The sequence below is a fragment of the Podarcis pityusensis genome (genome assembly GCF_964106645.2).
Source record: "Podarcis pityusensis genome assembly, chromosome: Z".
Lineage (NCBI taxonomy): Eukaryota > Metazoa > Chordata > Lepidosauria > Squamata > Lacertidae > Podarcis > Podarcis pityusensis.
Genome location: NC_138044.1, coordinates 5,127,010 through 5,199,098, shown reverse-complemented (window position 1 = coordinate 5,199,098; position 72,089 = coordinate 5,127,010). Strand labels below are relative to the sequence as shown.

Here is a 72,089-nt window from a genome sequence, read left to right as displayed (position 1 = left end):
GCTTCCAATATGAGGCTAGCTAGAATTGGCTGAGGGAGCTGAGCATGTTTAGTCTTGAGAAGAAGAGAATGAGAGGTGGCACGGTAGTCATCTTTAAACATCTGAAGGGATCTGACATGGAAGAGAGAGCAAGCTTGTCTTTTGCTACTTTTGCTGCTATGACCTGAACTAATGGATTCAAATGACAAGAAAGGAGATTCCAACTAAACATTGGGAAGAAATTTCTGATGGATTCCAACAGCGTCTGGAGGGTCACAGGATCCCCATCTCTCTTTTAAACATTATAGGCTTCCTTTAAAAGAAAAGATTCCATTTTCATCTCCTATAACATTTAGATCAATTAATTCATTCACACATCACTTTAAAACAGCCTGGTGCAACAAGAAATCATCTCTCAAGAATTTGCCAGACATCAATGCTTTTATTTTACTGGTAGTTTGGCTGACATTTTATTATGTCAGTTCGTTCTTTCCTCTTTTGTTTGCATTGCTATTAGCCAATTCCTTGTCTATTCATTTAGTTTATATTGCTATTAGCACCATTACATTGACACCAGTGAAATACAGACTTGGATAAATTTTAAAGAGAAATACACAATAAAACCCAGGTGATTTTACTATAACTCCATATTTATCTAACCATCATTGGTAGGAAATGATTTCAGCTATGGGCTGGATCACATTCTTGACAACCAGTGATTCTGCACATGTGAGGGCCCAACCTGCATCCCACAATTGAGATTTGCTGCTTTCAAATTTTGACAAAGCTCTGAGTTGCAAGAGGTTTTTTTCCTCCCGATTGCTAATGATATCAAAAGTGCCGCATCATTAAAATGGTGGAGAATATGGCATCAGGTGGTCCTTAACATTTTTTCCTGTGTTCTGGTTCCCAGGCTCAATTCCAGGCTTCTGGTTCATGACTGACTGCTGTCTAATACCACAGCCTCAGCAAGTTATCAGTGATATAGTATACCTGTGTCTGGAATATATTGCTTTAGATAATAGGTGGGAGCTTGTATACCCCCCCCCCCCAATTCCTTCATACTCCAACATAGAAAACTAGATGTCAGTAAGGATTCTAACCTAGCATTCACCCAGATATACTAGGATTTTGAGAAAGTGAGGTGGGCGCCAATCACAAAACATCTGCCATGGGGCTCTGTCATAACATAAAATAGCTGTCACATCCAAGACATCAGAAGAAGAGACAGAACCACAAAATGGCAGGAGCAACAAATTATCCCTCCAGACCCAGGTTTAGCATTGCTATCACTCTTTCCAGAAATCCTGCAAAATGTGTTGTTGTTGTTGTTTAGTCATTTAGTCGTGTCCGACTCTTCATGACCCCATGGACCAGAGCACGCCAGGCACTCCTGTCTTCCACTGCCTCCCACAGCTTGGTCAAACTCATGCTGGTAGCTTCGAGGACACTGTCCAACCATCTCGTCCTCTGTCATTATATAGAGACTTAATTACCCACCTAGTAACAGCAGCTTAGTTGGAATACACCCAGCATTAGACATACTATTCCCACTGCACCTTAAAAGGCTGGTGAAAAAGGGTATGGCAGTTAGAAGTTGTAGGAAAAGTTACAGAGTGTAACAGACAGCTAGGGATTAAATCTAAAACATCATTCTCAGTTACTTGGTCTCTGTTGCTGAATTTGTTTTGTGACAAAAGGGAGTACTCCTCCCTCAGAGGTTCATCACCCATTATGGACAGGTATTATACCTAAACAGCTTTGGTCCTTAGCTTAAATTCTATATATTATCTTTGTTGGCTTTCTGTATTGCTGTCTGTATATTTCTTAATTATTGTATAGGTTTCCCCCCCCCCCCCCCCGTGCATTTAAAGGAGGACTGGAACTCAATTCTTAGTTGTACTTATGAGTCTTGTTTATTGATATGTAATTTTAAAAAACTCTAAGTTAAAAAAGAAAATAAGAAAATAAGGGAGGAGACACCAGCATCAGGCACCACCATGCTTGTTCCCTGAGAAGCTCTTTGCACCTCTCCTCTTTCCAGAACAGAAGTGGGCAAGCATCTGTTCCTAGCATCCAATTAAATGTGAGCATCTTTTAGGGGGCATGTTAATTGTAGAAGCTGAGCCAGTGCAAAACAGGTGACTGAGCAGGAAGAAAGAGTCTCTCGTGAACTGTGGATATTTGAGAGGATATTTACTGAAACCTTTCCTGGCTTCCATAGGAGAAGCTTATAGGTACTCTGACTCCTGTGGGTGCCACACACACAATCTCTGTGCCAGTGTCTAGTTTCTAGGCATGATCCGTCACATGAATCTCATGTGAATCTGTCATGGTATATCCCTCACAAAAGTCTACTGCCACAGTTATGTAGAATCAAAGGCCTATAGCAAAATGCTGAATACTTCCTCCATGTCAATCCCCTGTCAGTTATCCTTTTTCATACTGTAATTTAGGCCCTTTCTGGCAGCTTTGCATCCATCCCCATCAATATAAATTATACTGCTAGGCTGTCTCCTGAGAGATGTAGTATCAAAATATTTTATTAAAGTCAAGATTAATTACATGGCTTGGCCCATTATTCTTTTTGTTTCCTCCTGTCAAAATACATCACATCATGCTGATGTGGTCAGAATCACAGAAGCACCATCCGAAGCTGAACACTGGGAGATTTGGGACAGATGAAAGGAAAGATTTCATCACACCACATATAGCTAAACTATGGCATTCGCTCCCTTGAGAAGTAGTTATGGCCACCAACTTGGATGGCTTTAAGAGAGGATTTTAAAAATCATGGAGGATCAGGGTATCAGTGACTACTAGTCACCACAGCAATGTTCTCCTTACACTGTTGGGGGCAGCGTTGCTGAGAATCAGAAATGGAAACACTGTCGTTATGCTCATGCCCTGTTTGTGGGCTTCCCAAAGGCATCTGGCTGGCTATCATGGGACCAGAATGCTGGACTAGTTCGTTCATTGGCCTGATCCAGATAAGATTTCTTTTAAGAATATGAAAATGTAAAAGGAGCGTAAGGACCTTATCAAGTCAACATTGCCATGCCTTTCTAACTGGGTGTTTTCTGAAAATAAACAGTGGTGTTTCTATTACTGATAAATGGCCTTGATCAGTATAGTCTAAAAATATTTACAACCCACCATTATGAGTCAAACTCCCTCAAAGTGGCTTGCACAAGCATAAATTTTATATATTTCTCAACAATAATAAAATAGAATACAAAAACCAATAAACCAAGAATATTAATAAAACTAGCAATAATCAATACACATTCAGTGTACTAATAAAAATTACCGTATGAGTTTGTCAACCCCTTTGCCTTGACATTGGAATTCAGATATGAGGCATATGGCAGGGGTTAGGGGGTCGCCTTATTAATTGCAAGGCTTTGCAACAAGCAATGAGTGCTTTCAAGTAACACTAAGTGCATGCAGCCTTGCTGAAGAGGACTATAGGGAATAAATCCCATCGCCTTCTTATTGTGCCAGACTACCCTGGTTCCTTGTACTGGAGCCATTAAGTCATCAATTCGCCTTGAGCCAGCCACCAATAGGTTAGGAAACTATCTCTTTGCCAAGCAGGTGCCTCAGGGTTCTCACCAGGTTCTTCTGAATTCCTCGTCCCTGCTCACACTTCCTGCCAATGGCACAAGCCTGTCAATCAGTGAAATCATATTGCCCACAGGCCCTCTTGTTTCAACAGTTTGTGTGTGTGTGTTTTCTAATAAACCCCCAATAATAGCCAAATTATAACAATAACAATTAATTCCCAAATTATACAATTATCAAAATGCCAATTAACTTCCAATTAATACATTTTAGTTAAAGTGGCTCCCCGTATGGTGGACTGGATGCATTTCCGATCTTATATCACTGCATTCCATAATCTTAATTAATGTCAGCTACATTTCAGTTATAATAATAATCCCTTAGTCAACAGCTACATAATTAATGATTTCCCTTTGTGATGTTACAATATATAAATTTATAAAGCTTCAAGTGAGGAACTATTATCTTTATTCTGCCCTGCAGCTGAAAACTGTTATGTCCATGGAGATTCCTTCTGTCCATATATGGTGTTGTCTCTTTTGCTTCCTAGCTGTTGTTTTCTCCCATTGTGGCTTGGGGCAGAACTGAATCTCAAAGTTTCTCAAAGTCTTATCTCTCTGTCCCTTGCTTCAATGTCTTGGAACAGGCTAGAAAACATTCTGTCTCACTAGTAAAACATGTTGCAGGTTTTCTCCATTTTCCCCTCAGCCTAGGAAAAGGTGGGTAGTTTTCAAACACTCAGAAGATTTAATACTCCTTTACAACTCCCATAATCCTTGCAGTGTTCTTATCACAGCCCCAAATTCTTTTCCTTCCAGTGAGAGATTTATGGCCCAATTAAACTTTATCTTAAATTACATTCTGTCAGTAGCACACACAAATCTCAATCTCTTTTTCCTTGTCTGTTATCTTTAAACAGAGGTGAGGGGAATTACTCTGTCTTTCCAACACAGTCATACTAGAGCTTCCCCTCTCCCACCTTTCTTAATTTCAGATCACACAGAGTTTTCATTTTTGCTTGTTAATATCAATATTGCTCCAACGTCCCTTCCTCACTTGCAAAAATCTTTTTATTATATTCTGGAGAGAGTTGCCGAATCATAAATATATGAAAGCTTAGAATAAACAAACCATGAGCTTCTGTCTCCCCAACTGACTCTCACGCTGAAAAAAAACTTATCTCAATTCTAACCTTTGATCCATGTAGCTGGTATATTCAGTAGTATGTTGTTGCAGCCCTTTTCCATCATGCACCAGTACTTTAAAGCCAATTAAAGATCCAATTAAACAGAGAACCTGTGCTTCTTAATGGCAGCGTAGGAGGTTCCAGGTGAAGTGCTTTGGCACTCAGTGCCTCCCTGCCTCCCACATTCCATGCCAGAGTGAGAGCCAGGTACCGACACAAACTGCAAATGAAGCCCATTCCCCTCTGTCATCCTTGTTTTTCATTTGTCGGTGATCCCCCGCTTTTGTGGGGGCTGCCTCCATTAAGGTAGGTAGGACCGGAAGCCTCTTGATTCAACAGTTTTAAGCAAGCAGAAAAGAAAACAGCCACCAAGCCATAGCTGTCAATCTTCCCTTTTTTTGTGGGAAATTCCCTTATTCCAGCGCCGTTTCCCGCTGCTTCTGCTGCTATCCCGGATTGTTAGATATTCCGTAGACTGTCCCCGGGACAGGTGAGGCTGCTGATCCCTTATTTTCAAATCTGAAAGTTGACAGCTATGCACCAAGCCAATCATGCTTTCAACAACAAACAAACAAAAATCCTTCTTCTCCCCAATTAAGTGACCAACTAATCTAACATAGGTTGGAATGAGAACAAATAATTATCCAAAACAAAAAAATAAGGTTAAAGATAAAGCTGGTGCTTTAAATTGGGTTTCAAAATGCACTAACAACCACTGCAGCTGCTACAATAATTGTGTCAGTTCCCCATCAGAACTTGGGTGGCCATATTTTGAACCAGCCATATTTTTAAAATTTGAAGGCAGCCCCACATAGATTGCATTACAGCAGTCATGCAAAATTTCAAGGTGGATGTGAAGGCTCCTGTTGAACTGAAATGCTTCAGGAATACAGAAAGAAAGGAAAGATTTTCAATGAAACCAGCAAAATCACTTGGGGCAGCAAATATGCACATCTTAAAGTTGGCAGTGATTTAAGACAAACGTGTAGCTGGATTTGGAGGTTCTTGCTGGACCAAAATATCCCAGGGCTTCCAATGAGGATACTTCTGAAATTGTCCCTTAATACTGGAGATCCAAATTTCCTGGGTCTGTTTTAAAAAGCAGACCAGTGTGCAGTGGCGGAGGAAGAGGGGTGTGAGGGAAGTGCACTGCCCCCAGCAGCACGATCTCAGTGGGGTGCCATCGTGGCTGGCCTGCGCTGGGTGCCACGCCCCCAGGACATGCATCACGCCCTTGCGGGCAGTGTGCCATGCCCCCAGGATGTGTGCCATACCCCAAGGACGCATGCCACGCCCCTGCGGGCAGTGCGCCATGTCCCTGGGATGCGTGGCAGCCCCGCCCCTGTCTGCTCTCCCCCCCCCCCCATGCCGGAGCATGAAGCTCCACCACTGCCAGTGTGCTAGGAATCCTTTAGACAGGTTTTTTCATCCCTAGCAGAGCTGATCTGCAATACAGTAAAAAAATATAGGTTTCATCATGTACACTAGATTTCCATGGGGAAACCTTCTCTGTCTCTAATCAGTTATTTGGAAATGTTCATGTAATGCAGGAGTTCCCTTCAGATGTTTCTGGATTCCAACACTCATCATCTCTGACTATTGGCTACACTGACTGGGGCTGATGGGAACTGGAGTCCAACAACATTTGGAGTTTCCAGGTTTTCTATCCTTGCTGTCAGTACCTTTTTCTGGGGAGACACAGGGGTACGCGTACCCCTAAACATTTGGAGCAGCAGCAGCAGCGGGGTTTTGGATAGTTTAGGTGCCCTGCAGAAAGAGCGCGAAGTATTCTCTTTGTGGGTGGGTTCCTTCCCCCCCCCCCACCCCAGCACACTGTATTTAGTTGAGGATTCTAGCTGGGCTTTGGGAGAGGGGCGCAGGGGCGCACTTGAACCGAGAGGAACAGGCGCACCGTCCCCACCTCCCTCTCCTCAGTAGCTCCGAGTGGAGTGACTGATGGGACACTGCCAGCGGCGTCCTCTCCACACCCCACACCCCCACCGCTTTTCCCTAGCTGGGAGCGTGCCTAAGGCTGAATGGAAGCAACCTGGAGGCTTGGCGGCCTCTCAGGAGATGTTGAGCAGAGGTTCTGAGAGGGCGCGAGGGATGCGTGGCGGTGCCTGTGCGCGCTTGACTTAAGAGGGCGACGTGCTGTCTCTCCTCTCTCTCTCCCCGCCCCCATGGACACAAAGTCCCCCCCCCCCCCCCGCACAGCTTGGCACTAATACAGCTACAGCTGCTGCTGTTTGGATGAAGGTAGCTTCTTCTTAACACTGAGCCACTGAGGGACCACAGTCTCCCACCCTCTTTTTTGGGGGGGGGGTGATGCTGAGCTAAAGGCAGTGCTTTTTCCCATTTACTGTATTTATTTTCCCCGATTTGAACTATAAAATGGTGATTTTCTTGAGTAAAAATGAGAGTACCCCTAAATTGCTTGCCATAATGCAATTAGTATTTATGATGTTGAATTCAAACTCATTGTTTGTGTATCAGTTTTTATGGCAGCAGACAGGCACAGCTAAGCAAGAGATTACAGTTAGGGAAACATGATTTGATATGGCAAATATAGAACAAGGAACTGTTATTGGTGCAGATCAGCTCTGCTGTCAGACCCTGGGCAGGATGTGAAGCAAAGGGAAAAGGGCCTGTTTTGTTAACAGGCACGCCTGTTTCAAACATTCTTTAGATCAGGACAAAGAGGCTGCAAAGGTGTTCATTTTGTCATCCCTAGTTGACTAGGTGATTCTTTTTGTAAAAGAAGCTCTGCCTTTATTCTGAAAGGGCTTCTTTAACCCTTAATGACATCAAGAAATAGCCAAATCTCATTGGACACATACTGCGATGCAGCTCATCATGCTATTTTATAGTATCAGGGATCATCACATCACACCTCACAGGTGGGCATCTTCATTGTACAGCTTTCGTAGTTCATGGAATATACACTTCTTTATCCTGACCTTTGACTCCCTGACACACATTTTTTTCTAATGTAAGTTGTCTTTACTGATTGGGATATTTTTATACTGTGATGTAAATTGCTTTGCTTGATTGTAATATTGCATTATTCTCTGTTGTAACCTGCCCTGGATGTTAGGGTGCAGGATGGTAAGAAATCCTATGAAACAGACATAGACAAAACACACTACACAATCCCTAGCTGGCTGGGAAATGAACAAAAGGGGGTTAAAATATCTGCTCGAGCATCAGCAGCACATTGGGGAGGCGTGGAGAGAAGTACTGCTTATGATTGCCAGCCATGAAAAGTGAGATAAACGAGTTTTAAGGAATTGTTTCTAGGGGATATCCTCCACTACTACTCCCAGCACAGCAGGGAACATTTGGTACAGCTATACAGCAATATGGAAATGAACACGAAGTATTTCCACAAAGAATCGAAGACCTGGCACGTTCCAGCTATGAAATCTTAAGGATCCAAAGGATATCCCTGTTAACATTAAAACAACACAAGACAATTAAAACTTGCATCGGGTTTATGAATTCACACCATTTAAGAAGTGGGGGGAGAATATGCTAATGGACTGAAAGGACTGTGAGCTATATGAAATTCTGTACAACCTTTAGAAATATAAAAAGAGAGGATTCCACTTCACAAAGAAGTCCAAGGGATATAGGCAACAAACATCATAGACTTGGAAGGGACCTGGGAGTTCTCTCTAATCCATTCTTCCCCAAGCTGTACTCCAACTCTCACCAACTCCAGTCAGCACAACCAATGGTCAGGGTGATGGGCTTGGAATCCAAAAACATAAGGTGGATGAAAGGCTCCAATTTGGGGAAGGATGCTTTAATCCAGGTGTGGGGACCCTATGGGCTTCTAGATGTTGCTGAAGTACAACTCCCATCAGTCCTCATCAAGCATGTTCAATCGCCAGGGAAGATGTGAGTAGTAGTTTAGCAGCATCTGAATACAAAGCTTTCCCACAACTGCTCTAATTTAAACCCCATGCTCCATACAGGACTCAGGATGCAACTACAGCATCTCCAACAAATGGCTTCCCAGCCTCTCTTTAAGTAGCTCCAGCATAAGAAAGTCCACCACCTCCCATTACAGTCTAGCAGTCATTGTGGTCAAGCAGCTAATACCATTGGGACATTTCTCCTGAAGTTTAACTGAAATCTACTTCCTGGCCATTCCCATTGATTGGTTCTAGTCCTGTCTAGGGAGAAACAGAGAACAATACCTCTCTATCTCAAATGAGCTCTTCATATATTTGAAGACCACAATAATTTATTCCCTTAGTCTCCTCTTTTCCAGGCTAAACATATCCAGATCCTTCCCCTGTTCCTAAGAGAACCTTGTTTCCATAATTCACTCTATCTAGGGAGATAGACAGATGAGAAAACTTTTAAAAGCATCAACAGCCTTTGTTAGGGAAAAGTTTTTGTTAGCTTTTGTTAAATTAAACCACATAATTAGACCACATGGGTCTTCAATTGTTCATCTCCATGGTTCAATCACAAGTACAGTAGAACCTCGGGTTAAGTACTTAATTCGTTCCGGAGGTCCGTTCTTAACCTGAAACTGTTCTTAACCTGAAGCACCACTTTAGATAATGGGGCCTGCTGCTGCTGCCGCGCCGCCAAAGCACGATTTCTGTTCTCATCCTGAAGCAAAGTTCTTAACCCGAGGTACTATTTCTGGGTTAGTGGAGTCTGTAACCTGAAGCATATGTAACCTGAGGTACCACACTGTACAGTGGATGCTCAGGTTGCAAACATGATCCATGCGGGATGCAACCCTCAGTGTTCGCAACCTGCGTCTGCGGGTTGCGATTCAGCGCTTCTGTGCATGCACGACCGCTGAAACCTGGAAGTAACCCATTCCGGTACTTCCGGGTTTCGGTGGTCCGGAACCTGAAAAAATGCAACTTGAAGCGGCTGTAACCCGAGATATGACTGTAACTTCAAAACCTTCCATGGCAAATATGACTTTCAGACTCCAGTGTGTAACCTGAGGTGGAAGGCAGAGCTGAAAACAGTAAATGTAGTAGCAAGAAGATTGCCTTTAACATTAGTAGCCATGTCATCTGAGTTAGTAGTGGTCAGGAAATAAATGTGGTCCACTAGAGGACCACATTAGCCAATTTCTAATGGATCATCTAACCCAAGCTTCCTCAACCTCGGCCCTCCAGATGTTTTGAGACTACAATTCCCATCATCCCTGACCACTGGTCCTGCTAGCTAGAGATCATGGGAGTTGTAGGCCAAAAATATCTGGGGGGCTGAGGTTGAGGAAGCCTGATCTAACCCATATTTGGGCATTCAAAGAATATGTGGCAGAGATAAAGCATATAGGGCAGGATTTACCTGGGCCCTTGCAATATTTTACTCAAGTTGGCACTACTGCCTCCAATATTCTGCTGTTGAAAATCGTGATGCACATCTTTTGGTGCTGCGCTCTCATAGAAGCCAGCTGACTTGTGCAAGCGTGCAGCACCACTGCAAGTGCTGGATCATGCTCCTCTGCAAACTCGATGGTGGCGGCGCTGGATGGGGAAAATGGGACATTCTGGAATAAAATCAGAAGCTGGGGTGGCTTCTGTAATTCCAGGATATCCCAGGAAAATCAAGACACTTGAAGGATATCGGTTTCTGGAAGTTGTAGTCCAATAACATTTGGAGGGTACCAGGTTGAGAAAGAAATCTACTCATATATATGTTGTTAACATACCTTCAGACTCGACTACAGCAATGTCAAGCTAGGACAGATTTGTCCATTAATTTGCTGTGATGAGTGCTTCATCAGTGTTTTTTACAGCCCCAGAAGGGATGGCAGATGAAGGAACAGAAGCAACTCCTTGCTGACTAGTTTCTAAAAGCAGTCATTTGAGCCAGGGAAAAGAATGATCAATTAAACATGTAACAAGGGGGAAGAGATAACAGCAGACCCATGAAGCAGGAGCTCTTAAGTAACTTGGCATGTTTCACAGAGACTGAAACCCAAAGCTGAAAAAAGGAGAGCAATTAGAAGCTCCATTGATGCTCATGCATTTGTCATCTTCCTGTTCTCAACGGGATCCTCCTCATTCGTTAGGGAGTAACGGCATGTAGTTTCAAAGCACACTGAGAAGAATGCATTTATGCTCTCAGTGGCACCACTGGAGGATTAGCCAAGTAGTTCGTTGCCACTTCCTCGGTTGCTCAGCTGGAGAAGTCTACCAAGTTCTGACAAGATGTCTGGACGTTTATGTTCCCCATGAAAGAAAGTCATTGCCCAGGACTGGCTCTGGAATTATGTGAGCTTCCAGGCACCACAGTATCACTGAGATCTGATCCAATCATGCTACCTTCTTCTCTCCCACTCACTGTGGGCCCAGAGAGGAGGGGGCTCTGGTGGTTGGAGGAAGGCTCTGGCAGCTGTTGCCACCATTACTAAGAAGGTTCTGAGAGATGAAGGATAGGTGGGGAAAGTGAGTTTGCATTGTGCTGTTTGGCATTCTTGTCAAAGCACAATGGAAAATGGACTGGTAGCATCTGACTTGCCCACCACCTCAGTTCAGCTACACAAGAGGTGATGAAACCCAGAACCCAGGGCAGTCCACAACACTGCCAGACCTCTTAGTTTAGTGCAAGGGTAGGGAACCTGTGATCCTTCAGATGTTGTTGCACTGCAACTCCCATCGTCAAGCGCACCAACTCAAGGAGATCAAGTCATCAGCCTGGCCCCCTCAATGTCAAGCGGCCCCAACACACTTGGTGCGTTTGCAATATCATGTGTCACTGCTTCAGTGCCTAGCTTTGCCAGAGTGCTTGTCCTCCTCCAGAGGATGCAGCATCACATGAGGTTGTACCAGTTTGTGCAGCATTGGCGGAAGAACTGGGCGATACTTGGTTTTCAACATCGTGATATATCAACAGCTAAATACCTCAATTTGCCCAGCCCTACTGAGCAAGCACCATACAGCTCCAGTTTGCATGAGCTGAAGAGGCATCGGGGCTTTGTTGAACTTCTCAGGGGGGGGAGGGTGAGTGAGCCCCTATACCACTCAGACTCATGCAAGCCAGAGGGGCACTGGGGCTTTCTTAAATTGCTCAGCCCCACCCCCATACCCCTCTGGCTCGCATGAGCCAGAAAGGCAGGGGGCTTTCTCAAAGGTGCAGGCAGGCAGGTAGACAGAGCCTTTGCTGTCTGCGGGCAATTTCAGCTGGTATGACATTGCCAGCTCAAATTGCATACCCTCCAACCTTTCTCCAATGATACCCCGCTCATCCGACTGGGTTGCTCCAGCCACTCTGGGCAGCTTCCAACATATATAAAAACAATAATAACACATAGGGCTGCCTTCAGATGTCTTCTAAAGATTGTATAGTCACTTATCTCCTTGGTTTGGGGATCAGATAATAAATAAATACAATATGAAGGTCCAAGCAGTATGGTGATTAAAGGAAAGAAGCAAACTTTTAGTGGTAAATTGGGGTGCCAAGTGCTTCAGCCATTCCCACCACACTCGCCCCCCCCCCAGCACTTTATTTGCTAGGCTTTTCAGTCTGCTAAGATTTCAAGATGTATAAATCAGGACACAGACACCCCACAAGGGGGGGGGAGCTTTCCCTGACCTTACATGAGAGCTGTGTATTTTAACTTACATTCTAAAGTTGTGTTTAGAGGTACCCAAGGTGATTTGGTTAATCTCCACACTAGCTATCCAAATGCCCATTGGCCTTAGACGAATAACTTTTAATTAGGACTGAGAGAGCTTGGGGGATCCTTTTTGCTAGCAAGCTCTCTCTTTCTTTCCTTAGATCTTTCTAATATTGTAAAATAGAGTCAGCTTAATTGCAATCAATGGATAATGCACTAAGGTGGGGTGGGGATCCTGACACTGAGGCATGCAGCGTAAATGGGAGACCCTAAAGGGGGAAAGTGGGGAAGGAGAGACAAAGAGAGAGGCCCACAAAGGAAGGTGCCAGCAGAGATCCCCCCCACTCAGGAAGTCTTTCCCCCTGCTCATGGGCAGCTGACTGGGCACCAGCATGGCCAAGAGCTAATAATAGTAATAATAATAATAATAATAATAATAATAATAATAATAATTTATTATTTATACCCTGCCCATCTGGCTAGGTTTCCCCAGCCACTCTGGGCAGCTTCCAACAAAATATTAAAATACAGTGGTCTGTTGAACATTAAAAACTTCCCTAAAGAGGGCTGCCTTCAGATGTCTTCTAAAAGTCTGGTAGTTGTTCTTCTCTATGACATCTGGTGGGAGGGCATTCCACAGGGCGGGTGCCACCACCGAGAAGGCCCTCTGCCTGGTTCTCTGTAGCTTTGCTTCTCGCAGTGAGGGAACCGCCAGAAGGCCCTCGGGGCTGGACCTCAGCGTCCAGGCAGAACGATAGGGGTGGAGACGTTCCTTCAGGTATACTGGACCGAGGCCGTTTAGGGCTTTAAAGGTCAGCACCAACACTTTGAATTGTGCTCGGAAACGTACTGGGAGCCAATGTAGATCTTTCAAGACCGGTGTTATGTGGATAAGCTTGGATAAGTCTAGGTAGCAGGCTTGGATTGGCTGCTTGATCATGAGCCCAGTCCCAACACCCAACATGCAGGCACACCATAGATATAGGAAAAGTAAAGTATGATACTCACACACACACTTCCTTGCTCTGTTTGCAAAAAAAAAGTTTGTGCCGATAGCTGCCGCAGTCAGCTCAGGAAGGGAAAGTGAGACATTCACGGCTCCAACCAGAAACCGGGATGGGCTTCTGAAATGCGTGATGTCCCGCTAAAATAGAGGCACTTGAAGAGTTTGAAATTGTCTGAAACCAGTATCGTGATCTGAATGCCATACCGGTTTCTGACAATTTATCAATTTACCGCACAGCTCTAGTTGGGAGACAGTGCTAGGACCAGCATGGCCTATCGGAAAGCTGCCCTAGTCTGTGCAGTGTGGGGAGATGCACGTGTGACGCCATGCGACATGTGTGTGTTGTCACACAAGCGTGCCACACGCTGGGCCCCCTCAATCATGGGGGCAACCTGGTGCCTCTGCCCATTATCCCTGCCCACTGGCCAGGCTTGCTGGGTGGCTGGCGAGAGTTGGAGTCCCCAGCACCATGCAGCTAAAGGATATAAAATGCTTACAGCCCGTCTGACTTCACTCCTCAGAGCTCTATTTCCAGATGGTCTCTCTTTTTCAGCCTGAAGGCTGCATCAAAATGGTGGGTGGGCTCAGAGGCAAAAGTGGGCAGAGCAACAAATGTAAGTTTCCCTTTTGCACATTAGGTGTGTTTTTACACACAAGCAAGAGGTCTTAAGCTTGGGATGCAGGTGGCGCTGTGGGTTAAACCACAGAGCCTAGGACTTGCCGATCAGAAGGTTGGCGGTTTGAATCCGCATAACGGGGTCAGCTCCCGTTGCTCGGTCCCTGCTCCTGCCAACCTAGCAGTTCAAAAGCATGTCAAAGTGCAATGTGGATAAATAGGTCCCGCTCCTGCAGGAAGGTAAACAGCATTTCCATGTGCTGCTCTGGTTTGCCAGAAGCGGCTTAGTCATGCTGGCCACATGACCCGGAAGCTGTACACCAGCTCCCTCAGCCAACAAAACAAGATGAGCGTCGCAACCCCAGAGTTGGCTAGGACTGGACCTAATGGTCAGGGGTCCCTTTACCTTTACCTTAAGAGGTCTTAAAAGAGTTCATGGACACATTGCAACCAGGCAAAAATGCTGAATGAAGGTACAAAGCAGGGCTGACTAGTGGTGCTTCCTGGGGAGAGGGAAGGTGGCCAGGGATGGTGTGTGGCCTGTGGAGAACCCAGATAGTCAGACAGAGAAGACTGGAGGGCCACATTTGGTTCCCCAGGGCCTGAGGTTCCCCACCTCATCTACACTCATCTCTTTTCCTGTATTTGCTCCCTCTCTATCTCCCTTCACAGCTCCTGACACCCCACCACTTCCTCCATTGTATGTGTTGATGCAATGAGGATAAAAATGGCATTGTTAAATGATACTGAGGCTTCTTTTAAAGCCATATGCTAAGTGACATGGATGCATTCATGATCTGAAAGCCCCTTTCAACCAGCATTTGCTGGTAGTGGGGCTTGCAGTGGTGATGGTGGAAATATAAAGCATTACAACTACAAGCTGTTCCAGCTAAGCTTCCCTAAACAGATAATTGGATCTGCATAATTGGCCGCTGCTGGGACTTAAATAATTCAGCGACATAGCAGCCCATTTGTAAGAGGCAGAGTGAGCCATTTACTGTGTCAACACATTGCTTGCTGTACCACTGCTATGGCCACAGACCCCAGAAACCTGCTCTGCCCCATCCCACCAGAGGAGGGCTCCAACAATTTGGAGGGCTACGCAGAGACTATACTCCTGAACCGCTGAAATTTGCTAGAGAAGGAATTATCTTCTTATTCATCTGACATAAACAGCTCAGGACTGCATACTTCAAGGACTGCCTGTCCCCATATGAACTGACCCAGACCCTGCGACCATCATCTTTGTGTGCCCCCCTCTGAAGGCAACAGGAGAACAGGCCTTTTCTGCAGTGGCTTCCTACTTGTGGGGTGTTGTATCCAGGAAGGCTGGCACCATCATTATATACCTTTGGGTGCCAGGCAAAAACATTCTTCTTAACCCATGCCTTTGACTGATTAAACAATCCTTTTCAATGTGTTTGTGAGAGCGGGATTATTGAAGGTTTTCGTTTGCTTGTTTTGTTATTGTGTTGTGTATTTTGTGTTTTCATTTTGTATTGTTATATTTAAACCATCCTGTGATCTTTGGATGAAGGGTGATATATAAATTTAATTAATTAATTAATAATAATAACGACAACAATTGTATACAACACTTTACAGATAAGGCCCTAGGGTCTCATAAATCTATAAAAATATAAAATCAACACATTCAAATAAAGGTCAAACATAATAACAAACATTTTCATCACAATAGGAAAGGCAGCATTTAATTATTTGTCATTTCTGTATAAATGCAACAACAACCACAACATCAATATAACACCTCAAACCTTGCTTGAAACAACAATATAGTCTTCTCAGTAGCAGCAGCTCCCATACTTTGGAACTCCTTTCCCAGAGAAGCTGGACTGGCTTCCCCCTTGTCCTTCCTCTGACAGGCCTTTGGAAACTCTTTTTTTAAGGAAAACTTTATTATATGTATTTTGATAGATTTGTTTTTAATTCTATTACATGTTCATTACTCTCTAATGATTTTTTTTTTTTTTAATGTTTTGAGCTTGTTGCATTTTATCCAAGTTGTCTTAATTTGTGTTAGCTGCCTTGCTTTCTGGTCAGGGGAAAAGGCAGGATATAAATAAATATAATAATAACTGCTGTGTGCAAAGGATTATGACTCAAGGCTGATGCTAATTTAGATTTATTACCTGCCTTCACCAAAAGGTCTCAGGGCAGGTAAAAGCCATGTAGTAGAAACACAATATTAGCATCAGTTAAAATATTTTACAAGCAAAATAATTGGGTGGGTTCTAAAATATATTATGTCTCAATGGTCAAAGGGAAGGATAAAGAGGTGGGTCTTTAGGATATGATGGAATCTATACAATGAAGGTTCCAGGCACACCTTTGTGGAAAGGGAATTCCACAACTTGGGGGCTGCCACTGCGAAGGCCCTTCCTAGGCCACCACCCTCTGAACGTCCAGAGGTGGCACAGGCCCCTTTACTGATCTCAACACTCAAGAGGGTTTAAAGGGAAGAAGGTGGTTGACAATACTGAGCTAGATAAACCAGTTGCAAGCAAACTGTGTGCTCTTCTGCCGAGCTATGGTCTTTCTGCTCTATTTTAGAAATAGTAAGCCAGTTGCATTGCATAGCTTGTGGCTGTCACTCAAACATTCCCTGTGAGTACGGTCTTTGGAGCCAGACACACATTGACCTGGGATTTGGTTTCTCAACATCCTGCGCTACCAGCCAGAAATCTTGTCAACTGGTGTTGACACACATACACATACACACAGTTTCATCTGTTTGACTTTTTATCTCTGTGAAATCTCAGCTCCTTTGCTCATAGCCTAAGGCTGTTCACTGGGTAAAAGAAAACATACTTTCCGTCTTAAAAAAACACACACAAAATACAGTAAGATTATAAGAACAGAGAAAGGAGGAAATCAAAAGGCAAAGAGGATGGCTGTAGAGAGATCTTTTTGATCCCTAAGGTGCTTCTACAGGCCCATCATTAAGGGCTGAATCACACAACCTTGTACAGCATTTGATTTCTCTCAGCATTCAACATCTTGCAGCTGAATGTGTGACTTAAAGATTCACTTATGACCTGCACCCCAGAATTCTAGATTACCTGATCAAGTTTCTGTCCAGGTTATTGGAAAATATTGGGAATACTCCACCGGGTTGTATCCAGCTAAATTCTATTCAGAGTAGGACCCACTGAAATTAATAGATTTAAGTTAGTCACGCTCATTCTACTTTAGTAGAATGCAGGTCTACTTTAATAAGCATTGGAAACAGCCCATTTTGTTCCTTATTTCCAGATCTTAGGTTGTATCTAATGCTAGCCTTCCTCAGAACAGACTCATTGAAAATAATGGATATGACTAGCTTAGATCCATTCTTGCCTTTGTGGGCACATACTATGCAAGCGCAGTGCTCCCAGGGGTCACAGAAGAATCCATCTTGAAGAAATTTATACATGGAATTTGACAGCACCAACCTGGTCATGCATGCATCAGACAACCTTTTACAGCTAGTGCTGACTGATACACTCATATATTACTAGGTCTTATAATAAAAAGCTCAACTAATTTCATGCATAAAGGTACATATATTATAGGGATGCGGGTGGCGCTATGGTCTAAACCACAGAGCCAAGGGCTTGCCGATCAGAAGGTCGGCGGTTCGAATCCCCGCGATGGGGTAAGCTCCCGTTGTTCGGTCCCTGCTCCTGCCAACCTAGCAGTTTGAAAGCACATCAAAGTGCAAGTAGATAAATAGGTACCGCTCTGGCAGGAAGGTAAATGGCATTTCCGTGTGCTGCTCTGGTTCGCAGGAAGTGGCTTAGTCATGCTGGCCACATGACCCGGAAGCTGTACGCCGGCTCCCTTGCCCAATAAAGCGAGATAAGTGCCGCAACCCCAGAGTCGGTCACGACTGGACCTAACGTTCAAGGGTCCCTTTACCTATACATATATTATACATATAATGTGTATAATAAATACTATATTTCTGAAGAATAATTTTATACATATTAACACTTAAGTATTTTATACCATTATATGCATTGTTGTATTATGTTTAAGTGCTGATTACTTTAGGAAATCTGAAGTATACATGCACATATTCTGTGTTTAATCTTTAATCTGTGTTTTTCATAGTTTTAGCAGAACAAGTAAAAAACAACAACAAACCACTCACTTCTTGACTTGACCAGATCAAGGAGCAAGACTGGAATTAGAAAAAGATAATATGTAATATGACTGGATAAGGACGAGAAAGTGTGGCATTTAATTTTTTGAGAAAAAATATTTTATTCATTTTTATTTCACACATTCATATGTCACTCAATAATCAGAATCAGCTATAAGTTCCTTAATATATTTCTTTCCCTCATACACACAAGAACCGCTGACATATTGCAGGGTCTCAAATTTCAGTGGCACCCTGTGCAGTGCCAAAATTTGGTACCCCAACACCCACTTCTCACTCTCCATTCTAAATCATAGTTGTGGCGTCCCCCATGGCACCCCAAGGCTCGGTACCCAGTGCGACTGAACCAGTCACACTCCCCTAAATCTACATCTGCAAGCACTGTGTTGAAATGAAATGAATTTCAATAGGAACAAATGTAAGGTTCTACACATAGGCAGGAATAACCAGATAGAATTGTAGAATTAAGAGTGACACTGAAAGGCATCTAGTCCAGCAGTTTCCCATTCAATTTGAAACCATATTGGACCCTGCTTAGCTTTGCAAATGTGCTGTTGTTGTTGTTTAGTCATTTAGTCATGTCCGACTCTTCGTGACTCCATGGACCAGAGCACACCAGGCACTCCTGTCTTCCACTGTCTCCTGCAGTTTGACCAAACTCATGCTGGTAGCTTCGAGAACACTGTCCAACCATCTCGTCCTCTGTCGTCCCCTTCTCCTTGTGCCCTCCATCTTTCCCAACATCAGGGTCTTTCCCAAGGAGTCTTCTCTTCTCATGAGGTGGCCAAAGTATTGGAGCCTCAGCTTCAGGATCTGTCCTTCCAGTGAGCACTCAGGGCTGATTTCCTTAAGAATGGATAGATTTGATCTTCTGGCAGTCCATGGGACTCTCAAGAGTCTCCTCAAGCACCAGAATTCAAAAGCATCAATTCTTTGGCGATCAGCCTTCTTTATGGTCCAGCTCTCACTTCCATACATCACTACTGGGAAAACCATAGCTTGAATTATATGGACCTTTGTTGGCAAGGTGATGTCTCTGCTTTTTAAGATGCTGTCTAGGTTTTTCATTGCTTGCAAATATTGCTATACCAGTAGGATGCACAACTATAGGGTGGAGGACACCTGGCTCGACAGCAGTACATGTAAAAAGCATCTAGTGTTGACTGGTGCTGCTTGGGAAGAGCAGGACCGGCCTGGGAAGAGACACAGAGACTAGAGAGGCCCAGAGGACTGCACTGGCCCATAGGCCTATGAGTCTCCATCCCTGAATTAAGGAATGGAAAGAGAGAGCCATGCTTGACCCAAACTGAAAACATTATATGTGAGGTACTGTTATGTACACGTGACCTGTTAAAACCATTTGTGGGCAAAGCAATTGTGTGGGTGCTGAGGGGGGCAATTTCCCTTCCAAATTTCAGACTTTTAATGCCCTCTGTTAACTCAGAAACTAATTCAATACACATAAGCTTCCCTAGAATCAGGGAGTGACAGCTTAAGAGGATCATAGACAAAAAAGAGAGAAACCTTTGCCCATCTTTGTGGCTCTCCTTAGAGACCCATTTCCCTTCCTCTCTTCCCTTCTCATCTCCTAAGGCTACTGAGGAGAGAGATAAGGAGCCTCTGATGCAAGACTATCCTTTTCATCTCAGACAGTGATTCCACACAAAACAGCTTGCAAGTATACTAAATTGAATTCAGAGTAAATCTAAATCTGGGGTGCTGTTCATCATTTACTAGTTTGAGGAAGGTGCCATGATGCTTCCTAGCAGCTCTTAAGTGCCATGACACTCCCTAGCAACCTTCCCCAACCTCGTGTCCTCCAGATATTTTGCATTACAATTCCCATTGTCTCTGACCATTAACCATGCTGGCTGGGGCTTAAACATGAATGCCTACGTAGTTAGCATTCTGTTCCCACAGCAGCCAACCAGATGCCTCTGGGAAACTCACAAGCAGGCCACGAGTGCAGTAGCACTCTCCCACTCAAGATCCCTAGCTCCTGGTATTCAGAGGCATACTAATACAGGAGGCAGCATACAATCATCCATTGATAACCTTATCCTCCTCGGGCAATGTTTTTAATCCCCCTTTGAAGCCCCTCAAGCTAGCTGCCGTCTCTACACCTTGTAGCAAATACTATTGCTTAACTATGACATGTGGGAGTTGCAGTTCATCTCGGCAAGTTAGGGCACCAGGTTAGAGAAGGATGCTCTGTTGAATATCTTGAAACAGTTCCCAATTCCTCTGTGTGTGTAGTGTCTGTGTGCTGTTTTGCATCCGAATCACAGCCCGATTTCCTGCTTTCTACCCCACCCTGACATTCCGTAATCCCAACTCCATATTATTTTCTGAGAAGGCCAACCAGGTTGTGTCTGCAATTTTTCTCTGACCAAACAGAAACTGTTCACTTCCAGATGTTTAATATGGATGGAAGGGAATTAAAGGCTTTGGATTCCAAGGAAAACAAAGTGATTGCCAAACTGGGTACTTAGTCACATTTCCTGGTTTACCTTGTGGGCTTTGAATCTGAGAGAAGGAAAGAAAAATTATGCAAGCATCTGTTTCCAAGGGGGAAAGTCCTGTCAAATCTCTTGTGCTGGAAATAGTCTTGAAAGGAGAGAGGACCCTGAAGTATTATCAAATGCATTTACATACATCTCTCTCTTACACACACACACAATAGAGCAACATCTCTGAATCTGATTTTTCATACCTCATGATACAATTCCCCCACCCACCCAAATGTTTCTCTGCACTCTTCACCGTGCCCATAAATGTATTGTTCTATCCTGGTTATGAGCTGGACCCAAGCATGGCATAACAGAACCTCATTAGATCTTATGAGACTTGGAGCTCATCTGAAGCCTATTGTCCTTCTTGGGAATATAGAAAACAGAAACTTACCCTGTTTCAAGTCAGTCCATTGGTCCATCTAGCTCAGCATTGTCAACAATGATGGCCAGCAGGGCTTCTGCTTCTGCTGCAGCCATGGCGGCTGCTTTCCTGTGATCAGGATAGGCTCCGACAGATAGGAGGGGGGCAACTGGGACTGAGATGTCCCCTGAAACTCCCTGAGACAGTTCAGGGGGACTTGAGAACCTGTGATCACCGTGGATCCTGATCCTGCCGCTGCTGAAGCAAGAAGGCTCTGAAACGGGCTGGAAGAGAATGGCACTGGGTTTTCAAGCTCTCTGCCAGTGAGCCAGCTTCCATATCTACCATGGCAGGTGCAGATTCCCTTCTCAATTTGGCCAATTGGAACTAAGTTAAAGATGTGGGGAAGGTGTGGGGGACAAGCTGCTGACAAATTTGGATGCTGGAACCAAGGTTGGTGATGAAGTTGATTCCTGCCATAGAGAACTGGAAGAGGAGATGGGTAGCTCTCTATGTTTTTAAGGTTCCTTGTTTTTGTGGTTACCCTTAATGGAATAAATGCTTACAAAAGAGGACCCTAGAGTTTAAACTAACCTTAGCTTGCTATAACTGGCTGTATTTAAATAAAAGAGAAGCTTGTGAAGTGAAGGAGAAAGGGGAGACACTTTATTTATTTTTCTCTTCGAGTTACAATTTAGTTTGGAATGCTAGAATTCTGCACTCCCGGAGACAGAATAAATTTGGAACTGTGTTGGAAAGGTGTGTGTGAAACTGTTGAAGCAAGGGGAGAGGAAAAGGGACACTGTTTATACATATAATTTTTTTTTTTATCAAGAGATATTCCCTACCCTCTCCCGGACTGACTGAGGGGAAAAACAGAAACTGGAAATAAAGACCAAAGGTTGAGTTGTTGGAGATGATAGCATATTTTTTTAAAAAAACAAACAAGAGAGACTTGTAATTCTGTCTGGAAACACGGTGCATGCAAAACTGGCGGAGCAATGGCAGAGGACAGGGATCTTATTAGTATTTAAAAGTCTTTGAGGAATGATGGTCTTCATCACCAATGGACTTTGTGGCCTGGTCTCTGCGACAATGTTTGTTAGAAGGCACGAAGAGAGCCCTTCTTGTTTAGAGTTAATGCCAGATGGCTGTCCTTGAGAAAGAACCTCACAACAGATAATAGAGTGCAAATGTTGTGGAGACAACATGAATTGCAAAATAATATGGCGCTAGACAGGAGATGGACACTGGCTGTGAGGAGTGTGGACTGGAAAAGTGAAGATGGGCAACTACTGAAAAGTTAAAGATGGTGGAGATGATAGATAAAGATGGCAGCACATGTAAGATGAAAAGAAAGAAAAAATTAATATAGAAATAATAAGTCATGATTTAAAGTGGATAGGCAGGGGTATGTATAATCTCTTGTCTTCTAAGGGAATATGATATTGTTATGTAAATATACGAGTGGGAATTGATAAATCAACAGCTGGTGGATAAGGAGTAAGGAAAAAATTAATTTGTAAATTGAATATAAGGAATGAAAGGTGAATTAGAGATAAATATGTAATATCAAGCAGCAACAGGGAAAAGTAGGGATGCATCTAGGATGATTTATTAATTGATTGATATGCTGTTTTTGTTTTAAATTTTTTATATATGCAAATGTTTTAACAGTTTTTATATAGTTAACTTTTATATATTCATTATAAATCACTTTTGGGTGCTTCATGGGAAGCATAAAGGACATTATTTCTTATTTATTTTTTGTTGCTTTTTACCAAGTGTCTCTATAAATGCTAATGGTTCCAATGTATTATGTGTAATGCCATACACATTTCTGTATATATAATATTATATGTATTATTTTATGTGTGGTGCACTCCAGGTTTCCTCAAATAACCAGGGCATAAACAGGTTCATAAAACAATGCATAAAGCTGTATAAAAACACTTAGGTTAATTCTTATAAAATCATGTTGCAGAAATATGGGGCTTTATTCATTTCATAAATATTATAAGCATGATATGTATTCCTGGCATATAATTTTGCATATAATTATTAAGCTCTTTTTTTTATTAAAAAAACAGTGAGAATGGGCAAGCAGTTCAGTCATGAGCAGGTGCTCAGTGCAAGATGCAGTCCAGTACAGGCTCAGAACTGCCAGATTACATGCATAAATCCATATAAAATGCATTCTACCTGCGCCCTTATGCAGGAACAGCTGATACAGAGGTAGAAAAGCCATAACTCTGTGGTAGAGCATTTTCTTTGCATGCAAAAAGGTCCAGGTTCAATCCTTGACATCTTCCTGTACGGCTGGTAATGTCCCCTGTCTAAAATCCTGCAGAGTCATCATCAGCCAATGTAGACAATACCAGGCGAGATGAACCAATTATCTGACTTGATCAAATAAAGAAAAAACAGCCAAAATCAGCTGTTGGAAAACAAACCATAAAATTCAGAGGAACAGATAAAACCTATAGCCAGTTTGCAGGTACAAGGGCCAAGCAAATAAATTTTAAAAAGTATTCATCATAAAGTAGAATCACAGTTGGCTCTCTCCTCTGGAAAAGGCTCCCACTATGATTAATTAGATTAATGTGCAAATCAGATGGTAATTAACCTTCAGATCTTTCTCCAAATTTTGTGACATATGTCCAATCCACACCATACATTTGAACCACTATTATGCCACTTTAGCAGTCATGGAGAAACCCAGAAACTGCAATTTGTTGAAGGGGCTGACCTTTCAGAGCTACAGTTCGCAGCACGTACAGTTTCCAGAATACCCTTTCCTGGACCACCACCCTCCCAAATTCTGTGAGTGGAAGAACTCACAAGAGGCTTCCCTCTACTGATCTTAACTTGAGACGGTCTGTATTGAAGGAGGCATCTTTGGTCCCTAAGTTGTCTTGAGAGCGCTTTGAATTGGGTGTGGAAATGAGCTGGTGATCAGTACAGCTGTTTCAAAATGGATTCTAAATGGAACCCCAGCAAGTAATCCGGCCGCTGCATTTTGGAGCAGCTGAAAATTCTGAGTCTTATTCAAAGGCATCCCCATGTAGAGTTGTATCGCGGTAATCCAGTTAGCAGAGCATGGAGTACCATCACCAAGTTATCACTATTCAAAATGGGTCATAGCTGATGAACCAGCCATATATGGAAATGGACACTCCCAACCACTGAGGTCACCTGAGCCTCCAGTGACAATGTAGTATCTCAAGCTACAAACCTGCTTCTTCCAGGAGAGTGCAACTTCATCCAGAACAGGCTATTTCTCCACCTCTTGGACACAACACCTCTGTCTTATCAGGATTCAGCTTCCTTGGCTGGCCCTCAAATTTTCCACTGTACAGTACAATCGCATATTACATGCAATTAACTTGCATGATTTCAACCTTGCAGAGTTGAAAGCTCTGACCAGACTCTATATAGACTTTGTTCTTTTGAGCGGGACTAGGTCTCTTTAAATTGCCACACAGCAAGTCCAACCAAATTTACCAATCACCTGTCCTTTTCCTTGTCTTCTTAACATCACTTTCAAGGTCAGCCCTTTCAGACTCCCCTCTTCACTGCCCTTAATTTAAAAACAGCAGCACACTGGGGTAGGGGAGAGTAACACCTCTTTACTGCTGTTCCAGAGCTCTTTAAATTGTACAATGTAAATCTTGGCAGAGCTAACCAAGAAAGCAAAAGGAAAACAATACAAAGTAGCTGGGTTTTTTTTAATAATAATAATTATGCTCCCAAATGTTCTGTGGAAAGATATTCATAATTTACCCAACCAAGCCCTCACTCTTAAGAACTTTTGGAGGTTTTCTACGGAGGGAAAGAAAAAAAAAATAACATTCAAGACTCTTTAAAATAGAACCAAAATTCACTTTGGCCTTTATGTGTTAGCTCTATAACAAAATAAAAAAATCCTTCCAGTAGCACCTTTAAGACCAACTAAGTTAGTTCTTGGTATGAGCTTTCGTGTGCAAGCACACTTCTTCAGATACACTGAAACAGAAGTTGCCAGATCCTTCTATATAGTGAGAAGGTGGGGAGGGGTATTACTCAGAAGGGTGGTGGGAATGGGAGATTGGCAGATAGCTGGGATGAGCCTGCTGACGACTCTTAACGACTGTAATGGGTCTTACAGGAAAAGGCAAGGGGTGAGAAGGTGAGAAATGGCTTAGTCATGTATAATGGGATAAGAATCCAATGTCTTTGTTCAAACCAGGTTTCTCCATGGTTTTAAGTTTGGTAATGAGTTGCAATTCAGCAGCTTCTTTTTCTCTTTGCACACGAAAGCTCATACCAAGAACTAACTTAGTTGGTCTTAAAGGTGCTACTGGAAGGATTTTTTTATTTTGACTATGGCAGACCAACACGGCTACCTATCTGTAACTCTATAACAAAGTTATGGTTTCCTTTCAGGGACAAACTAATATGACACTCAGCTACTCGTGGTTTCTCACTCGCTGGATCATCACCTTGTCGCGGTGAGTGGGCTTGCACATTCCTATGACCCTTGTGAGCGAAGCCACCAGGAGTCTTGTACTCCCAGCAGGGACACCCAAGGCGGTAAGGTCAAAGGGGAGGAGCTGGACAAAGATTGCACATATACAAATGTGCAGAGCGGGGGAAATTGTGCTGAAATGCTGATACATTTTCATATATAAATTTTCACAAACTGATGCAGAAATATGGAGAGCTGAACTTAAGACCGGAAAAATGAGAAACTGGGAGAATCCAAAATTGTTAAAGTCACTCACATATTCTCCAGTTGCCATGAAACTGCCAGGACCTTCACCAAAACGCTTAAGCCATCACAGCTTCTCACTTTGTCATGTAGAGTCCCAAATTCCCAACCGCAACCTCAACAAAACTCAAATCTTTCTCCACCTTTTCATTCATTTCTCCTTCCATCTCCTGGCCAGGGAAAGAGAAAATGACACTCAGAGCCCCAATTTCAGAAAGGGTAGTAACGATTGCTAGGTGGGACTGCCATGTTAAGAGATAGCCCATCTCTGTCTTACCAGCTGTAAGGAAGACATAGAGTTGTGGAAGGGCCATTGAGCTCATGCTCTGCTTGTGAGTTTCCCAGAGTTATCCGATTGGCCACTGGGATACTAGACTAGATGGGCCTGTTGCCTGATTCAGAAGGGTTATTGTTATTTTCCTGTACAAATCATGAGCTTATGGCGCATGTAACCTGTGTGACACAGTACCATGGCAACTAAATGAAACTTTATATGCTTTACCTTTGTTTACTTGCACATTTATATCCTGTCTTTCAATGAGAATAACTATTAAATACATAGATATAGCTACAGATAGACATCATAACAAAGTTAATATATGCATATGATACTATTTTATTCTCTTGCTAATTATCTTGTTTCAAATGTGCATTTTATATTTGAATTCCCGTAGTAATTATTTCTTTTGAAAAGTTTGAGATAATTTTTGTTAACCTTGCTGCATTAAATGTGCATTCTGTAGCTGACCTTCTTTGTAATGTTTCGTTTCAAAATCTTTAAAATAATAATATAGTTCCCTGTTAATTACTTTGCTTTGAATGTGTACTTTAGTAATGTTTTATTACAGATTGCTTCACTTGATGTTTTAATGTAAGTTGTAAACTGCTTCGAGATTCCAGCCCCCCCCCCCCCCGGAATATAAAGCGGGATAGAAATAAAACGAACAACAACGTTCAAAGCAAGCCCGCCAATAAAACAAGCACAGGTAAAACCAGCATTGCCAACGCATGTGCACCAACTTATGCAGCATAAATGCTTATATTTAGTAAATATAACAATTTAGAAGATCTGCAACCTATTAAAAAATTAACCGAATTGCAGGATTCTGGTCAGGTTAGGTTAAGTGATGAGGAAAGCTTAAATCCTTTCCCTCTTCTCTCCTAGGTTCAGCCGCGGTCTGTGGCCATGCAGCAAAGAATTAGAAGTAGATTCTCCCTCCCTGCTAACTTTGGGTATGTGAATCCACATAACTTTGGGTATGTGAACCTGAAGGGTGCACCCTGGCCCCGCTGTACAGCATTCGTGAAAGTGTACGTGCCAAACCTAAGGCAGAAGAAAGAGGAAGGTGAAACTAGGTTAAAAAGCCTGGCGACCTGCCAGCCCCTATTGTACGTGTGAGTCCAGTACGTCCTCTGCAGGGATAAACCAAATGAGGCTTCTTTTTCCAAAACAGTATGTGCATGGAAATTCACCTCCAGTCTAGAGTGGCACCCCACCAACAGCAGCAGGGGGCAGGGGGAGAGGAAGATGTTATATATATATATATATATATATATATATATATATATATATAGTTTAAGAGGTAACTCTTCTCATGGTCCTTCTTCGGATCAGAAAGTGGGTGCAACTGTCAAAGACATAGGGGGTGGGATAAATGCTTAGTTAGAACAACACACACACACTTTCTGCCACCTTGGCCATCCGGCAACCACCCAAATCATATCCTAGACCTTACTTGTGTCTGATGCAGGAAAATGGAAGGCCTCTTTCATAGAAGGGAGGAAAACTTTTAAGAAGTTGGGAAGACAGATTTCTGAATGGGACTGATAGAAATAAATAACAAATATATTCCACATCTCCCTTCCTTCTTCTCCACCCCATGCCACCCCAATCCATTGCCCCAATCTGACGACTGAGCCTGAGTCCCCTGTCAGTGTCCACAAAAGCGCTGAAAGTTCACCGCATTGAATACATTGTCCTCACCTTCCTGCCTATTCATTTGACAAGTGCTGTCAGAAGAGGTTTCCATCCGTTTCCGAGGTCTGTGTAACGGGTTCATTATAGAAGTCAATGTGACAGGTGTGGGAAACAGGACAAGCACCTTTTTTCTTAACTGCTGAACTTATGTGACAAGAAATCAATCTTCCTCAATGGGGAGGAATATCGTCACGCAGCCCCCAAAGTCCCTGGAGAAACAGAAGAGACCAGAATGCTTTAACGGGGAAAAAACAAAACAAAAAAGTTTGGGTTAAGTTCAGTTTACTTCTGGCTGCAGCAGCCGCACACAGAAGGATCATGGGGTAGGGGTGGGGACCTGCCTCCCCACACAGAGAATATTCCTTTGTAAGAAGAGAGGAACAAAAGCAGAGTATGTTGCTGGATCTGACCAAAGGCACATCTAGACCAACATTCCGTTCTCTCCATGGCCACCAGATGCCCCAATGGGAATCTTGGAAGCAGGACATGAGTGCAACTGCGCTCTCTGCACATATAATTCCTAGCAAATGATATTCAGAGGCCTCTTGCAGTGACTGATAGCTTTATCCTTTATTAATTTGTCTAACCCCCTTTTAAAGCCATCCAAGCTGGTGGCCACCACTACTATGGATAGGCAAATCACATTTTTGCAAAACATTATTCATAATACGATGCATTTTTATGTCATTTTCACTAATATATACATTTATAGGCAGACTTTAACCCAGTATATGCATTTTTGTACATATGATTTTACTGGAAAATTCAGGAAAGTTTGAGGGGGGGAGCTTTACAATATCCATTTTGAGATAAGGTGACCAGAACTATGTGCAGTATTCCAAGGGCAGCCTTGCCATAAATTTGTAGAATGGAGGCGCTACCCCAGGCTCTTAAATGGAGCTGAAGGTCTTTGTGCACTTCAAGGAGTGTTATCAGAGAACCAGTGTGGTGTAGTGGTTAAGAGCGGTAGTCTCGTAATCTGGGGAACCGGGTTCACGTCTCCGCTCCTCCACATGCAGCTGCTGGGTGACCTTGGGCCAGTGACACTTCTCTGAAGTCTCTCAGCCCCACTCACCTCACAGAGTGTTTGTTGTGAGGGAGGAAGGGAAAGGAGAATGTTAGCCGCTTTGAGACTCCTGAAGGGGAGTGAAAGGCGGGATATCAAATCCCAACTCTTCCTCTTCTTCTTCTTTTTCCCTGAATGGGCAGAGAAGGCACACTAGAAGTGGGAACAGGAGCTGGTCTCCTACTCCACTTGCATGCCAGAAAAGGGGAATAGGATGAGTTCACTAAATTCACTAAATAAACTTGTTTCTAAGAACTGCCTGCTTATTTCCTCCTCTATCCCTATCCATTTCCCTTTCATGTAGTTTTTCTTGTAAGCCTCTTGGAGTGTATTTGCTGCCTCCTCGCATAAGGTGCTCCCTGAGAATTCTGCCAGAGGATTCCCAAGGAGGTCTTTAGACCCACCAGCAAGTTAAAATACCAGCTAGAAACACAACCCGACCGGGAGCTTCACATTTCAATAAGGCCATTGCAATCTACTGGACAGCCATCCAATTGTTTATAACTAAAAATGACACTTTTTTATTGGGTCTAAGTAGCATCATAAAAACAATAAAATCAGCCCTGACATTTCTTCTCTCCCCCCCCCCCACCTGTCTTAGCTTCTGACACCTTGACCTTCTGCATGCAGCAGCATGCTGCATGTTTCAAAAGCAAGGACCATTAAAGCGGGAGAAATTTGCTTCTGGAAATATTATTGAGGACTCCTGTAAAAGCTCAAGTCAAGTAAGAGTATGGGAAGTTGCCTTATTTTGAGCCAGTCCATTTGGACCAGCATTACCTGCACTTACTGGCAGTGGCTCTCCGTTCAGGTAGGGGTCTCTCTCAAGCCTACCTAGAGATGGCAGGTCTGAACCAGAGGTCATCTGCATGAAATCTGCATGAAAAGCAGATGCTCTATCACTGAGCTTTGGCACTTCCCCAAAGGCTGCTCTGAAACATGATTTATGCTTGAGGATAAATCTTTTGTGTATAAAGGGATGGGATAAGAAGTGTCTCCTAATCAAACCTAGTTTGCAACTTAGTCTGGATCTGGCAAACTATAATTTGCAATCATAGACTTTATAGAGTCTATGTTGTAGCGTACATAAATAGTTTCTTCCACTCTTTTGGCAGGTCTTGGCCTATAATACCTAGCAAAAAGGCTTCTGGTCTTTTAACAAAGGTTATCCTAAACATTTTTTTCATTTCATTATAAGTCATTTCCCAATAGCTTTTGGTTACTTTACGGTTCCACCACATGTGATAAAATGTGCCTTCTTTCTCTTTATACTTCCAACACTTATTGGAACTTTTTCTATACATTTTTGCCAATTTAACTGAAGTAATATACCCTCGATATATCATTTTCATATAATTTTCTTTCAAAATTACCATATACAATCAGTAAATTTTAAATTCCCATTCTATAATTTTCCCCAATCTTCCATTTTTATATTATGTCCTAAATCTTGTGCCCATTTAATCATTACACATTTAACCTCTTCATCTTTGGTTTCCCACTCTTAACAGTAAACTGTACATCTTCTTCAATGTTTTAGTGTTATCATCTATAATTTCTTTTTGAAATCTGGATAAAGCATAACTGAATCCTTTCTTATTATCTTCTTTAAATCTCTCATTTAATTGATAATCCTGCAGCCAATCATTTACATGTTCTCAAATCTCTTCGAGCGCTTTCAATTTTGATTTCCCTTCTTCTGTTTCTATTAAAATGCCTCTATATGTAAACCATTTTTCTTTCCTATTTATTGATTTTATTGATATTGCTTCCAGTGGTGAAAACCACCATGGAGTTTTTTGTTCTAATAAATCTTTATATCTTTTCCAAACTTTTAAAAGTGATCTCCTAATTATATGGTTATAAAATCCTTTATGTACTTTTCCTTTATCATACCACAAATACACATGCCATCCAAATCTGTTATAATGTTCTTCAAATCTAACATATTCATATTGTCTAATTTGATTCAGTCCCAGATCCAAGTGACACATGCAGCTTCATAGTATAGTTTAAGATCCAGAAGGGCGAAGCCTCCTCTGTCTCTGATATCTGTAAGTAATTTGTATTTTATTCTTGGCTTCTTCCCTTTCCATATAAATTTTGAAATATCTTTTTGCCATTTTTTGAAACATGCTAGGTCACTTATTACTGGCACTCACTGAAACAAAAATAACATTTTTGGCAATGTGTTCATCTTAATTGCTGCAATTCTCTCTAATAATGATAGGTTCATTCTTCCCCATATTTCTAAATTCCTTTCCCCCCCCCCAATTTTTTCATAATTGTCTTTAAAGATATTGATATTCTTGGTTGTAAGCCAAATTCCTAAGTATTTAACTTTTTTACGAATCTCTATTTCTATACTCTGATGTAATTCTTTTTTATCCATTTCTGATAAAAAATTTACTAACAGCTTTGTCTTCTTTTTATTTAATTTGAAGCCTGTCACTTGCCCAAATTCCTGTATTTTTTCTAAGACTTTCGGAAGAATTCTTAGGATCTTCTACTGTAATTACAAGGTCATCAGCATATGCTTTTAATTTATATGTCTTTTTCCCTACCATAATTTCTCTGATACTTTCATCTGCCGTAATATTTCTCGCCAGGACTTCTAGAACCAAAATGAATAATAAAGGTGATAAAGGACATCCCTGTCTTGTTCCTTTCTGTATCTTACATTCATCTGTTACCACCTGATTTGCAATTAATTTTACTTTTTGATCCGAATATATTGCTTGAATCCCTTTCCTAAAGTTTTCTCCAAAGCCCATTTCTTCCAGCACTTTTTTTCATAAATTCCAAAGAGACATTATCAAAGGCTTTTTCAGCATCTATAAACATAAATGCTGCCTGTTTTTCATTTCTTACTTCCAAGTATTCTATTACATCCAGAACCAGCGCTTTCAAACAGGAAAACATAATAAGCTGCTTTATAAGAAGTGAAACTGTTGGCCTATCTAGCTAAGCATTGTTGACAATGACTGGTGGCAGCTCTCCAATTCTGGAATCAAATCTTAGAAAAATTCCTAGTTAAACTGTAACTTGTGAGCTGTGCAACACAGGATAAAGCGAATTTACAGATTAAAAAATGGAACATTAAACCACATCCCTAGCTGGATCGGCTTATTTCTGTTCCATATGAGTTCCAAATGTGCTCCGTTGAAGAACCATTTGGTCCCTTTTTTAAATGCACCCACTCACGCCACACACAAATCACACAAATACATTTTTATATCCTGTGAACACTTGCCCCAAAGTATGCATTTTTGTAAGTTTATTAATACATTTCTCTATGCATGTTTTTTCTGAACTGAAATTGCATCACAAAATTTGCATGTGCATCATCCAATTGATATGTGTGTGTGTTCCAGTCCACATTTGAGTCTGTGACCAGTGGATTTAAGTTAGTTCACTTCAAAATAATCTACATTTCATTAGGTATTTAGTTTATAAACTATTCCTTATAAAATACTGATACTCTTATAAAATTCCTGATTCTCTCATCTCTTCAGTGCCTCACCCGTGGCTAGGGATGTTGGCCCACGTACTGAGTCTGAGTCACAGCTCAGACTCCATTCTAATCTAAACTATATGTCTGTAACTACATTTTAAGCCTGCCTCAAGACTGCTACTGTGAAACTGAGTAATTTTTTCTTTACTCATAAGAAGACTGTTTTGCGTGATTTATTGTTTTAAAAGGGAGAAAGGGGGAAATAAATCCAGTCTGTGTTAAAGCATCCTGGATTACTTAAACAAAAGGCTAAAACTAGCTTATCAACAGCTTCCTTATTTTTGCTGCAAGGGGTGTACTCTGCTAAACTCAGAGATGTGAGTAAGGAAGGATAACATCTAACTAATATATCCTCTCCTAGTTTCTGTACACATCTTTACAATATGATAGCCATCGTCAAATATCCGAAGGGCTGTCTCTTGGAAGATGGAGCAAGCTAGTTTTCTGCTGCTCCGGAGGGGAGAACATGAACAGATGGATTCAAATTGCCAAGAAAAAAAAACCCCAAAATAAAAATTCCAACTAAACATTAGAAATAACTTTCTGACTGTAAGAGCTGTTTGACAGTAGAACAAACTACCTCAGAAGTTAGTGGGTTCTCTTACATTGGATGTTTTTAAGTAGATGTTGGATGGCCATCTGTCATGGATCCTTTAGGTATGATTCCTGTGCTACAGAGGTTGCAACTAAATTACCCTTGGGATAATCCTCTACAACTCTGCAGTTCTATTATTCTAACAATAAAAACATATACAAAGCAATTTATAATATAAAAAATGATTAAAAGAATTTCAAATTTTAAAATGATTTCAAATGCAATAGATACACATAATGGGATAAAAACACCCACTTAAAAGACTTAAAATGCTGACCAAATGAGATTCTTCTCCACCCCTTTCCCTAGTCATGTCTGATTGACAACCTCTGTGAATTAACAACCATGACCATTTATTGCAAGACCATAATGATTATTGTCTGTTACAGGATTACAGACTTTTGGGTTTTTTCAGTGGGGCTGAGGCTGCTGGATTTAGGCCCTGGCACAAGGGGAAATAGTTAGAGACCCACCTTACCCCCCATGTTACCCCCTTTCAATGCTTTTACAAAAGGAAAAATATGGTGTTGATCTTATCAATATTTGCACTCTGTGCATCCAGCTGTTTTTTTTAAAAAAAGAAAGAACACACACACAGAATGCACACACACAGGAGGTGCATGTAGATCATGGGTAGGCAAACTAAGGCCTGGGGGCCGGATCCGGTCCAATCCCCTTCTAAATCTGGCCCGCAGATGGTCTGGGAATCAGCGTGTTTTTACATGAGTAGAATGTGTCGTTTTATTTAAAACACATCTCTGGGTTATTTGTGGGGTCTGCCTGGTGTTTTTACATTAATAAAATGTGTGCTTTTATTTAAAATGCATCTCTGGGTTATTTGTGGGGCATAGGAATTCATTCACATGTATTTTTTTCCAAAATATAGTCCACCCCCCCCCCACAAAGTCTGAGGGACAGTGGACCGGCCCCCTGCTGAAAAAGTTTGCTGACGCCTGACTGTAGATAAATGCTTCAGCTGCCAGGGCTCATGGGGACCTCTGGTACCACCCAAAAACCTAAGGTATAAAAGTTCAAACATGTCTTTGTTCTGGGTTCTTCTGCTGCCCATCTGTAGGAACTCAGTTACAATTGAATAAACAGGATCAAAGCTGAAAGCACAGCCTTAGCTACAGGGCTGGGGAGGGGACGCTAGCTTGGTTATTTGTCCCAGGTGAAGCCTCCAGTGGAGTGCCATTGAAGCTCTCAGCCTGTGTGTGTGTGTGAAAATGCGCATGGATTCAAATGCGCATGGGGGTGGTGCCAAATGGGGTCTTTGACCCAGGTGAAATAAAGCCTAGTTTCACCCATGCTTAAAGCTGCTTTGCTCTGATACACTGGGTTGCATTGCCTCTGTCTTTTCTCTGATCACCTAGTGATCTTTCCTGAGGGGTCTTGAAGCTCTAGTAGTGGGTGAGGACCCTCCAAAGCCCACTGGTTCATATTTCTACAACACAACCACATTCCCTTTTCATAAACAATAAAGTGCAAAGTGCAAAATCACAACAGAAATGAAAGCCAATATAGAACAAAACATAACCGCAAAAGCCCAGCAAAAACAAACAACAACAAAAAATGAGGTAAAATCAGCACACAGCACAGCATCTAAAACAATTTAAACCCAACAAAGCACCCAGGAATAGGGAATTTGGGGAAAGAAAATTGAAACACCAGATAGATTGTGATTAAAAGGCCCCCCCAAAGCTTTCATCTTCATCTAGGTTTTACTTAGACCTATAGAAATTAATTACCATGATTAAGAGCTTATCCACACTTACACTTTGCCCCAGAGCTTTCCCCATGAAAACCCACTCTTTATAGCTGAATTGGAGCAAACAGCAATCTGCAGAAAACCCAATTTGCCATTTGCTCCAACTGAGCGCTAAAGAGCAAGTTTGCACAGGAAGAGCTCGGGGGCAAAAGATGAAAAAAAGCACTTGGGCATGGACCTTTAAGTTGTGGATAAGTCCTCACTTAGACCCATTATTTTCTATGGGTCTTCTCCAAGTAGAACCTCGCTAAATACAACCCTGAATGTTTGCATTTTATTTTCACTATATAGCCATTTATGTACACACTTTACCACAGCGTGGGCATTTTTGAACACATTACTTGGTTGGAGACCCGCACTACAAATTTCAGAGAAGTTCAAATTTTGAAGGATGGCCGTTTTTTCGGAAAGTGGGAATTGGGTTAGTTCAATTTAAATGTGATGTGAGTTGTATCCCCACCCCCATTCCCTAGTAACCACCTCTGGCTTAGGTCCTTAGATGTTGGAGTATTGAGATTCCACCTATATAACTTCAACACAGCCTATAGTTTGGCCCTGAGCAAACAGCTATTGAGTAGCTGACAAGATGATTTTGCAGCATATAAAAACCTGCAGAGCCAGGACAGATCTGTAAGTACTGGGAGTTCTTTCCCTTGCAAATGAAGAAAAATGCATACGCCATGTAAATTATGGCCGCTTACTACCCTCCGGTAATGTATATATTTAAAGATGCAACTCATATGTGTGTAAAGATGACCTAGGCTGCCTGAAATGTACGAGGAGACAAATCAGATAGATGCCTTTAAAGTAACCAGTTAATTTTCTTTCCTCCTCCTCCTCCTCCTCCTCCTCCTCCTCCTTCTCCTCCTTCTCTCTCTCTCTCTCTCTCTCTCTCTCTCTCTCTCTCGACAGTTTGAAAATATTGATGCTCTTTGCCTGAGCGATGGTGATAAATACGTTAAGGTTTCATTATTGGGAAGCCACTTGCAACATCATGGAACTATGGTGTCTAATACAGAATTCATGAGTCGTTCACTGCCTCTCGCATTAAACCACTTAGCACAGGTCACTTCAGCAAAGCTCATATATTTGCATTCTAACCAGGAGGCTGTCAGAGAAGCTGCATTTCAGAATACGCTCCCAAGATTTAAAGCAGCTTTCAGGTGCAAATCACACAGTTATTTTTGACATTGTAAAGTTACCATGAAGTGACTTCTACCCTCCTTCTTCTCTCTTCCTTGTTCTGAAGAGTCTCCGTCTTCCCCACCCCTTCCCTGGGTGAACTTTATTTTATTTTATGAAATCGAATTTATATACTGCTTCATCTTAAAAATGTTTATTATTTTATTTACTGCATTTATATCTTACCTTTCACTCCAAAGTACTCAAAGGTGATGCACTTGGTCCTCCTCCTCCTGATTTAATCTCCACAACAACCCTGTGAGGTAGGTAAGGCTGAGAAAACACAGTGACTGGCCCAGGGTCACCCAGTGAACTTCATGGCCTAGTAGGGATTTGAACCCTGGTCTCCTAGGACGTAATCCAACTTACTAGCCACTATGCCAAACTGGCTCTCAAAAAAAGTAGTTTACATAGGGTTGTATCCAACTAAGTTCTACACGAGTAGTCTCATTGAAATCAATGGATCTAATTTAGTGATGGCCATTGTTTTCAAGGATCTGCTCTGAGTAGGGCTAGCACTGGACTGAACCCATCAAATATGGAATATCCATTAAAGTTTTGGATGAAAGTTGGGGGAAAATATTGTTATAGGTTTGTGGGTGCCAAAGGCCTGGGTTCAGTAAACATAAGAATTTAATTAGTGTGTGTGTGTGTGTGTGTGTGTTAGAAATGGAAAATCACTAGGCTCATGTGTGTTTAAGATAGATCCATGTGTGTATTTGACCTGTGTACCAGAGGCATCTATTCCTTTAATTACCCAGTGTGAAAGACTAATTAAGTTAGGCAAACTTCCCAAGTTGTGTATTAGACGCTTCTTAACCCCAGGAAATCAACATGAGTAAAAAGGGTAATGGCGTCAACCTAATTTCCTTTGAGGACCTTGGGATAATAATCTATTAGCACATCAAAGGAGTGATGCTTTGGCCTTCTCGGTAGTGGCGCCCATCCTGTGGAACGCCCTCCCATCTGATGTCAAGGAAATAAACAACTATCTGACTTTTAGAAGACATCTGAAGGCAGCCCTGTTTTTAATGTTTGATGTTTTATCATATTTTTAATATTCTGTTGGGAGCTGCCCAGAGTGGCTGGGGAAACCCAGCTAGATGGGTGGGGTATAAATAATAGATAATAAGTTGTTGTTGTTGTTGTTGTTGTTGTTGTTGTTGTTGTTATAGAAAGGGCAGAGAAATAAAAGCTTAGGAGGAAGTTGGGGGTCAGAGAGAGACATGACCTTTTGCTGCTGGGCTGCAAAGCAGTGGTCATGAGAAGAACAGAAACCCCTTGGAAACTGATGCTCCATCTAGACTCAGGTTGTGTATATGTGTAAATAAACCACATATCAAAAAGATACAACAGTCTCTACTGTGCCTCATTGTCCAAAGGGACACACTCAGAGATTGGGGTGGAGTGTAACAGTATAAATAAAATCCCCAGTTAAAATTTCATAAAATAACATGTCAGTTTTACATGTCTGGGTAAGCCTTTCCCAAACAAAAGTTTTTGGCAGGGCCAAAAATAGTAGGTAGAGTGTTCCAGAGCATAGTTGCTGCCATACTCGACATCCTTTCCTTCCAAGTGCAGAACAAATATTATGTGGCACTTGCAGTGGTCAGTAGGACTCTGCATGGAACTCCCGATTTGACCTATGGCTCCAATTTGTGGTCCCAGGATCAGGCCAATTCACCCTGTGATAGCTTGGGGGCCACCCCCTCACATCCATCCCTGAAGCAACTTGGGGGTAAGGCTAAAGTTTTTCTTAGGGTTTTCAACCCTATTTTAATATACGTACAACAATGAAAGTTCTTTTAAAGGTTGGAATGCACCAGCACCATGCAGGATTGGACCCTCCAGTTGAGTGGGAGAATCCAATTCCCTAAGGTGCTGCTCCTTCACGAGTGGCTTTCCTGCACACAAGGAAAACTGCTTGCGAAGGAGCAGCACCCTACAGGATCAGATTCTTCAAGGGGCAAGAAGAACTGGGAGAAGGAGAGAGATGGTTCATGGTAGGAAGAAGCAGAGACCTGGTGGGAAGATAGCTTCTGTCAGGCCTGAGGAATTCTCTCCCTCCCCTCCCAATGGTTTCAAGGGGCCGGGAGTAAACAAGAAAGCTTTTAATTTAGATTTATTCAGTCACTGTGATAACAGATGAAGAATTTCAGTCTTTCTCCATGATGGAGTTGATCACTCTGGCTCCTCCTCTCTTCCCCTTCCCCAACAGCACCGGCCCCTAAGGAAGCCTCCCATTGCCAAACGTTGCTGTGTGCATTGCTCTTGTACCCTCAACGACCATCGTGTCCTAGGGGATGGAGGATCTTCTACGCTGTCTATTGAAGTGTTCACTGGCTGCTCTCTCCCTTTCCTTAATTCTCCTAACTCAGCATAGCTTGGCTGCTCACCCATCTCTGTCTCATTATCTCCCTCATAGCTTGGCTACAATTCAATACTGTCTCCTTCCTCCCTGTCGGCTACAGGAGAAGTGGGGTGGGTGGGGGAGATCCCCACCATGGCTCTGCCTCTTCATTCCAATCCCTGACAGCTTTCTACCTTCTCCAGTGAAGATGCAGCTGCCTGGTAGAGCTTTCCTTTTTGGAGTTTCTCAACCTTCTCCTCAGTCAAAGTTGCCTCTTGTTTCTGCCTAATGCCCTGTCTCCCGACAGCTCTAGATGCCTCTGCCCCTTCAACCCAACCTGTAGTAATCCAGAGCTACCTCAATTCAAATGAGACAGCCCTCAATTACTCCAAATAGGCCCAGTTTGGCCCTGGTGCTTGTGCAGGCATAACAGAGGAGTCTTGCCCGTTATAATTTGCTAGGAATATTACAAAATTATTGTGGAAGGAGAAAACCAGAAGAATTTAGATGTAGCAGAAACCACCTTGAAATTCTGGGTGGGATTCTCTTGATCTAGGTTTGGTTTCATGCCCTGCATAAATACTAGGGTCAGCCCTGCTGTTGGCAGAGTGAGACAAGCATCCCAGGCAGCAGCTGGCACTGGCCATTTCTTCTGAGTCATCTTGGACATCAGAGATATATACACACCTATCATGCATCCCCCAAACTGTCCTACTGTCCCTGGGCACACTGGAAGATGCTATTCCATTGCCAATGCTGAAGGTCAGCCTAGTCAGCTTCCGTACATGGAAGCGAAGAGATGCCACCTTCTTTGCCTCAAGGAGCCAAATGTCTTCAGTCAACAACAACAACAACAACAATAATAATTTATTATTTGTACCCCGCCCATCTGCCTGGGTTTCCCCAGCCACTCTGGGCAGCTTCCATAGAAACCAAAAATACACTGAAATATCATACATTAAAAACTTCCCTGAACAGGGCTGCCTTAAGATGTCTTCTGAATGTCAGGTAGTTATTTATCGCTTTGACATCTGATGGGAGGGCGTTCCACAGGGCGGGCGCCACTACTGAGAAGGCCCTCTGCCTGGTTCCCTGTAGCTTTGCTTCTCGCAATGAGGGAACCGCCAGAAGGCCCTCGGCGCTGGACCTCAGCGTCCAGGCAGAATGATAGGGGTGGAGACGCTCCTTCAGGTATACTGGGCCGAGGCCATTTAGGGCTTTAAAGGTCAGCACCAACACTTTGAATTGTGCTCAGAAACATACTGGGAGCCAATGTAGGTCTTTCAAGACCGGTGTTATGTGGTCTCGGCGGCCGCCCCCAGTCACCAGTCTAGCTGCCGCATTCTGGATTAGTTGTAGTTTCCGAGTCACTTTCAAAGGTAGCCCCACGTAGAGCGCATTGCAGTAGTCCAAGCGGGAGATAACTAGAGCGTGCACTACTCTGGCGAGACAGTCCGCGGGCAGGTAGGGTCTCAGCCTGCGTAGCAGGTGGAGTTGGTAGACAGCTGCCCTGGATACAGAATTGACCTGCGTCTCCATGGACAGCTGAGTCCAAAATGACTCCCAGGCTGCGCACCTGGTCCTTCAGGGGCACAGTTACCCTATTCAGGACCAGGGAGTCCTCCACACCAGCCTACCCCCTGTCCCCCCAAAACAGTACTTCTGTCTTGTCAGGATTCAACTTCAATTCATTAGCCGCCATCCATCCTCCAACCACCTCCAGGCACTCACACAGGACCTTCACCGCCTTCACTGGTTCTGATTTGAAAGAGAGGTAGAGCTGGGTATCATCTGCATATTGATGGACACCCAGTCCAAACCCCCTGATGATCTCTCCCAGCGGCTTCATATAGATGTTAAAAAGCATGGGGGAGAGGACGGAACCCTGAGGCACCCCACAAGTAAGGGCCCAGGGGTCTGAACCTGGTAGGCTCGACGTTGAGCTCTAACCTGTGTCCGGTCAGATTTGGAGTGAGTTTTCTGCCACTGACGCTCTAGCCGTCTCAGCGATTGTTTCATCGCCCTCAGCTCCGAAGAAAACCACGGGGCTGTCCGGGCTCCATGCAATCGGAGAGGCCGCTTCGGAGCCAGACAGTTGATAGCCCTGGTTAACTCCGCATTCCAGCAGGCCACCAGGGAATCAGCTGAAAGGCCATCAACATGGGATAAAGCATCCCCTACCACTCTCTGGAAACCATTTGGATCCATTAAGTGGCGGGGGCGGACCATCCGAATTGGTCCCACCTCCCTGCAGAGGGGAAGGGTCGCGGAGAAGTCCAGTTGCACCAGGAAGTGATCTGACCATGGCACTTCTTTTGTTTCATTTTTACTTCGTGTCAGATCACCCACGTCACTAGAGGTGAACACCAGGTCTAAGGCATGTCCATGACTATGAGTTGGGCCAAACTTATTCAGGGACAGCCCCATGGAGGCCATGCTTTCCACGAAGTCCCGAGCTGCCCCTTGTAAGGTCGTGTCGGCATGGATGTTAAAATCCCCTAGGACAACCAAACTAGGTGTCTCCAGGAGAAAACCCGCCACGACCTGAAGCAGCTCGGACAGGGAATCCTTGGTGCAGCGGGGAGGTCGGTACACCAAAAGGAATCCTATACTGCCGCTATTGCCCAACTTCCAGAACATGCACTCAGAAAACTGGATCTTCCCAGTAGGACGCCTGGTGCAAGCTAGTGACTTCCTAAAAATCACTGCAACCCCCCCTCCCCGCCCACATGACCTGGGTTGCTGTGCGTAAGAGAAACCTGGTAGGCAAGCAGCGGCAAGGACAGGCCCATCTGCTTCCTCCAACCAGGTCTCTGTCACACATGCCAGGTCAAATCCTCCATCCACAATCAGGTCGTGGATGACAGTGGTTTTATTCATCATTGACCTGGCATTACACAGCAACACTTTCAGGTCATGTGGGTTTCCCCTGTTGATTCCAGTATCCATCCGGTCAAGGCCAGACCCGGAGGCAGGGATAGTCTTCAAACAACGACTAAACCTGCCTCCTCGGTAATGACATGGTCTGGTCTTAGCGTAACTCCGCCTCCTGCCCATGATCACCGAGATCGGATGTCCCAGTGCTTCCCCCCCCCCCCCTGTGGAACTTGTCCCGGCCATCGTGTTGGCTGGGGCCCCACTCCCAGGCAGCCCTGATCCTGCCCCTTAAAAACAAAACACAAACTATACATAACCAATAAAACAACAAAACAACAAAAGGAACAGAACAATTATACTAAAATTAATCCCCAACCCAATATCTAAATTGACTAGCAGTGGTTATCCAAGCAGGAGACTCTCCATTTCCAATCTACTTGGAGACGCCAGGGAGTGAACCTGGGAGCCAGTTCTTTTCTCAGGCAGCTGATGATAGAAGTTAGAAGAAGTCTCACAGCAGAAGACGTGATGTAATTACCTTCCTTCCTTGCCAATGTCAATGATGGTTTTCATGATCCATAAATGATAGGTGATATGATAGCCAAATATATTAAGGGTTTTCAGATGGACAAGGAACAAGCATGTTTTCTCCTGCTCCAGAGGGGAGGTACCAACGCATCTGGTTCAAAAGTCAAGAAAGGAGATTTGAAGTAAACATTAGAAAGAACTTTCTGACAATAAGAGCTGTTTGAAATTTGGAACAGATTACCTTGGAAGGTGGTAATCTACTTCCATGGATGTTCTTAGTTTGGATGGCCATCTGCCAGGGATTCTTAGTTGTGATTCCTGCATTGCAGAGGGTTGGACTACATGGCCCTTGGTGTCCCTTCCAACTCTATGATACGAGGGCTTAGGGCCCTTGTATTTATGGGACCGCCTCTCCTGGTATGCCCCACAGAGGACCTTAAGGTCCATGAATAACCATAGTTTAGTGGTCCTGGGCCCTAAGTCAGACTACCCTCCACCAGGGCCAGGGCCTTCTCAGTGATGGCTCCTACCTGGTGGAATGCTGTGTCCCTTGAGTCTAGGGCCCTTCAGGATTTAACCTCCTTCCGTTGGTCCTGTAAGACAGAGCTATACCTCCTGGCCTTTAATTTGAATTCAGCCTGATCTTTTATTTCCCTTCTTTTCCCTCCCCCTCCCCTTTATGAAGATTACCCGCTCTGAGACCCCACAGCTAATTCTCCCCTGGCCTCCTTGCTGGCCCAAGTAGGACTAATTCAGCCAGCTAGCCCTGGTGATTATCTAATGCTTATTAGATGGATTTCCCCTAAATTGATTTCTGAACTTAGAATTTTATTGTTATTCATGTTTTTATACTGTATTTTATGCTGCTTTTACAATTAAGTGTTTTAAATTTATTGTTAGCCACCCTGAGCCCAGTTTTTGAACCAGGAAGGGCGGGGTATAAATAAAAAATTATTATTTATTATTATGAGGAGGAGGAGGAAGGAGCAACCCAGTTCATCCCTCAAACAGGAGACTTGATGCCCTAACACTCGGCTGTTAGTTCTTAAATTAATGGCTGAGACAATCTCTATTGATCTTCTTAATCTGTTTGAATAATGAAGGTCCAGTTATCCCACCTGATCCTTAACGTTGAGATAATGTGTAGAAAAATCTTGTCAATTCCAGCACTGCAGGAGTGTTTTCCGCGACACAAATTGCTGCACCACAGCTTCCCAGCTTCCCGCAATCATCTTGCCAAAGGGATTTTGTATTCTCTGTTCTTTCATTTTTTCCCTCCCCGTTTTAATGAGAGGTTCCCCACCTTCCTCTCCTCCATTGTATTCAGGTATTGTAAATAATTGATCTTCAAGATTAAAGGCGCGGCTGTTCGAGCTGCTGAAGTTGGCTCTCAATACGTCTGGAATAAATCGAAGCCCACGAAGAGGACCCAGCGTGAAGCCTCTTCCATGGGGCCACTAAACCATCAATGAGGATTGGACATTTGTTTGAATACATTGTTTGCGTTTGTTATCATTTCCCCAGGAAAAATAATTAAGGAACTAATTGATTGTTTTGTTGCGCTGCTAATTAACTCCATATGGTGCACGTCTCCATGGAGATACAGTAAGAGTTATTGAAACTTTAGTGATTTAATGTGTCACTGCTGGGTTAAGGGACAAGTCTGTAAAGCTAACCATCCTTAGAGGGACAAGCTTTGGGGGAAGTTTTAACTTCCCTCTCTGGTTTTTTTTGCAGCGGATAGGGTTTTTTTTCTAACCGTAGTCAGCATTCTCAAACAAGGAGACTTCTTCAGCGCTCCCTCATTCTGATCTTTGCCCCAGATTATGGGGGCATCTTTCCAAAGTAAATTTAATCACTAGGGATCCTCCGCTGATTCATTTTAATAAGATAGAATTGAATTTTATACAAATCATTGTGAGCAAATCATTGGCCTCAGCTTTCAACATATTGTGTACATTTTGTGCCTCTCCCCTCTCCACATTCCATCTCAATATTAAGATCATAAAATAAGAGCCTTGGTGGTTGACACCAAGGACCCATATAGTCCAGCATCCTGTTTGCAGAGTGGCAACCCAGTGCCCATGAAATGCCCACAAGAAGGCTCTGAGTGCAACAGCAACTCTCACCACCCACGATTCATAGCAAAGCCTCTGGCAGTGGGACTAGAACATAGCCATCATGCCTACTAGCTGCAGACAGGTTTGCCCTCCCTAAATTTGTCTGACACTACTTTAAAGCTGCCTGTCTGATCATCACTGTAATAAACAAAAATCTGCCCTGATTCCCTTATGGGGGACACAAGAGCCCTTATAGAGTCCTTTGTAGGTTCTGCATCGGTCAGAGAAAATAACAGAGGCCAACCAGAGAATATTGAGAAGCAAAGCAGCTAGTAAGCCTGTTCTTTATTGAACGGTTGCAACAGGGTGCTCCCCTCACATGCAGGAAAGGAGGAGGACCCAGAACCAAGGTGTGCCTGCCCTTATATAGACATTTTAAATTCCCTGCCCTGGAGCTCAAGACCACCCCTCCATACATCATGCATACATCACAGAAGGGGTGTAATCCAAGACTACCCCCCACAAACATTATACCTACATCACAGAAAAGGTGGTGTACAACAGAAATTTGAATGTTGTTGTTTTTCCTGTCTGCCAGGTTATCTGATAATGCCTTATCTGATTGCCTTTTCTGGTAGTCTGCCTATTCCATTGAGATGGTGATTACCCAATTCCTGAGACAATGGGAAGGTTCCCTCACCCCCTCCCTCCTTGCAGAGAAAACATTTGGTCAGTTTGGGAGTCAAAATGGTTTCAGGACTGTTTTCCTGTGCTGCTTCAGACATGTGGTTTATTTATTTATTTATTTATTTATTTATGTGTTTGCTTGGTACATTTGTGAACATTTATTACATATCTAAGACCTTAATTTTTTTTTATTTCATCACTATATATGGTGGCAATGAGTTCTGTAGCATATCTACATGTTATGTGAAGAAGTCCTTCCATTTGCTGATTCTGAGCCTCCCACCCTTCAGCCCTGCTAGGTGATATCATTTTCTAGTATTAGAGAAGGGGAGAAAAACTTTTCTCTTTCCACTTTTCTCCACATCACAATTCAGGACACAGAGAAAGGCTGTCCGGCTTATGGGGTCTCCAGATGCATCTGATTGGCTATTGTGGGAAACAGGATGCTGGACTAGCTAATCTGATTCACCAGGGCACTTTCCACCTTGCTAATGTGCACTGATTAAACACTGCATTGCAATAAAGCAGTATTTTAAAATATATGTATATATATTATTAAAGATGTTCCTTGATGTGAATGTATGTCAGGGAAACTGCATCCTTGACTCCTACTCCCATCAGCCTCAGAGTCATGCTCCTGCAATCAGATTCTTCTTCTTAGGGGATGAAATCAAGGACTTCTCCCTTGGATTGTGAGAATAAGACAGGAGAAATCAATCAGAATACAGAAACACTCCAGAGCTCAGAAGGATCAGTACTTTTTCCTCCTGGGGGTACTCAAGGGTACGAAGTACTGGCACCTTTTATTCCTAGAAGAACGGCGCTGGTTAAAAGTGTGGCACTTAACTGTAAGAACTTCACGGTAAGTACCAGCAGCAGCTTTCTAGAAGAAAAACACTGGAAGGATCATTTTGCTCAAGCAAGTCTGAGCTTGAAAAGGAAGCCATTTCTGCTCCTTCCTAAACCCCCCCCCCGCCCAAAAAAAACCCAGGACCTAGGTGAACAGAGTCAGTCCCAAAGGTTTTTCACTATGAAGACTGCCACTTGCAGTTTGATGATTCACCACAAAAGGGCAGCCTCACATAAATGTGTCCGCAATTCCTGACACTGCCTGAACCTTGAGGGACCCTTCTCAGATTTGCCTCTCCCCACCTGCAGTTAGGCAGGTGTTCACTTCAGAGGTGGTCTTTTTAGTCTTTTTAGTCATAGTGGGGTGCTGTTCCAGAGGGCAGTACCGACTCTGGTGTCACTTAGCAGCAGATGAATACCTTTTAAATTTTGTCTCAACCTGGTATCTGCAAGCTTGCTATGGGTTTTATCATCTGTTTTGCTGAATTTTATGGTTGGTTTTCCAAATATTGATTTTGATTGATTTTCTTTATTTGATTGGCGGTTCAAATCCCTGCATGGGGTGAGCTCCCGTTGTTCGGTCCCTGCTCCTGTCCACCTAGCAGTTCAAAAGCACGTCAAAGTGCAAGTAGATAAATAGGCACCACTCCGGCAAGAAGGTAAACGGTGCTTCCGTGCGCTGCTCTGGTTCACCAGAAGCAGCTTAGTCGTGCTGGCCTCATGACCCGGAAGCTGTACGCCGACTCCCTCAGCCAGTAAAGCGAGATGAGCACCGCAACCCCAGAGTCGTCCGCGACGGGACCTAATGGTCAGGGGTCCCTTTACCTTTACTTTTAGGAGCATAGGAAGATGCCTTATGCTAAGTCAAACCATTGGTCCACCTAGCTATGTGTTATCTACATCTCAGGCTATGGCCCTTCCATGGCTTTTGTAGTGGTTATTTCATGGGAGTTTGGGACATATCTAGGCATCTGTGAAAAATGTGCATTTTCTTTATGGTTGTGACCTCACCTGAACCAGCTGAAGAAGTTGAACCCTATTATCACCAATGCCTGTCATGCTTTCTGGTGATATCTCTGCACTTGTCATACCTCAAAAGGCTGTGAAGGACTCTGGCTTGGTGACAGAGCAACTGCTTTGCATGCAGAAGTTCCCATGATCCATTTACAGATCGGTCTGGGAGAGACCCCCCACTCCAAAGCTGGAGAGCCACTGCCAGTCAGTGTAGACAATACTAAGCTAGAAAAACCAGTGGCCTGAATCAGTATGAGGCAGATCAGTTTGTATGTGGAAGGCACCTGTGGCAATTTGTACACCAGACAGCACAGATTGCTATCCCTCCATGGACCTTCTCACCGTGTGGATTCCACTCCTCTAACCATGGTGACAGTTTAGCCATCATACCATACATAGTGATGGCAGTCAGTGTTTGTTGTCTGACCAAAAAAAAGATCGTATTGGGTCAAAAGAATGACTCAACCAGTCCAGCATCTTGTTCTCTCAGACTACAACCAGATGGAAATGATGGAGTTATAAAAGGACCGATGGTGATAGGGTCAACATGCACTGAGTTTCAAGCAGATGGAGCAATCACATGACCAGTGGGATATATGATGAACTCTGTATGATTCCATGTCACTTAAACCATTGACCAACTTGTGTAGTATAGAGCCAATATGGTGTAATGGTTAAAGTGCAGGATTAGGACTTGGGAGACCAGTCTTCAAATCCCCACTCAGCTATGAAACCTTGGTGTTGGATATTTAAACTGCAGTCAAAACCAACAATTCATGTTTTGCTAGAAAGGCACATGATAGGAGCTGAAGCTCACAGTTTTCCTATAAATTTTCTAGAGAGAACTCTATGAGAGACATTCCCATTGTGCCCTGACAAGGGGAGGGTATATATATTCTGTGTGGTGTAGTGGTTAAGAGCGGTAGTCTCGTAATCTGGGGAACCGGGTTCGCGTCTCCGTTCCTCCACATACAGCTGCTGGGTGACCCTGGGCTAGTCACACTTCTCTGAAGTCTCTCAGCCCCACTCACCTCACAGAGTGTTTGTTGTGGGGGAGGAAGGGAAAGGAGAATGTTAGCCGCTTTGAGACTCCTTAAAGGGGGTGAAAGGCAGGATATCAAATCCAAACTCCTCCTCCTCCTCCTCTTCTTCTTCTTCTTCTTCTTCTTCTTCTTCTTCTTCTTCTTCTGTTTGAATTTTTTTTTCAAGTCCCAATGAAGATTCTTCAGCCTTTTAGTTTGCATTTCTCCTAAATATGCACCTTGTTGTATGCAGTTCTTCCCAATGCCCCTAATATAAATTAATATAAATTAATATAAAGCATTTTTTGTTTGTAGCTTCACTAACTTATGCATCTTTATACATACTTTCCCCTAGTATGTTCATTTTGTACGTTTTTAGGAGGGAGAACTGCTTCTGTGAAATTCAGAGGGGTGTGGATTTCAAAGGGTAGCTGCATCTTGTTTCACGTATTGTTTCAGGAAGCACTAATCAAGTGGTTTTGCATTAAAATACAAACCAAACCAAATTCCTTTCCATTCCCTATTTGCCACCAATCTAGTTTGTGCTCAGAGTGGCTCATAATGGATAAGTAGATAAGTAAGTAAGCACATGAAGCTGTGAGAGAGGAAATATCTGCTTGATCCTCCGCTATTAACAGTACTGGGCCCTTACTGCATAAGCAGAAAGTGGCCATTTTGCCATGTCCAATTCACAATGAAGCACTGACGTATTTTACACTCAGGCCTGCTGATTGCTTCCCTCCTCCCCTTCCCCCTCTTTTGTTTTCAACCTTCAGATCGTTGATTTAATCCAGCAATGATATTATCTGAATTCTGAAGGACCCCTGGATAGCCACTGAAGCGCCAATCAGCTCCCCTCTCCCCTAGAAAGCAAGAGGTGATATTAACCTGTCAATTTGCTTCCTCCTATCATTTAGAACAATTTTGGATGAATTACGAGCAATAGAAAATCGCTTTAGGTGTTCATTAGCCAGGAGGCAGAAATGATGATAAATGTTACAGGGAGAGATTCTTCTTAGGTTGCTTTTTCTTGTTTTGTTTTAAAAGCACATGTTACAAGGCCTAAACACTGAACCAGCCCCACAGAATGGACTCAGCTTCATCAACAACTTCATGCCCACCCAGATAAGTAACTCGGAGCAAGGCTTTCAGCACAACGGGCCTTCTTTTTTGGAGCAGCATCTCCAGTGAAATACGGCAGGTGCCCACTATAATATTATTATTTTTATTTATTTTATTAAAGATTTTCTTAATTTACAAAAGTGTGTGCAATGTCTCTCTCTCGTATTTCCACCCCCATGTAACATTTTTACCAATCAGTTTCATTTATGTACTTTCCAGGAACAATGGAAGGCATCCCCCCCCCCTTAAATGGGTGAAAAGTCTCTGCCTCAGATTTCAGGTGTTGTTTTGAAACATATCCTACCTCGCAGGGGGTTGGACTAGATGACCGTTGGGGTACCCTCTAACTCTACAATTCTGTGATATCTTTAGTTGTATTGGGGTACTGTTTGAAAAATAACTTTTAGCCGGGGAGTGGGGGGGGTGTTTGTCACTTTGAGACTTGTAAAACATAATGAGGAACTTTATGGCTACATTTTCACTCTTTCCATACACACAGTGGCAGGAGCCCCATGAGCTAGCCAGCGCCTTAGAACCAAGGGGAATTCGTTTTTTGGACAAAAACAAGAGCATGAAAGAAGCAGTTGAGCTGGCCTGTTGCTAGTGATCAGCTCAACCAGCAACCAGGCAAGATGGTCTGAGTAATGGTGGGGTTGATAAGAGGCTGCAAGGCTCCAAACTGTGGTTGGTGGCTCACAGGGCTTTGGAGCATAGCTGTCAACCTACAGATCTGAAAATAAGGGACCAGCAGCCTCGAAAATAAGGGATCAGCAGCCAAAATAAGGGATTTTCCAAGCACAGGTATGTTCAACTTCTGAGCCCCTCCGAGCCAAAGGCAGAGAGCCCAGCCAGCAGCCAAACGAAGCCTAAAGCAGTGGTTCCCACAGCGCAGCAACCCAGCAAAGGGGATGCAGCAAGGAAAACCACCGTCACCTCTCTGCTGGGAAGCGCTGAGCAAAGGCAAGTCCCCAGGCAACGCAGCCGATTTGATCGGCACAAGGCATGCAAGCTGCACCCCCCAGTCGTTTTTAGACTCCTTATTGGGTGAGCAACGCAGCCAAGCAACGCAGTTGGAGTCTCCCTCCTCCCTGGCCGGCAGGGAGGGAGGGAGAGGAGCTGCTTCCTTTGAAACCCGGGAAATTTAAGGGACATCATGAATAAGGGACAGCAGCGGGAAACAGCGCTGGGATAAGGGACTTTCCCGCCAAATAAGGGACGGTTGACAGCTATGCTTTGGAGAGGTCTGGGGCCCTGAGGGATTTGGGCAGAGACAAGAGGGGGGTGGCATCCCTTAGATCACCTTGTAACTGTTATATTCTTTTAAAGTAAAAACCGAACAATTAAGTTATATGCAGTTTTTTTAAGGATTTGTGAGGATTCCTCTTAAAATATCCATGAAACCAGGTCATTGGGGGTGAGGGGCAGTGGTTTCCTCCATTTCCATGCAGGAAATAGGGACAGACAGAATTTAGTCTTGGGCACGATGGAATATGAGTGGTCTCCCTTTTCTTTCTCATTGTGATGCCTCCACCTAAGGCTGGGCTCCCAGATTTTATTTTTACTATGGGGTGAACCTGTGTCTGGGCTATACTACTTCAGTAGGTGAGGAAGCTGCTCTCCTTCACAGGAGGATGGGGTTGCAGGCTGGCCCCCGCACTCTCCCGCACTTAGCAGGGGTGTGTCTTGCCCCCGCACCATTCAAGACCATATAACACCAGTCTTGAAAGACCTACACTGGCTCCCAGTACATTTCCGAGCACAATAAAGTGTTGGTGCTGACCTTTAAAGCCCTAAACGGCCTCGGCCCAGTATACCTGAAGGAGCATCTCCACCTCCATCGTTCTGCCCGGACTCTGAGGTCCAGCGCCGAGGGCCTTCTGGTGGTTTCCTCTCTGTGAGAAGCCAAGTTACAGGGAACCAGGCGGAGGGCCTTCTCGGTAGTGGCACCCGCCCTGTGGAACACCCTCCCACCAGATGTCAAAGAAAACAACAACTACCAGACTTTTAGAAGACATCTAACAGCAGCCCTGTTTAGGGAAGCTTTTAATGTTTAATAGGTTATTGTATTTTAGTGTTCTGTTGGAAGCCGCCCAGAGTGGCTGGGGAAACCCAGCCAGATGGGCAGGGTATAAATAATAAATTATTATTATTATTATTATTATTATTATTATTATTATTATTAGGGAGTCCTGGCCTCGTGTCATGGTCGCAGCCAGCCAATCTGGCTGTCTGGGGAGGGTGTGGTTTGCTCATTTAAGTGGACATGGGGCACTCCCTCCTGCTCCTATTTTTCACGGATCTTGGATCTCCCTGCTTTCCTTCGTTGCTTCGTTGCCCTACTGCTGCCTGAGATTCATGGATCCACCGCTGCTGCTTCAGAGCTGCTTGAGGCATTGGGAAAGCTTGGTTTTGGGGAAGGGAGGTTGTGGCCACCACCTACCCCTCCCCTTTAAGGGTATTCCATTACAGGAATCCAAGGGTCGTGGTTCCTGCCCGAAGCCCAGGTGGTGACTAGGGCCATGGCACGACTGTTCCGGTGCCCCTAGGGTGAGCTCTGAGTTTACGTACATCAACAAGACACCCCCCCTTTTTTTTTGCTGGTGGTTAACCCTTGAGAGACTTCCTCCATGGCGGGCAAGAGTCTGATATAGTCATTTCAGGTCCAATGCCTAAAGCCTATACCACTCACGTTCTGTAACCAATGAAGTTGTGGCCTTTCTTAGCCCATTAACCTAAAATGCTGGTGTCCACATGTCTTTATTCACCGAAGGAGCGGGTGCAGGGCCTTGACATGCAATGAACATGATGAAATGTGCTTCCATGTCAAAAAGATTTACCGTATTTTTCGCCCTATAAGACGCACCAGCCCATAGGATGCACCTAGTTTTTTGGGGGGGAAATAAAGGGGGGGGAATTATTTTTCCCCCAGGCGCGGGGCTGGGGCGGGGGATGCCCGAGCTTCCCCTGACCCCAGCCCCCAGACCAGGCTGCTATCTGCAAGCCTAGGGAGCCCGGCGGGAAGGCTTGCGGATATCTGTTCCCCCGAGCTTCTGGGGCTGGCAGCCTCCAAACCAGGTCGGGGTTTGGAGCCTCCCCGCTGTCCCCTGAGCTTGTGGGCTGCAGGCTGCTGCAGGCCGCGGGAACTCCCGCTGGGCTTGCAAGGCTTGCGGATAGCTTCCTGTAGCCTGGAGAGCGAGAGGGGTCGGTCCGCACCGACCCCTCTCGCTCTCCAGGCTTCAGCGAAAGCCTGCATTCGCCCCATAGGACGCACACACATTTCCCCTTCATTTTTGGAGGGGGAAAAGTGCGTCCTATAGGGTGAAAAATACGGTACTCTGCAAATAGTAAAACTGGCCTGTCATGGAGAATATCCTAGCATCTTCCTTTCACTGGCCTGCTAGTTTTTAATTGCAATGATTTCTTTTTGCACCCAGGAGCATTTCATTATGCAAGCTTCCCTCCTGCCTTATGAATTGGTGCACCTGTTCAGTAAGATATACCTTTCAACTCAAATGCCATACAGTGGTACCTCGGGTTACATATGCTTCAGGTTACAGACTCCGCTAACCCAGAAATAGTACCTCAGGTTAAGAACTTTGCTTCAGGGCGAGAACAGAAATTGTGCTCCGGCGGCGCAGTGGCTGCAGGAGGCCCTATTAGCTAAAGTGGTGCTTCAGGTTAAGAACAGTTTCAGGTTAAGAATGGACCTCCGGAACGAATTAAGTCCTTAATCCGAGGTACCACTGTACTAGGTACTGGGGTGCTTTGTTGTGCTTTCAGTGGCACTAGACAAGTTGTGATGGCCCAATGCAGATGGCTTCAAAAGAGGATTAGATAAATTCATGGAGAACAAGACTATCAGTGGCTAAAAACCACACTGGCTATATTCTACCTCCATTGATGGAGGCAATACCAGTTGCTGAGTACCAGCGGCTGAGAATTACAAATGGGGAGAGTACTGTTGTGCTCAGGTCCTGCCTTTGGGCTTCCTACTGGGTCATCTGGTTGGCCACTGTGTGAACTGGTGAGAATCTGGCTCCTTCAGGAGGGAGATCTGTATACAAATTCAATATAAAAAAAGGAAGTGAACAGCATTTTGGACTAGCTGGGCTTTCCTTCTTCATGTGCATGTTGCTTTTTCTGTGATAAAACACACAAACATGCACACACACACAATTTGCAAAACACAATAGTACATTCAAAGCAACATAAAAATAAGTCAATAAAGCAGCAGTACATTAAACAAAGCTAAAAAGAGCAACGATAAAAGCCATGCCAAGGGACACAAGACCCTTTACGAGTGCTCCAAGACTCCAGCAGTTAAAAACAATTTGCAGAGGAGCAATTAAAAACCTGGGTGGAATAGAAATATCTTCACTTGGAGGCCTAAGAAAAGAAAAATTAACTAAAATATTGAATGGGAGTGTAGTAGGGGGGAACTTGATGACTGGCCTTGAGCAAGTCAGTCTGCCTCTATCTCGTTATGCCAGTCTTGTTGCTTGTTTCTCAGTTTCTCAGTTCCTTTTTCAGATTAATGAACACTTTTAAAATAAAAAATCTGAAGATGGGATCAGGGCCGGCCCACCCACAAGACTGAGGCAGCTGCCTCAGGCAGCAGAATCCCATGGGGTGGAACCTCCATCGGTGCCCCACCCAGCCCTGCCACCACCACTGGAGAAGTGAGGAGAATCGACAGCAGTAGCTTCTGGCATGATCTCACAGAGCTCTAGAAGACCTCACAAGAGTTCCCTGAGATCTCACCTGAAGCTGCAGGTTCTCCTCACTTTTCCACAGCAAGGTCTTCCCATCTTCCCATTCTGCCTTGGATGGCCAAACAGGATGGGCTGCCCCAGGGAGGGAGGGAAGGAGGGAGGGGGGTAGGACCACAGGGACACGGGAAGCCACCTTATAACTGGTCTAGCTTGTTTATGCTTACTGGCAGTGGCTCTCCAGTGTGAAGCCCTACCCAGAGGTTGAACCTGGGAGCTTCTGCATGCAAGGCTGTTGCTCTGCCACTGACCTACAGCCCTACTCCTAGATGCCATAGTCCTTCCCTAACTGAATAAAGCCTACAGTTGTAACACAAAGTAAATGCAGCTATAATAAGTCATGTAGCTGCCTTGGGAACATAGGATGCTACATCATACTGAGTCAGACCACTGGTCCATCTAGCTCAGTATTGTCCACAACAATGGACAGCAGCTCTCCAGGGTCTTGGGCTAAGCTCCTTCCCAGCCCTACCAGGAGATGTTGGAGACTGGGCCCCTGCCACCTGCCTTATGCATGCAAGACAGATGCTCAACCACTGCGCTATAGTAATAGAATCATAGAGTTGGAAGGGACCACAATGGTCATCTAGACCAACCTCCTATGATGTAGGAATCTTCTGCCCAACTCTCGACTCTGAGATTAAGAGTCTCATGTTCTACCAACTGAGCTATCCCTGTACAGCCTCCGGGCCACGCCATGGGCACCAAGTGCAGCAGTTGTTTCTCTGTTATCCATCTATGAAATGCAAACACTTGCAACATACCTCTGGCAGCAGTTGTGAGGCTGTTCAGAATGACATTTTGTAGATTCAGGGGTTTGTAGGTTCTCCAACTCTAAACTGCTGCCAAATATCCCCATCACCAGAAGTAAAGTGGATTTGGGTGCAAGTAGATAATTTCTTCTTCTCAAATTCTGAATTTGTACTGGGGTGGGTCACGGAATCTGTGCTTTGAATGTTGAACAGACAGAGTTAGATTTGAAAATGATGCACACACACACACACACACACAGCAGCTACATCTTAGTGTTAATTCATACTGATGCCAGCTGGCTTGAGCGTATCAAAAACTCATGCTGAGAACTCCTTAACTAATAATTACTCCATTGCAGGACTGAGAAATCTGTTATTAACCTGAGGGCAAAGAGCATTTTGTTAATCAGCCACAGTTCACACACACACACACACACACACACACACACACCACATTTAAGAATGCTTGAAATGATTGCTGGACTTAATCGTAGGGATGATGGAAAACTGCCAGACTTGATATTTCTCTACTGGAATAAAATCAGCCAGCTCCAATGTGGGGGTTGTAGGTCATAACACATCTAAGCAGTACTTTGCAATGACTGAACTTTCTCTGCCATTTTGTCGCTCTCCATCCAGAGGAGGGATGCTCAGGCTTGGGGACCAAATGTGACCCTCTAGACCTGTCTAACTGGCCCTTAGGACTGTCCCCAGGCCAGAAATCCTCTTCTTAAGCCACACTTCTTGCTAGTCCTGCTTCACATCCCAATGGCTTTTGCCTGGCTGGGCTGTGTCCTTGAACTCCAGTAAAGCATCTTCCTTTCCTTTCCACACTGAGAGCCAGTGTGATGTAGTGGTTAAGAGCGGTAGACTCGTAATCTGGTGAACCGGGTTTGCGTCTCCGCTCCTCCACATGCAGCTGCTGGGTGACCTTGGGCTAGTCACACTTCTCTGAAGTCTCTCAGCCACACTCACCTCACAGAGTGTTTGTTGTGGGGGAGGATGGGAAAGGAGAATGTTAGCCGCTTGGAGACTCGTTTGGGTAGTGATAAAGCGGGATATCAAATCCAAACTCTTCTTCTTCTTCTTCCTTGATGGAGGATAGAGAGGAGTGTGTAGATGCGTGTAGAAACTAGCCTACGACACCATGGTAAAATTTACATTCATTGCTCCACCAACTTTTTCCTCTGGCTTTGCCCACCAGCAACATGTGATTCAAAATGGTGTCCAATGATTTCTTTACAAGGTAGCACATGACTTATAGTTCATTGGTCAGTTCTTACCCTTAGAGTCCATTGAGACACCAGTAACCCATGTTCTTACAGGACTGGCATGGGAAATCTCTAGCCTGTGAGTCAAAATTGACACACCATGGGTTCAGATTTGGACCAATTCGTGGTTTTCACCCAAAACACATCCATCTGACCAACACCTGATGTTATATGCACTGAGAAGGGAAAGCAGACTTTGGTTCTATGGATGGTAAAGCTGCAATCTGATGAATTGGGTGAGCAAGTGAAGTCGCCATATGGAGACTCTTTTCGCAGCCAATACCCTTTGAATCAGCTGTACTAGCAAGTTCCCCATTTCCCGAAACCTGTGATGTCATGTGTGGGACAGGTAGAGACACATCTACCAGTGCAAAGGGAATATTTCAGCTGTGTCACCTATCAGCTGTTGGGTAGTAGAGTTGAAGTGTGACAGATTGGTTCCAGTGATAACTCAATGGTTCAGGTGACACCTGCCAAAAGCAAGAGCTTTAAAGCACCATGCATGACTCTCTGCAAGAGCTATGTGGTGCTTTGAAGTCCTGACTGTGTGACTTCAAAGCACCCAACCACATGGCAAGGTCACATTGACAGGTAACGAGCCCTGCCCACCTATCAAATTTGGCCTGCAAAGCCAGGATATAATAAGAATCCAGCCTGTGGAATCAAAAAGATCCCCCCCCCCAACCTCCCCATTAACAGGAGATGCAGATTCTGCCAAACACTCTGTCCCGCCCCCTGCCTTGAATGTTTGACATAATTCATCTACTTTTACATGCACAGGTTGTTTAATAAGTTATAAGCAATTCTGTATCAGTATTGAATTTGAGATTGTTTTTATATATGCTTTATTCGTGAGGCTTTTATGTTTTCATAGTTAATCTCTTAGAATGCTTCATGGGAAGTGATTCATAAATGAAATAAACAAATCACTTTGCTGTTCCCACTTTTCAATGGGGGCAAATTTCTCTTTCTCTCTTTCTCCCCCCCTCCCACACCTTTGGGATAAGACAAAGGGAGGGAGACTGGCAGCCATGGGAGCAGGAGTGCCCAGTGGATGAGGGTGATCAGGCAGGTATTTTGTTGTTTTTAGTTGCACTTTTTTGGGACTGAGCAGGATGTGGGGGGAATCCTCATTTGGCCCCAGGCCACCTGCTCACTACTGTAGGGTTCATTTGAACACCTTGTTGCATTTCTTTTTGGTATCTTTGGTTCAGTCACATAAGGAAATTTCAGAACCTACCTGGCAAGCCCCCCCCCCCCCCAGGCCTTATGAGATATGGGGCACATTTGAATTACCTTGCACAGACTTCAGCCTGCAGGGGACTGAAAGGGTGTCCTCTAGGCCTAGTGGGCAAACCTTGGTGAATGCTGGACAGGTTGGGTTCACTCAGCAAGGAGGGAACATTTCCTCCCTATTCTTGGCTGGGGAGTAACAGAATGAGGCGGTTTACACACCTGGGTAATTTGATTGATACTTCCCTCATAGATGTTAATTCAATCCCACCTGCTTGTACTTACACAATTTGGTTATTAATTGTCAGATCTTCTATACTTAGATCAATAAACATGAACTTACTCCCATTACTTGACCCTTAAGCAGACCCTCCAAGTGCCCCTATTTTCCAGGGGCAGTCCTGGATTTAAAGAAGCAGTCCTAGTTTCTGATTTGATCCCAGAATGTCCCACTTTCCCTTAGGATATCCCTATTTTCACCAGAGAAATATTGAAGGATATGGTAAAGGTAAAGGGACCCCTGACCATTAGGTCCAGTCATGGCCGACTCTGGGGTTGCGGCGCTCATTTCGCTGTCCCTTTTTTTATTGGAGAAATGTTGGACAGTATGGAGTTAAGATAAGTAACTATACAACTTCTATATAACAATGTTTTATTGTGTTTTTATATATGTTGGAAGCCACCCAGAGTGGCTGGGGCAACCCAGTCAGATGGGTAAAATTTAAATAATAAAAATTATTATTATTATTATTATTATTATTATTATTATTATTATTATCAGGTATGCTTGAGTCTTCTTCCAGGATGTGCTGGGAACTTTTGAACATGCAGGCAGAGCTTATGGGAACAATCCAACCACCCATTGCGGGTGTGAAGAGTCCTTGTTTCAAGAATTTTCAGATGTTGCCCAGTATGGGCATTCACTGAGAAATATAGGTCAAGGAACATAGGCCTAAATCTGTCAGCATGAAATTCTGGAGACATGCAGAAGAAACTGCAGCAGTTGGGGCTCTTCTCCTGTATTCCTTCCTTATTGAAATTCTCTCCCTCTCTTCTCATCCACCGTTGGCATTACCGGATTATTGAGTCTTATATTCATCTGTTTCTAAAAAGATTAAACTGTCCTCTGGAAAAGGCCACCGCGCCCCAGAGGAGGAACCAATCCTGTTTCAACTCGCTTTCTCTTCTCCTTCCCTCCCCACTCCAAGAAAAGACCCACGTGTGTTCTGGGGAAACTTTTGCAGGTTGATAAGCCCCAGTAGCTCTGCTTGCAGAGCGCAGAAGGATGTGACTGATAAACACTGGAGATGTTCTTTTCAGGTCTCTGTGGGCACAGTCAGGAGGGCTGAAAGGTTTACCGTGTGATAGGTAAAGGTTAAGGTACCCCTGACTGTTAGGTCCAGTCACAGACGACTCTGGGGTTGCACGCTCATCTCGCTCTATAGGCCAAGGGAGCCAGCGTTTGTCCGCAGACAGCTTCCGGGTCATGTGACCAGCATGACTAAGCCGCTTCTGGCAAATCAGAGCAGCACACTGAAACACCGTTTACCTTCCCGCTGGAGCGGTACCTATTTATCTACTTGCACTTTGACGTGCTTTTGAACTGCTAGGTTGGCAGGAGCAGGGACCGAGCAAAGGGAGCTCACCCCGTCGCGGGGATTTGAATCGTGACCTTCTGATTGGCAAGCCCTAGGCTCTATGGTTTAGACCACAGCGCCACCCACATCCCTTTACCGTGTGGTATCATTGCTCAAATGTTAGCCCCATATAATGCAGTGGAACCTACTTCCAAGTGGTCAGTTTTAAGTTTCCAACCTTAACCCTTATAATCAAATCATTCATTGTTGTTTTTTAAAAAATCCCACCCCAAATCATCTAGAAAGGTGCCCCAATGAATAGGACAATTCAAGAAAGAAAACATATCAAAACTTTCAGTTTGATATGTTGTGTTAAGGACTTTCCATATACACAGTATCATAAAACCATATAGTTGGAAGGGACCCTAAAGATCATCTAGTCCAACCCCCTGCAATGCATGAGTCACAGCTAAAGAATCCCTGATGGATGACCATCCAACCTCTTCTTAAAGACCCATGATGAAGGAGAGCCCACCACCTTCTGATGTTATCTATTCCACTCCCAAGCAGCTATTACCTCCAGAAAGTTATTCCTAATGTTTAGTCAGAATTTCCTTTCTTGCAATTTGAAGTCATTAGTTTGGGTCCTACCCCCTGGAGGAGCAGAAAAAAGTCTGCTCCATATCCACGTGAAAGCTTTTCAGATATTGGAAGATGGCTGTCGTATCACCTCCATACCCTCTATTTTCCAGGGACAGTTCCCAAATTATGAAAGCCATGCCAGTTTCTAATTTGATCCCCGGACGTCCATATTTCTCCTGCCATTGCCACCACTGCTGAGCTTGGGGACGAAGATGAGCCAGTGCTCATGGCTGTGAGGAAGCATCCTGTTGGCATTCTGTTGCCTCTCCACAACCTCTTCATGGCCACCGCTGCCAGCCTCCTCCCTTGGGCAGCTCACAGTGGCTACTGGAGAGTGGGCGAGGAGGAGAAGCTGCTGCTGCCCCACTTCCACCAAGGACCAATCTCATGTGATGTACCGGCTGAGGTGCAGGCAATTGGCAGGGCCATCTTGTGGCAGAGCATTCCACCAGGCCGGAGCCACTGCCCAAAAGGCCCTGGCATTGCTCGAGACCAGCCTAATCTCTCTGAGGCCCGGGATTTCCAAGGTGTTATTATTTGTGGACCGTAAGGTCCTCCATGGGGCATACCAGGAGAGGTGGTCCCATAGGTACGAGGTTCCTAGGACGTATAGGGCTTTAAAGGTTAAAACCAGCACCTTAAACCTGATCCTGTACTCCACCAGGAGCCAGCGCAGCTGGTATAGCACTGGGCGAATGTGATCCTGCGGAGAAAACCCCGTAAGGAGTCTTGCCACGGCATTCTGCACCCACTGGAGTTTCTGGGTCAGTTTCAAGGGCAGCCCCACGTAAAGCGAGTTACAATAATCAAGCCTGGAGGTGACTGTCGCATGGATCACAGTGGCAAGATCAGGGCGAGAGAGGTCAATGTACAGAAATTGGAAGTAATCAGAGATAAAGATTTTATTGACATGCATGAATGAAAATATTATAAAAGAACCAGGGGAGGGGGTGGAGGGAGGTCAGGGGATTCAAGAATGATTGTGTATATAGTTGTTCTAAATGTTTTGTGTTTTTTTAATGAAATGTTTTTGTTTTTGTTTTGTTTTTGTTTTCACAAAATTATTAATAAAATATTAATAAAAATATTACGAAAAAATACAAAAAAAGAATGGAGAGGACTTTGAGTTGTCACCAACCATGTTTTACATAGAATTTTTTATGCAGAATGTTGTTGTTGTTTAGTCGTCTAGTCGTGCCCGACTCTTCATGACCCCATGGACCAGAGCATGCCAGGCATGCCAGGCACGCCTGTCTTCCACTGCCTCCCGCAGTTTGGTCAAATTACGCAGAATAGAATTATGGAACTAAGCTAGTCATCGTTATTCATTATAATGAATCCATTCTGAGTAGGACTAGCACTAGATACACCACCGTTACACTGAAGAAAGGTACAAGCTGTCTCTGAACATGTACAAGCATTTGTGTGAGAGAGTATACACCTGTGGATTTGTACTGCTCAGCTATTGTATACACCAACTGCACACTCACTGAATCTTACATGTCAATAACTGTACATGTACACTACTCAGCTATCTGCATACACTACTACACAGATTATAGGCTCAATAAATGTAATAGAATCATAGAACTGAAGAGTTGGGGCTCTATTTAGAATAAGAACTTCCTCCTCCAAAGTCCAATGGTGCATATGTGCTGCTGCACATTGGTAACACACCACACCAAAGGTATTTTGATAACAACACAGTTGCATCTAGTGGAGGATGGTGTCCATTGGGACTGGTGGAGCCAAAGGCAGGGAGGCCAACAGTAGGTGGCACCAGACCCAAGAACAGGCAGAACCAAGTCATTGAAATTTTGCAACTATCCTCTTCCTCGCTACTGAGGCAACCCTGAAACTGAGGAGGAAGCTGCAGGGTGGCACATTCCGTTTCACTGCCTGGGGCAAAACGGGAATGTGCCACACTGCTGCACTGCCACTGTCTACCTTACATGGGTTGTGTAGTGGTGCATGCAAAGCAACGGCAGCATTGGGTTCCAATGAGATCTTTCAATATCTCCCTGAAATCTCATGAGATCTCACCAGACGCTACTGCTGCTAATGGTGGTGCTTTTCCACTAGCAGTGGAGGCAGTGGGGCAGACAGGGTAGCTGCAGAGGTGCTGCCTCTTGGGCTTCTGACACCTGAAGTGACTGCCTCATCCTGCCTCATGGACAGTCGGGCTCTGGGCTGGTTGTAAGGAAGGAAGGCAGACAGGTGAGGGCAGAGCGATGCTGGTAGGACAGTATTCAGTTTGCCTTAATGGGTCAACCTCCACTGGTTCCCACCATAGCTGTCAACTTTCAGATTTGAAAATAAGGGATCAGCAGCCTCACCTGTCCCGGGGACAGTCTATGGGATATCTTACAATCCGGGATAGCAGCGGGAAGCAGCGGAAAACGGCACTGGAGTAAGGGAATTTCCTACAAAAAAAGGGAAGGCTATGGTTCCCACAGTGGTCACTTTTGAGGGGTATTCTAGCTATACACTTGGGTATTGCTTAGTGGTCGGACAGGCACAACAGAACTGAAAGACGCTCCTTGCTCTGTGTCTTCAGAATGGGACAGGCTATGCATTTTTAAACAGGCCAATTGACAAAGAATTCACAAATCAGAGCTGTTTCCAACTCCCCCTTTCCATGCTCTGCTTTCCCAGCCCGCAGTAGCTTTGCTTGCAAGCAAAGCACTGGCTGCAGAGTCCCCAACAGCAGGTTGCCTTTGTGACTTATTACACTGTCATAACTGTAAATATTACAGCCATATGGATTTTCAATAGCCAAACACCACGCTGCTATTAATATCAAATGCAATAAGATATTTTGTGTGTTTGGATGATTGCAGGCAGAAATTGAGGAAGGGGTGGGAGGGCAGAGAAACCTCCTGATGGCATTGTCTCTTTATTTGCTTGCGACTTCCCACCAGGTAGGATATTACAATGGAATTGGGGCGGATGAGGGATGGGATTCATAATAAATAATGGAACTAATGAAGTTACTAGCCTTTCCTCTTCAGAAGATGTTTGGGAACGGCTTGCTATGAGCCTCACGCTATTTTGAGAAGAGGGATTGCTCACTGCAAATCACTTTGAGGTGATCTAAATATAGGTCATATTGTTGGTGTTGTTTTCTGTTTCCCATCCCACCCCAGAAGTTAATTTGACATATGAACTCTGTCAGTTGACCAAGCAGGATTCTGTAAAATATTTAGCATTCCTCATTGAAAGGCTACAACAATCTGAGCAGCTTTTAATGAGTGTTTGTGCTCGGGTGCACAATTGTTATGATAGGGGGACTAAATGGGGACAGGGCAGGGGTGGGGAATGTAAATCTTACCTTTGCAGGGCAGGCTCATTTCACACCCTTCACACAAACATCCTTCCAGACGCGCTGGAGGCATAATCAGAGTCTAAGGGCACATCTCAGCCAGGCAAAGACACTCAAGGGTGCAAAAGAGGGTCAGTGAGGGAGGTGGTGTGAGTAAGGGGAAGCGTTCCAAGGGACAGATAGACCTTGATGGCTACATTGGCCCCTAGGCCTGTGGTTCCCTTCCCCTGCAGTAGAACATTAACCCTGTTCAGTCAACAGGGCTATCTTAAGCATATGCGGCGTCGGGGTGCAAAGATCGGCCCGGTGTGCCCTCCCCCCAGGTTGCCCAGTCCCAGGTGCACAGGAGGGCAGAACCGGCCAGCCACCTCAGCGTCTCGCTGGCTCAGTCGCCGGGCACTCTGACCGACAGGCGGGCAATTCTCCAGACTCAACTCTAGGGTCCCGGACTCTCAGCCTGGCGTCCCTGAGAGCCCGGCGCCCGGGTGCCCTGCACCCCTAGCACCTATGGGTAAGACGGCCCTGTCAGTCAACCTGATCCCTCAAATGGTGGGGGGAGGTTGGAATGAGAAGACTAGTTCTACCTCGAGACTGAGGAATCTGTCCAGTTCAGCTTTGCATTTAGGAAAAGAAGAGAAGTCTTGCCAGGTCATACTAAAGGCCATATTTGTGGGACATTATTGTGGCCAAACCAACAATCCGTGCTTTGCCAGACAGACAGACCCATGAAGGGGCTGAGGCTCACAAGAGCTTTACTGTAAATTTGCTAGAGAAAACTCTGTGAGGTCACTTCCTTTGTATGCCTTGGCAGGAAGTTGTAACACTGCATACTTCCTTCCTGCTTGGACAGCCTCAACTTTCTTCATCATGCTTCTACGCTGACAATGCATTCTCAGACATGCATGCATGGTCAGCTTAGAACACCATTTTAGAACTTTAATTTTGTACTTTTGTAACATAGTACTTTTAAACCTGCCTTCATTTTGTTCCTGTAAGCTTCTGTTTCTAGAACTAGATTATGTAAATAAATACTTTTTTATTTCTTCATAAAACAATGTTTTATGATTATTGTGATTATTGTTTTTAAGGGGGAGAAAGGGGTTAATATCAATGGGGGGGATCCAGTTAAAGCATCCTGGATTATTGTTTCTAGAAAGTTAAATAAACTTCATCTTAGCTTTGAAGTTTTAGTCCCCTGCTAATCTCACAAATGTGAGCATGGAAGGATAATAACTAAACAAGATATTCGCTCTCATTTTCTAGATCCATGCCTGCATTTCTTGTCCAGATTCTGTTCCCACAGTGACAGTTCATTATGTTCTGTTCATTAATGTGTAACCCCGAAATTCTGGATCCCCTCCAAACTGATGCCAACGTTTTGTGCTTGGTTGTGACATTTTGAACACCTGAGGCAGGTGAAAAGCCTGGGAACAGACTCTGTTCACTCCCCAGATGCTCCCCTGGACTCAGGCATGGGCACAACCCCCTTTCGGGGGTTGACCAAACCAAGTTGAGTCCCTGGATTCCTTTAACGGAATACCCTTCACATAGGGATGGTGAGACCGTTCTCCCATCCCTATCACATGAACCAGTGCCTATCCACAACCTTACAAGTTGTGACGAATTGCTACACGGCAGGCGAAACCCAAATGGCTACAGCCAATCAGCCAAGTGGGGAAAATTCCTGCTGTGCCCCTGTCCCAACGACAGACGACACACGACGGCATAGCAAGGCCAATCGCAAAATGCCCTAAAATTAGAGAGAGGTGGGCAGGTGTTCCGATGCACGCGCTGAAAGAGGAAGCTCTGGGGCATGTGCATGGGTTTATATAGGTTCCTTGATCTGTTTAGACTGCACCCCATTGGCCAGATTAAACCCAGCAATGAGGGACCTACCAATTGGGTGTTGTGGCTATCCAATAGTCCCATCCACAACCAGGAGGTCAGTCTCCAGGTCTCACAGCAACACGTGCAGAGAAGGGAAATATTTTAAGTCAGACCTCAGCCCATGGCATTAGAATACTTTGCAGTAATAATTGCACCTAGGGGGTTATATTGCCCCACCCATTGAAATGACATTGTTTTTGTATGCATTGCTGTGTTCTGGTTTGCATATTGGTTCGAGCTGTATGAATTAAGTACGTAGTTTCTCATTAAAATGCAAATAAAGAAAGATTTTCTCCTTCATTCCTAGTATGTGGTGGGTTTGTTTTTTTCCCCTTTTCCTTTTTGTATCTTCCCTGGAATTACTGTCATCTGTTGCACTGCGGTGTGATCCAGATAGCAAATTCCTAGAGGGGCAGGGTGGGGAGATGTGTTGTTATTCTTTGCCTACAAAGCAACACACATGCCCTCGAGCTCAGAGCTCTAATACTACATCACTGTCTTGTAACAAGAGCGACATGAATGCCTTTGGGGGGAAAGGGAAGCCCTGTTGGCAAATATTTGTTTACATTCAGAAAAGCAAATTTGTATTTAACTATATTTGCAAGCTCGTCATATTCCATTTTGGAGATAATATGAACTGCCGCAGCATGAAAGCTGGGTTATCAAAAGGGAGGTTAAGAGGTGGCCTGATTGCAGTGCATAAGTACCTATAGAGAAAGAGAGGGAATGGCAGAGTGGAGGGTTCTTTAATCTAGCAGAGAAAGGCAGATCTTTTTTAAAAAAAACAAACCAAAACCTAAATAAATGGAAGTCAAAACCAGACAAGGTCAAATGAGAATGTACTAAGCTTATCTGTTTATTATTTTAGATACTCTTAGATATAAGGCTGCTTTCTTCTTTCCGGAAGAGGGTTTTGGAGTAGATGTAGGGTTTTGTTTCAGTCTTTTGGATGTTTGCTTTAGATGTTTTTACGACAAAGTATCCCTGACATTTGGAAAACAGAAAACACCCTTGCAGATTCGTATACAGATTGGCACGAAACACTCAGGAATACTAATGAGAAGCCACTAAAAACTGTAATTTTCCAAATTAGGTGGACATTATCCCCAGTTTTTGAATGTTCTCATAACCATTTCCCAGATTTTTTTTCAGAGTCTGGCAATCCTGCTGCCTTCCTTCAGCTGGTGGCTGCCATTTTTATTTTCCAATAATGCCACCTTGCAATGCAGTGTTATTCCAAGCTGCTAAGAAACATCACCACCTGTTCCAGAAATAAAGCCACTTGGAATGACGCTACATCATTCTAGGACAGGTCTGGGGAACCTCAGTCCTGGGGGATGAATGTGGCTCCACATCTCTCTGCCTGGGCCTTGTAACTCTCCCCTAGGACACATGTCTCACTGGCCCTGCTTTGCCCCACAAAGGATTTGCATGGCTGGGTTATATCCTTTAGCTCTGATAATGCCTCTGGCTTGCCTGGATGGAGGATGGAGAGAGGGGTGTGCAAAGAAACTATCTTTCTACACAAAGGTAGAATTCACTTTTTTCCCTTTAATGTGCCCACTTTTGCCTCTGCCCCAATCTCGTATTGGTATGTGGCTTTCCTTTCAGGACACATAGCCCACAGACTGAAAAGGGCTACCCATCCCAGTTCTAGGGCTTATTTAGGTGCTGGTGATGGTGACCACCAACCCTTTTTGCCTTGAGGAGGATTGGCGAGATTGTGTGTGCTTCCCACCCCCGAAATTCACTTGACCCCTCCAGAAATAGCTGTTGCTTTGAAGGAGATGCACATTTGAAAGTTGTCATGGAAAGTTTAGAGGATACACCCATCACATACCCCCTAACATGTCCCGGAGGAAAACCAGGATGTGCGACTTTCAGGGTCACACTGACCTGCACAATGTTACCATAAAGCACCAATGCTGCAGCAAGCAAAGGCTCTAGCAGCTCAGCCAGCTGCTTGTGGCTGGAAAGCCAGACAGGATGTTTGTGACTGTTGCCATGGGAACAAAGGGGCAGTCCATTCTGTACTGAGCACCGGATGTTAGCTCAGTGTGTGTGTGTCATATGACCCGTACTGGATGTACTTGGGAGGAGTTTTCTTTTTGCTGTTGTTGAGTGCAGACATGTTTCTCTGTACTGATGTAAGAGGCAGAAATAAATGATGTAAATAGTTATCTGTCTGCTTCTTTCCCCTCCCTGGGGACACCAAAGGGGAGAGAGGAAGAACGGTGTGTTCCTCTCATACATCTGAGAAGAATCGCCGGACCTCGCCTGCTTATCAGCAGAGGTTGGGAGACGCAGGGAGGTCGACAGGAATATCTGCCGGTGCCTACGCTTGTGGCACATTCCTCTGACCCAGGCAGAATTCCAAAAGTGGCAGCCTTCGGATGGTTGCGATTCATCGGACATCTGCATGAGAGGCTGGTGGATTGTCCTCCTCTGCTCCAAGGAGGAAGAGAAAAGCGTCTGAGAAATGCCAGAGGCTCCACAGACAGCTGGTGGAAAGAAGAGGTGTTTTCCAAGCAACGGAGTTCAAGGTATGCTGCATTTCGGGCTAAAAGTGTGAACGCAGGAAGATTAATTCCCTGGTTCACGGAGCTGCGTTTCAAAGAAAACAAAAGCTCCGGAGGAAGAGGCCTGCAGCTTGGAGGCTGAAGCCTGCATTCCACAAATTTTTGTGGTAGATAAGATGTCTTATTGAAATGCATTGTTGCTAGGCAACGGAAAGTTGGAAAGTTACTGGCAAAGGGGCTGGACTGTGAGCCTGGGAAAGCGAAACAAAGCCACAGAATGTTTTGGCTACAAAGTTTACGAGCTCTTGGAAGGGACTTTTCAATAGCAGCCTGAGTTTAGCTGCCAGGTGCAAAAAGCACAAACAACTTGCAGTTTGCCTGCGTGAGAAAGGAAAAAACGACTGTTGGATTTTACAGTTTGTTTGGAGCGTAAAAGAGGCTTGGCTTCAAGATGGATGCCAAGAAAGGGGGAGGTTTGCCTTGCCCTCCTTCCTTAACCAATGACAATTATTCATCTTGGTCTGTAAAGATGAAGGCCCTGCTGCAGAATCAGAGGCTTTTTGATGTAATTGAAAACCCCATCCCTGCAGCACCAACCAGAGGTTGGGAGTCACAGAATGTAAGGGCCAGGACTGCTATAATTCTGTGTGTCTCAGATGATCAGTTGGTGCATGTTCAGCATTTAGAAAATGCGAAAGAGGTATGGGACACGCTGCGTACAACGCATCAGAGAGATGCTGGTTCTTCAGCGTTGCTGTATTTTGAGAAATTGACCAATCTGAGACTTGCGCCTGATGGAGATGTTCAAGCGCACCTGACAGAGATGAAGTTTCTGCGTCAACAGATGGTGGAACGCAATTTTCGTCTTCAGGAGGAAGTGTTTTGCTTCATGATGATAAACAGCCTTAGCCGCACCTACAAGGTTGTTGCCAGTCAGCTTGGTTCCCTACCGGCCGCGCAGCTGACCGCGGAAAGAGTTTGTGCTGTGGTCCTGAATGAACACGACAGACTTGCTGCACTGGAAGAAAAAGACAGGGGGAGGGAAGAACAGAGTTCTAATTCCCCCACTGCTGATGCTACTGGAGAGCATGGTGTAGCATTGAGTGCTGTCCGATGCTACAATTGTGGACAGACTGGGCATCTACAGCGAAACTGTAAGAAGCCGCGCCAGTCAAGAGGAGCAAAGAGCAGCTCTACGAAGCCTCAGGCGTCAGGCAAAAGCCGTACCAAGTGCCAGGTGAAACCTGCAAAGGCTATGATGGCGAAAGGAACCACGCCAGATGTTGGGAACTCGTTCATAATTGACACGGGCGCAACGGTTCACATGTGCCCGCACAGAGGACTGTTTTCGACGTTGAAGAAGCAAAGCTTCACTGTGAAACAGGCCAACGGTCAGGAGTTGGAAGCAACTGGAATTGGGACTGTGTATCTTGAGAGTCTGAACTTGACTATAAATGATGTTTACCTGGTTCCAGAACTGAGATTTAATCTGCTGAGCGTGTCGCAGATTGCAAAGAAAGGACTGAAACTGTCCTATGATGCTAAAAGCTGCAAGATCTACAAAGATGGAGAACTGTTTCTTACTGCCAAAGAGAAAGATGGACTGTATTTGTTGACTTTTGATCAAAGTGATTACATGAAATGTAATTCTTCTGTTTCTAACGAAATCTCTCTTGCAGGGGTGACCAAGACCAGTGTGAGCACCAGGAAGGTGACTAAGACCAAGAAGGTCGCCAGAGCATTTCAGCGGGTGTATGCTGATGTGATTGGTCCTCTAGAACCATCTAGAGGCGGTGCACGATTTTACCTTTTGTGTGTGGATTGTTTCACTAATTATTCTTGGGTTTATATGATGGAGAAACCGCAAGAAACTTTAGAAAAGTTTCAGGAGTTTTGTGACAAGGTTAAAAGTATGCATGATGCTAACATTGATTGTCTTTTCACAGATGAGAAGCAAATTTTTCTGTTACAGAAGTTTCAGAAGTTCCTGGATGGAAAAGGGATAGACCACAAAGTGGCAGTTTCACAAGAAGCGTGGAACAGGGGGTTCTGTGTAAAAGTGAACAAAGAATTGCAAAAGGGGATGAATGCGCAATTGCTGAGTTCACATTTGCCACATGAATATTGGGCCGAATCGCTAGCGTCCTATCTTCATGTGTGGTTGAGAAAGGTCTCAACAGAGTTGGGATGTTCTCCTTTTGAGAAGCTGTTCAATAGAAAACCTTCTGTTGCCTATTTTAAGGTTTTCGGGTCTCATGTGAGAACAGAAGCTCCAGGTGGTGTAAAGAATGCCAGAGGCATTTTTGTGGGATATGAAAAGGGTCTCTACAGAGTAATTTTGTCTGAATCTGGTCAGGTGATTCTCACAAAGTTCCTAGAGAGTGCTCCAAAGCAAGAGCGAGTTGTAGTACAAACATTTCCCACAGAGGATGATGATGATGAGTTTGATCTTATTGAGTTCAGTAGTACTGATGATGACAGCGATAGCTCAGACAGCTCAGTTGTCACAGTCATTGAGAGGAAATCTCACATAATGACTAGACCCTCAGAAGAGGAGGATGAACCATTGATTAAGCTTAGTACTGGTTCTCCAGAGAGTCCAAAGGTTGAACCAGTGAGCACAGAGGATCAGAACCTCATACGTAGGTCTGAGAGAGCAACGAAGGGTGTACCACCCAAGAGGTATTCAAAGGAGTTTGCTAACCTTGCATATGTTGCTATTGTAAACGACCAAGGACAGATTGAAGCTGTGTCTGAGTCAGAGACAAAGGCACAACAGAGAGTTGTTAACCGAGGTAATGCGAAGTCACACAACCAGAGAGGTACATTGGTTAAACCAGTGGCGGGTAGTTCCAAGGGTGGAACTGAAACAACAGGGGAATGTTATAAATATAACAACTGTTTGTTTTCTTCTCTGGATGACGCTTTGCTCGCGGCACACATTGATACTTTAGGGGGAGTATGTTACCATAAAGCACCAATGCTGCAGCAAGCAAAGGCTCTAGCAGCTCAGCCAGCTGCTTGTGGCTGGAAAGCCAGACAGGATGTTTGTGACTGTTGCCATGGGAACAAAGGGGCAGTCCATTCTGTACTGAGCACCGGATGTTAGCTCAGTGTGTGTGTGTCATATGACCCGTACTGGATGTACTTGGGAGGAGTTTTCTTTTTGCTGTTGTTGAGTGCAGACATGTTTCTCTGTACTGATGTAAGAGGCAGAAATAAATGATGTAAATAGTTATCTGTCTGCTTCTTTCCCCTCCCTGGGGACACCAAAGGGGAGAGAGGAAGAACGGTGTGTTCCTCTCATACATCTGAGAAGAATCGCCGGACCTCGCCTGCTTATCAGCAGAGGTTGGGAGACGCAGGGAGGTCGACAGGAATATCTGCCGGTGCCTACGCTTGTGGCACATTCCTCTGACCCAGGCAGAATTCCAACATGGAATTTGGGGTGCATGGCACCCCAAAACGTGCATCTTTCGGGGCCACGATCTCACACGGGATCACAGACCCCCAAAACAGGATGTCCCAATTAAATCAGGACAATTGAGGGATATGCTACCAGGAAGCTAGACAAGACCATTATTAGCTCACTTTAACAAGGACATCACAATGGCTGGGAACTCCTGACTCCACCCAGATACAGTCATACCTTGGTTGTTGAACTTAATCCATTCCAGAAGTTCGTTCGACTCCCAAAACGGTTCAAAAACCAAGGCGTGGCTTCCGATTGGCTGCAGGAGCTTCCTGCACTCAGTTGGAAGCTGCGTCGGACGTTCGGCTTCTGAAAAATGTTTGCAAGCCAGAACTCTCACTTCTGGGTTTGTGGCGTTTGGGAGCCAAAACGTCCAAGTACCAAGGCGTTCGACAACAAGGTACGACTGTAAATTTTAATCCAGTACCACCTAGTGACTGAACTATATAATGACCATACATGAAGAGGCGTCAGGGGCTGCTGGGTGTGTAAGCTGTGTGGTGAAATACCTTCAGTGCCCTGAATTAACTCCACCCCACAGGCTGGCAACTGGATTCTCATAGACCTCTTCTTCCAGGTAAGCATTGCTTAAGCAAAAGGGTTTTCCTGGCCTCTGGTATGTTCCTGTACACTTGGTTATTCTTCTGGCCTGGCTTGATCCCCACCAGGCCTCATGGCTTGTTCTCCAGTGCTGACTTCCTCTTCAGTCTCCCAGACCACTGGCCTGTTCCTTGAACCAGTTTCTTGGTTTTTACCTACAGTCCAAAGCAGTGTTAAAAACTCAGATATATAAACTGGGGCTAAATGGCTCCTTAAACCAAGGTTACAGTTGCCAAAATGGGGTAAGTGAAGACAAGCGACAACAATTAACTAGAACGTCGTTCACTGCTCCTGCTCAGGCTGCACAGACAAAGCATTCTGGTTCCTGAAATTCATTATGATTTTGCAGGTAAAATATGACTGATAGAATTCATCAGGATGTGGTATGATCCCCAGGCATGCATCTCCTGGTAGAGACGTCAGGTGCCATCCTGACGCCCAGGCACCTTCATTTGATCGCAAGTGGCTCATTGCCAGGTGCAAAATGTGCCTGAACCTGGCTAATTTCGAACACTGGAGATTCCTGACTTATTACAAAGCTCTGGATTCGTGGCTCACTTTTGACTGATGCCCATAGCCCAGCCCCGAAAGGCCCAGTATCTGCCTTGTTTCCTTGGCAACACAGATGCATCTCCTTTTCTTAAGAATGTAAGAACATCCCTGCGGGATCATGACAAAGGCCTATCTAGTGTCGTACTCTGTTCTCACAGTGGCCAACCAGATGTCTCTATCAACAAAGGGCATGAGCTCAGTAGCCCTCTCCCCAGTTGTGATTCCCAGGATATCACTGTCTTTGAAAGCAGAGATAGAACATAGCCGTTGTGGACTTCCGGGGTGGCGCCATCGGTAATGGCGGATTCCCTCTGATCTGGAAGGACCAGCTCCATGGGAAACGGGTCTTTCCCGCTACGGCGAAGCGGGGACCCTTTCAAAAATCACAGGCGGATGAAGCCTGTGACCATGGGACTCGGCGGGCACTTTAGCGCCCCCCCAACCCGCAAAGGAACCCACTAACGGGCTCCGGAGTGAAGAGGGGGAAGTGGCGCGGTGCTGAGAGTCAACTGCTTCTTCCGTGGAGCAAAGCCGCACAGCCATTGCCGGAGAGCGCTGCCTTTTTCCTGGGACAATTTGGCTTTTAAAACAACTACCCGTGAGTACTTAAATTTCGGACAATTGGACTTCAAATAATGATTTGCGAGCAGAAAGGAAAATTGGATTAAGAAATTTACCTCAATTTGGCACTATAACGGGAAGGTCTAAACAGGAAGTCAGCCTTCCGTTTCTTGTAGATAGATTAAAGCAAAGACATGGCAAACTAGATGTCAGAGCTGCTTCCAGATCCTAGCTCACAGAGGATCACGCTAGCCAGCGATCATTAAATAAAAGTCTTTATTGAGTTACAGTTTCCATTCTCAAGCTGCTGCGTGCAACTCTACGTCTCATGGTTAGATCGGCGAAGCTCCATCTGAGTCTCCGCCCCTTGTACACCAACTTAATATCCTAGCCTTGCTCCACCTTTTCCGCCTGACTGTTCTTCTCTGGGTCCCTCTGCCCCCCGGGGTCTCTTCCTTCCGGGATTCCTCTGACGCTGACCCCCCTGACTCTTCTCCCTCCTTTCGGCGGGCTTTAGGACCTGGCTCCCTTTCCGGGCTGCCTACTGCGCCACTTTCCTGTGCATTTGAACTTGGCA

The 72,089-nt window shown here is 44.4% G+C and overlaps 1 long non-coding RNA gene across 1 annotated transcript; it reads right to left on the bottom strand.

Annotated features, from left to right (window-relative positions):
• Positions 1-25,614: 25,614 nt before the first annotated feature.
• Positions 25,615-54,069, bottom strand: LOC308468678. The gene is made up of 4 exons (XR_013981808.1): positions 53,889-54,069; positions 52,248-52,409; positions 27,728-27,930; positions 25,615-25,913 (listed from the first exon to the last, which is right to left on the bottom strand). It is a non-coding gene; the product is annotated as an uncharacterized lncRNA (long non-coding RNA).
• Between the last annotated feature and the right edge of the window lie 18,020 nt (positions 54,070-72,089).